This window comes from Corythoichthys intestinalis, chromosome 5, assembly GCF_030265065.1.
Source record: "Corythoichthys intestinalis isolate RoL2023-P3 chromosome 5, ASM3026506v1, whole genome shotgun sequence".
NCBI classification, from domain to species: Eukaryota; Metazoa; Chordata; class Actinopteri; order Syngnathiformes; family Syngnathidae; genus Corythoichthys; species Corythoichthys intestinalis.
Window position 1 is genome coordinate 62,212,090 of NC_080399.1, and position 72,089 is coordinate 62,284,178.

The following is a 72,089-nucleotide window of genomic DNA, read 5'->3' on the forward strand; positions in this document are numbered from 1 at the left end:
GAAGTTTGGTTGACTTCTGCGCAGCGGTTTGGGAGTTAACATCAAAATTACATTTCTCGGCCATATCGCATAGATCTCACTGTGAAAAGGCTTAAATGGCTTTTTTGACCTAAGTTTAAAGATTGCGCTCAAACCAAATGTCCTAGAACGAAATTTTCAAATGTAACTACTAGATTGTGATACAATACACTAATGGGTGAAGTTTGGTTGACTTCTGCGCAGCGGTTTGGGAGTTAACATCAAAATTACATTTCTCGGCCATATCGCATAGATCTCACTGTGAAAAGGCTTAAATGGCTTTTTTGACCTAAGTTTGAGGATTGCGCTCAAATCAAATGTCCTATAACCAAATTTCCACATGTAACTACTAGATTGTGATACAATACACTAATGGGTGAAGTTTGGTTGACTTCTGCGCAGCGGTTTGGGAGTGAACATCAAAATTACATTTCTCGGCCATATCGCATAGATCTCACTGTGAAAAGGCTTAAATGGCTTTTTTGACCTAAGTTTGAGGATTGCGCTCAAATCAAATGTCCTAGAACCAAATTTCCACATGTAACTACTAGATTGTGATAAAATACACTAATGGGTGAAGTTTGGTTGACTTCTGCGCAGCGGTTTGGGAGTTAACATCAAAATTACATTTCTCGGCCATATCGCATAGATCTCACTGTGAAAAGGCTTAAATGACTTTTTTAATTAAGTTTGATGATTGCGCTCAAACAAAATTTCCTAGAACAAAATTTTCAAATGTAACTACTAGATTGTGATACAATACACTATTGGGTGAAGTTTGGTTGACTTCTGCGCAGCGGTTTGGGAGTTAACATCAAAATTACATTTCTCGGCCATATCGCATAGATCTCACTGTGAAAAGGCTTAAATGGCTTTTTTGACCTAAGTTTGAGGATTGCGCTCAAATCAAATGTCCTAGAACCAAATTTCCACATGTAACTACTAGATTGTGATAAAATACACTAATGGGTGAAGTTTGGTTGACTTCTGCGCAGCGGTTTGGGAGTTAACATCAAAATTACATTTCTCGGCCATATCGCATAGATCTCACTGTGAAAAGGCTTAAATGACTTTTTTAATTAAGTTTGATGATTGCGCTCAAACAAAATGTCCTAGAACAAAATTTTCAAATGTAACTACTAGATTGTGATACAATACACTATTGGGTGAAGTTTGGTTGACTTCTGCGCAGCGGTTTGGGAGTTAACATCAAAATTACATTTCTCGGCCATATCGCATAGATCTCACTGTGAAAAGGCTTAAATGACTTTTTTAATTAAGTTTGATGATTGCGTTCAAACAAAATGTCCTAGAACAAAATTTTCAAATGTAACTACTAGATTGTGATACAATACACTATTGGGTGAAGTTTGGTTGACTTCTGCGCAGCGGTTTGGGAGTTAACATCAAAATTACATTTCTCGGCCATATCGCATAGATCTCACTGTGAAAAGGCTTAAATGGCTTTTTTGACCTAAGTTTAAAGATTGCGCTCAAACCAAATGTCCTAGAACGAAATTTTCAAATGTAACTACTAGATTGTGATACAATACACTAATGGGTGAAGTTTGGTTGACTTGTGCGCAGCGGTTTGGGAGTTAACATCAAAATTACATTTCTCGGCCATATCGCATAGATCTCACTGTGAAAAGGCTTAAATGGCTTTTTTGACCTAAGTTTGAGGATTGCGCTCAAATCAAATGTCCTATAACCAAATTTCCACATGTAACTACTAGATTGTGATACAATACACTAATGGGTGAAGTTTGGTTGTCTTCTGCGCAGCGGTTTGGGAGTGAACATCAAAATTACATTTCTCGGCCATATCGCATATATCTCACTGTAAAAAGGCTTAAATGACTTTTTTAATTAAGTTTGATGATTGCGCTCAAACAAAATTTCCTAAAACAAAATTTTCAAATGTAACTACTAGATTGTGATACAATACACTATTGGGTGAAGTTTGGTTGACTTCTGCGCAGCGGTTTGGGAGTTAACATCAAAATTACATTTCTCGGCCATATCGCATAGATCTCACTGTGAAAAGGCTTAAATGACTTTTTTAATTAAGTTTGATGATTGCGTTCAAACAAAATGTCCTAGAACAAAATTTTCAAATGTAACTACTAGATTGTGATACAATACACTATTGGGTGAAGTTTGGTTGACTTCTGCGCAGCGGTTTGGTAGTTAACATCAAAATTACATTTCTCGGCCATATCGCATAGATCTCACTGTGAAAAGGCTTAAATGACTTTTTTAATTAAGTTTAATGATTGCGCTCAAACCAAATGTCCTAGAACGAAATTTTCAAATGTAACTACTAGAATGTGATACAATACACTATTGGGTGAAGTTTAGTTGACTTCTGCGCAGCGGTTTGGGAGTTAACATCAAAATTACATTTCTCGGCCATATCGCATAGATCTCACTGTGAAAAGGCTTAAATGGCTTTTTTGACCTAAGTTTGAGGATTGCGCTCAAATCAAATGTCCTATAACCAAATTTCCACATGTAACTACTAGATTGTGATACAATACACTAATGGGTGAAGTTTGGTTGACTTCTGCGCAGCGGTTTGGGAGTTAACATCAAAATTACATTTCTCGGCCATATCGCATAGATCTCACTGTGAAAAGGCTTAAATGACTTTTTTAATTAAGTTTGATGATTGCATTCAAACAAAATGTCCTAGAACAAAATTTTCAAATGTAACTACTAGATTGTGATACAATACACTATTGGGTGAAGTTTGGTTGACTTCTGCGCAGCGGTTTGGGAGTTAACATCAAAATTACATTTCTCGGCCATATCGCATAGATCTCACTGTGAAAAGGCTTAAATGGCTTTTTTGACCTAAGTTTGAGGATTGCGCTCAAATCAAATGTCCTAGAACCAAATTTCCACATGTAACTACTAGATTGTGATACAATACACTAATGGGTGAAGTTTGGTTTACTTCTGCGCAGCGGTTTGGGAGTTAACATCAAAATTACATTTCTCGGCCATATCGCATAGATCTCACTGTGAAAAGGCTTAAATGGCTTTTTTGACCTAAGTTTAATAATTGCGCTCAAACCAAATGTCCTAGAACGAAATTTTAAAATGTAACTACTAGAATGTGATACAATACACTATTGGGTGAAGTTTGGTTGACTTCTGCGCAGCGGTTTGGGAGTTAACATCAAAATTACATTTCTCGGCCATATCGCATAGATCTCACTGTGAAAAGGCTTAAATGGCTTTTTTGACCTAAGTTTGAGGATTGCGCTCAAATCAAATGTCCTAGAACCAAATTTCCACATGTAACTACTAGATTGTGATACAATACACTAATGGGTGAAGTTTGGTTGACTTTTGCGCAGCGGTTTGGGAGTTAACATCAAAATTACATTTCTCGGCCATATCGCATAGATCTCACTGTGAAAAGGCTTAAATGACTTTTTTAATTAAGTTTGATGATTGCGCTCAAACAAAATTTCCTAGAACAAAATTTTCAAATGTAACTACTAGATTGTGATACAATACACTATTGGGTGAAGTTTGGTTGACTTCTGCGCAGCGGTTTGGGAGTTAACATCAAAATTACATTTCTCGGCCATATCGCATAGATCTCACTGTGAAAAGGCTTAAATGGCTTTTTTGACCTAAGTTTGAGGATTGCGCTAAAATCAAATGTCCTAGAACCAAATTTCCACATGTAACTACTAGATTGTGATACAATACACTAATGGGTGAAGTTTGGTTTACTTCTGCGCAGCGGTTTGGGAGTTAACATCAAAATTACATTTCTCGGCCATATCGCATAGATCTCACTGTGAAAAGGCTTAAATGGCTTTTTTGACCTAAGTTTAATAATTGCGCTCAAACCAAATGTCCTAGAACGAAATTTTCAAATGTAACTACTAGAATGTGATACAATACACTATTGGGTGAAGTTTGGTTGACTTCTGCGCAGCGGTTTGGGAGTTAACATCAAAATTACATTTCTCGGCCATATCGCATAGATCTCACTGTGAAAAGGCTTAAATGGCTTTTTTGACCTAAGTTTGAGGATTGCGCTCAAATCAAATGTCCTAGAACCAAATTTCCACATGTAACTACTAGATTGTGATACAATACACTAATGGGTGAAGTTTGGTTTACTTCTGCGCAGCGGTTTGGGAGTTAACATCAAAATTACATTTCTCGGCCATATCGCATAGATCTCACTGTGAAAAGGCTTAAATGGCTTTTTTGTCCTAAGTTTAATAATTGCGCTCAAACCAAGTGTCCTTGAACGAAATTTTCAAATGTAACTACTAGAATGTGATACAATACACTATTGGGTGAAGTTTGGTTGACTTCTGCGCAGCGGTTTGGGAGTTAACATCAAAATTACATTTCTCGGCCATATCGCATAGATCTCACTGTGAAAAGGCTTAAATGGCTTTTTTGACCTAAGTTTGAGGATTGCGCTCAAATCAAATGTCCTATAACCAAATTTCCACATGTAACTACTAGATTGTGATACAATACACTATTGGGTGAAGTTTGGTTGACTTCTGCGCAGCGGTTTGGGAGTTAACATCAAAATTACATTTCTCGGCCATATCGCATAGATCTCACTGTGAAAAGGCTTAAATGGCTTTTTTGACCTAAGTTTGAGGATTGCGCTCAAACCAAATGTCCTAGAACGAAATTTTCAAATGTAACTACTAGAATGTGATACAATACACTATTGGGTGAAGTTTGGTTGACTTCTGCGCAGCGGTTTGGGAGTTAACATCAAAATTACATTTCTCGGCCATATCGCATAGATCTCACTGTGAAAAGGCTTAAATGGCTTTTTTGACCTAAGTTTGAGGATTGCGCTCAAATCAAATGTCCTAGAACCAAATTTCCACATGTAACTACTAGATTGTGATAAAATACACTAATGGGTGAAGTTTGGTTGACTTCTGCGCAGCGGTTTGGGAGTTAACATCAAAATTACATTTCTCGGCCATATCGCATAGATCTCACTGTGAAAAGGCTTAAATGACTTTTTTAATTAAGTTTGATGATTGCGTTCAAACAAAATGTCCTAGAACAAAATTTTTAAATGTAACTACTAGATTGTGATACAATACACTATTGGGTGAAGTTTGGTTGACTTCTGCGCAGCGGTTTGGGAGTTAACATCAAAATTACATTTCTCGGCCATATCGCATAGATCTCACTGTGAAAAGGCTTAAATGGCTTTTTTGACCTAAGTTTGAGGATTGCGCTCAAATCAAATGTCCTAGAACCAAATTTCCACATGTAACTACTAGATTGTGATAAAATACACTAATGGGTGAAGTTTGGTTGACTTCTGCGCAGCGGTTTGGGAGTTAACATCAAAATTACATTTCTCGGCCATATCGCATAGATCTCACTGTGAAAAGGCTTAAATGACTTTTTTAATTAAGTTTGATGATTGCGCTCAAACAAAATTTCCTAGAACAAAATTTTCAAATGTAACTACTAGATTGTGATACAATACACTATTGGGTGAAGTTTGGTTGACTTCTGCGCAGCGGTTTGGGAGTTAACATCAAAATTACATTTCTCGGCCATATCGCATAGATCTCACTGTGAAAAGGCTTAAATGACTTTTTTAATTAAGTTTGATGATTGCGTTCAAACAAAATGTCCTAGAACAAAATTTTCAAATGTAACTACTAGATTGTGATACAATACACTATTGGGTGAAGTTTGGTTGACTTCTGCGCAGCGGTTTGGGAGTTAACATCAAAATTACATTTCTCGGCCATATCGCATAGATCTCACTGTGAAAAGGCTTAAATGGCTTTTTTGACCTAAGTTTGAGGATTGCGCTCAAATCAAATGTCCTATAACCAAATTTCCACATGTAACTACTAGATTGTGATACAATACACTATTGGGTGAAGTTTGGTTGACTTCTGCGCAGCGGTTTGGGAGTTAACATCAAAATTACATTTCTCGGCCATATCGCATAGATCTCACTGTGAAAAGGCTTAAATGGCTTTTTTGACCTAAGTTTGAGGATTGCGCTCAAACCAAATGTCCTAGAACGAAATTTTCAAATGTAACTACTAGAATGTGATACAATACACTATTGGGTGAAGTTTGGTTGACTTCTGCGCAGCGGTTTGGGAGTTAACATCAAAATTACATTTCTCGGCCATATCGCATAGATCTCACTGTGAAAAGGCTTAAATGGCTTTTTTGACCTAAGTTTGAGGATTGCGCTCAAATCAAATGTCCTATAACCAAATTTCCACATGTAACTACTAGATTGTGATACAATACACTAATGGGTGAAGTTTGGTTGACTTCTGCGCAGCGGTTTGGGAGTGAACATCAAAATTACATTTCTCGGCCATATCGCATAGATCTCACTGTGAAAAGGCTTAAATGGCTTTTTTGACCTAAGTTTGAGGATTGCGCTCAAATCAAATGTCCTAGAACCAAATTTCCACATGTAACTACTAGATTGTGATAAAATACACTAATGGGTGAAGTTTGGTTGACTTCTGCGCAGCGGTTTGGGAGTTAACATCAAAATTACATTTCTCGGCCATATCGCATAGATCTCACTGTGAAAAGGCTTAAATGACTTTTTTAATTAAGTTTGATGATTGCGCTCAAACAAAATTTCCTAGAACAAAATTTTCAAATGTAACTACTAGATTGTGATACAATACACTATTGGGTGAAGTTTGGTTGACTTCTGCGCAGCGGTTTGGGAGTTAACATCAAAATTACATTTCTCGGCCATATCGCATAGATCTCACTGTGAAAAGGCTTAAATGGCATTTTTGACCTAAGTTTGAGGATTGCGCTCAAATCAAATGTCCTAGAACCAAATTTCCACATGTAACTACTAGATTGTGATAAAATACACTAATGGGTGAAGTTTGGTTGACTTCTGCGCAGCGGTTTGGGAGTTAACATCAAAATTACATTTCTCGGCCATATCGCATAGATCTCACTGTGAAAAGGCTTAAATGACTTTTTTAATTAAGTTTGATGATTGCGCTCAAACAAAATGTCCTAGAACAAAATTTTCAAATGTAACTACTAGATTGTGATACAATACACTATTGGGTGAAGTTTGGTTGACTTCTGCGCAGCGGTTTGGGAGTTAACATCAAAATTACATTTCTCGGCCATATCGCATAGATCTCACTGTGAAAAGGCTTAAATGACTTTTTTAATTAAGTTTGATGATTGCGTTCAAACAAAATGTCCTAGAACAAAATTTTCAAATGTAACTACTAGATTGTGATACAATACACTATTGGGTGAAGTTTGGTTGACTTCTGCGCAGCGGTTTGGGAGTTAACATCAAAATTACATTTCTCGGCCATATCGCATAGATCTCACTGTGAAAAGGCTTAAATGGCTTTTTTGACCTAAGTTTAAAGATTGCGCTCAAACCAAATGTCCTAGAACGAAATTTTCAAATGTAACTACTAGATTGTGATACAATACACTAATGGGTGAAGTTTGGTTGACTTCTGCGCAGCGGTTTGGGAGTTAACATCAAAATTACATTTCTCGGCCATATCGCATAGATCTCACTGTGAAAAGGCTTAAATGGCTTTTTTGACCTAAGTTTGAGGATTGCGCTCAAATCAAATGTCCTATAACCAAATTTCCACATGTAACTACTAGATTGTGATACAATACACTAATGGGTGAAGTTTGGTTGTCTTCTGCGCAGCGGTTTGGGAGTGAACATCAAAATTACATTTCTCGGCCATATCGCATATATCTCACTGTAAAAAGGCTTAAATGACTTTTTTAATTAAGTTTGATGATTGCGCTCAAACAAAATTTCCTAAAACAAAATTTTCAAATGTAACTACTAGATTGTGATACAATACACTATTGGGTGAAGTTTGGTTGACTTCTGCGCAGCGGTTTGGGAGTTAACATCAAAATTACATTTCTCGGCCATATCGCATAGATCTCACTGTGAAAAGGCTTAAATGACTTTTTTAATTAAGTTTGATGATTGCGTTCAAACAAAATGTCCTAGAACAAAATTTTCAAATGTAACTACTAGATTGTGATACAATACACTATTGGGTGAAGTTTGGTTGACTTCTGCGCAGCGGTTTGGTAGTTAACATCAAAATTACATTTCTCGGCCATATCGCATAGATCTCACTGTGAAAAGGCTTAAATGACTTTTTTAATTAAGTTTAATGATTGCGCTCAAACCAAATGTCCTAGAACGAAATTTTCAAATGTAACTACTAGAATGTGATACAATACACTATTGGGTGAAGTTTAGTTGACTTCTGCGCAGCGGTTTGGGAGTTAACATCAAAATTACATTTCTCGGCCATATCGCATAGATCTCACTGTGAAAAGGCTTAAATGGCTTTTTTGACCTAAGTTTGAGGATTGCGCTCAAATCAAATGTCCTATAACCAAATTTCCACATGTAACTACTAGATTGTGATACAATACACTAATGGGTGAAGTTTGGTTGACTTCTGCGCAGCGGTTTGGGAGTTAACATCAAAATTACATTTCTCGGCCATATCGCATAGATCTCACTGTGAAAAGGCTTAAATGACTTTTTTAATTAAGTTTGATGATTGCATTCAAACAAAATGTCCTAGAACAAAATTTTCAAATGTAACTACTAGATTGTGATACAATACACTATTGGGTGAAGTTTGGTTGACTTCTGCGCAGCGGTTTGGGAGTTAACATCAAAATTACATTTCTCGGCCATATCGCATAGATCTCACTGTGAAAAGGCTTAAATGGCTTTTTTGACCTAAGTTTGAGGATTGCGCTCAAATCAAATGTCCTAGAACCAAATTTCCACATGTAACTACTAGATTGTGATACAATACACTAATGGGTGAAGTTTGGTTTACTTCTGCGCAGCGGTTTGGGAGTTAACATCAAAATTACATTTCTCGGCCATATCGCATAGATCTCACTGTGAAAAGGCTTAAATGGCTTTTTTGACCTAAGTTTAATAATTGCGCTCAAACCAAATGTCCTAGAACGAAATTTTAAAATGTAACTACTAGAATGTGATACGATACACTATTGGGTGAAGTTTGGTTGACTTCTGCGCAGCGGTTTGGGAGTTAACATCAAAATTACATTTCTCGGCCATATCGCATAGATCTCACTGTGAAAAGGCTTAAATGGCTTTTTTGACCTAAGTTTGAGGATTGCGCTCAAATCAAATGTCCTAGAACCAAATTTCCACATGTAACTACTAGATTGTGATACAATACACTAATGGGTGAAGTTTGGTTGACTTTTGCGCAGCGGTTTGGGAGTTAACATCAAAATTACATTTCTCGGCCATATCGCATAGATCTCACTGTGAAAAGGCTTAAATGACTTTTTTAATTAAGTTTGATGATTGCGCTCAAACAAAATTTCCTAGAACAAAATTTTCAAATGTAACTACTAGATTGTGATACAATACACTATTGGGTGAAGTTTGGTTGACTTCTGCGCAGCGGTTTGGGAGTTAACATCAAAATTACATTTCTCGGCCATATCGCATAGATCTCACTGTGAAAAGGCTTAAATGGCTTTTTTGACCTAAGTTTGAGGATTGCGCTAAAATCAAATGTCCTAGAACCAAATTTCCACATGTAACTACTAGATTGTGATACAATACACTAATGGGTGAAGTTTGGTTTACTTCTGCGCAGCGGTTTGGGAGTTAACATCAAAATTACATTTCTCGGCCATATCGCATAGATCTCACTGTGAAAAGGCTTAAATGGCTTTTTTGACCTAAGTTTAATAATTGCGCTCAAACCAAATGTCCTAGAACGAAATTTTCAAATGTAACTACTAGAATGTGATACAATACACTATTGGGTGAAGTTTGGTTGACTTCTGCGCAGCGGTTTGGGAGTTAACATCAAAATTACATTTCTCGGCCATATCGCATAGATCTCACTGTGAAAAGGCTTAAATGGCTTTTTTGACCTAAGTTTGAGGATTGCGCTCAAATCAAATGTCCTAGAACCAAATTTCCACATGTAACTACTAGATTGTGATACAATACACTAATGGGTGAAGTTTGGTTTACTTATGCGCAGCGGTTTGGGAGTTAACATCAAAATTACATTTCTCGGCCATATCGCATAGATCTCACTGTGAAAAGGCTTAAATGGCTTTTTTGACCTAAGTTTAATAATTGCGCTCAAACCAAGTGTCCTTGAACGAAATTTTCAAATGTAACTACTAGAATGTGATACAATACACTATTGGGTGAAGTTTGGTTGACTTCTGCGCAGCGGTTTGGGAGTTAACATCAAAATTACATTTCTCGGCCATATCGCATAGATCTCACTGTGAAAAGGCTTAAATGGCTTTTTTGACCTAAGTTTGAGGATTGCGCTCAAATCAAATGTCCTATAACCAAATTTCCACATGTAACTACTAGATTGTGATACAATACACTATTGGGTGAAGTTTGGTTGACTTCTGCGCAGCGGTTTGGGAGTTAACATCAAAATTACATTTCTCGGCCATATCGCATAGATCTCACTGTGAAAAGGCTTAAATGACTTTTTTAATTAAGTTTGATGATTGCGCTCAAACAAAATTTCCTAAAACAAAATTTTCAAATGTAACTACTAGATTGTGATACAATACACTATTGGGTGAAGTTTGGTTGACTTCTGCGCAGCGGTTTGGGAGTTAACATCAAAATTACATTTCTCGGCCATATCGCATAGATCTCACTGTGAAAAGGCTTAAATGACTTTTTTAATTAAGTTTGATGATTGCGTTCAAACAAAATGTCCTAGAACAAAATTTTCAAATGTAACTACTAGATTGTGATACAATACACTATTGGGTGAAGTTTGGTTGACTTCTGCGCAGCGGTTTGGTAGTTAACATCAAAATTACATTTCTCGGCCATATCGCATAGATCTCACTGTGAAAAGGCTTAAATGACTTTTTTAATTAAGTTTAATGATTGCGCTCAAACCAAATGTCCTAGAACGAAATTTTCAAATGTAACTACTAGAATGTGATACAATACACTATTGGGTGAAGTTTAGTTGACTTCTGCGCAGCGGTTTGGGAGTTAACATCAAAATTACATTTCTCGGCCATATCGCATAGATCTCACTGTGAAAAGGCTTAAATGGCTTTTTTGACCTAAGTTTGAGGATTGCGCTCAAATCAAATGTCCTATAACCAAATTTCCACATGTAACTACTAGATTGTGATACAATACACTAATGGGTGAAGTTTGGTTGACTTCTGCGCAGCGGTTTGGGAGTTAACATCAAAATTACATTTCTCGGCCATATCGCATAGATCTCACTGTGAAAAGGCTTAAATGACTTTTTTAATTAAGTTTGATGATTGCATTCAAACAAAATGTCCTAGAACAAAATTTTCAAATGTAACTACTAGATTGTGATACAATACACTATTGGGTGAAGTTTGGTTGACTTCTGCGCAGCGGTTTGGGAGTTAACATCAAAATTACATTTCTCGGCCATATCGCATAGATCTCACTGTGAAAAGGCTTAAATGGCTTTTTTGACCTAAGTTTGAGGATTGCGCTCAAATCAAATGTCCTAGAACCAAATTTCCACATGTAACTACTAGATTGTGATACAATACACTAATGGGTGAAGTTTGGTTTACTTCTGCGCAGCGGTTTGGGAGTTAACATCAAAATTACATTTCTCGGCCATATCGCATAGATCTCACTGTGAAAAGGCTTAAATGGCTTTTTTGACCTAAGTTTAATAATTGCGCTCAAACCAAATGTCCTAGAACGAAATTTTAAAATGTAACTACTAGAATGTGATACAATACACTATTGGGTGAAGTTTGGTTGACTTCTGCGCAGCGGTTTGGGAGTTAACATCAAAATTACATTTCTCGGCCATATCGCATAGATCTCACTGTGAAAAGGCTTAAATGGCTTTTTTGACCTAAGTTTGAGGATTGCGCTCAAATCAAATGTCCTAGAACCAAATTTCCACATGTAACTACTAGATTGTGATACAATACACTAATGGGTGAAGTTTGGTTGACTTTTGCGCAGCGGTTTGGGAGTTAACATCAAAATTACATTTCTCGGCCATATCGCATAGATCTCACTGTGAAAAGGCTTAAATGACTTTTTTAATTAAGTTTGATGATTGCGCTCAAACAAAATTTCCTAGAACAAAATTTTCAAATGTAACTACTAGATTGTGATACAATACACTATTGGGTGAAGTTTGGTTGACTTCTGCGCAGCGGTTTGGGAGTTAACATCAAAATTACATTTCTCGGCCATATCGCATAGATCTCACTGTGAAAAGGCTTAAATGGCTTTTTTGACCTAAGTTTGAGGATTGCGCTAAAATCAAATGTCCTAGAACCAAATTTCCACATGTAACTACTAGATTGTGATACAATACACTAATGGGTGAAGTTTGGTTTACTTCTGCGCAGCGGTTTGGGAGTTAACATCAAAATTACATTTCTCGGCCATATCGCATAGATCTCACTGTGAAAAGGCTTAAATGGCTTTTTTGACCTAAGTTTAATAATTGCGCTCAAACCAAATGTCCTAGAACGAAATTTTCAAATGTAACTACTAGAATGTGATACAATACACTATTGGGTGAAGTTTGGTTGACTTCTGCGCAGCGGTTTGGGAGTTAACATCAAAATTACATTTCTCGGCCATATCGCATAGATCTCACTGTGAAAAGGCTTAAATGGCTTTTTTGACCTAAGTTTGAGGATTGCGCTCAAATCAAATGTCCTAGAACCAAATTTCCACATGTAACTACTAGATTGTGATACAATACACTAATGGGTGAAGTTTGGTTTACTTCTGCGCAGCGGTTTGGGAGTTAACATCAAAATTACATTTCTCGGCCATATCGCATAGATCTCACTGTGAAAAGGCTTAAATGGCTTTTTTGACCTAAGTTTAATAATTGCGCTCAAACCAAGTGTCCTTGAACGAAATTTTCAAATGTAACTACTAGAATGTGATACAATACACTATTGGGTGAAGTTTGGTTGACTTCTGCGCAGCGGTTTGGGAGTTAACATCAAAATTACATTTCTCGGCCATATCGCATAGATCTCACTGTGAAAAGGCTTAAATGGCTTTTTTGACCTAAGTTTGAGGATTGCGCTCAAATCAAATGTCCTATAACCAAATTTCCACATGTAACTACTAGATTGTGATACAATACACTATTGGGTGAAGTTTGGTTGACTTCTGCGCAGCGGTTTGGGAGTTAACATCAAAATTACATTTCTCGGCCATATCGCATAGATCTCACTGTGAAAAGGCTTAAATGGCTTTTTTGACCTAAGTTTGAGGATTGCGCTCAAACCAAATGTCCTAGAACGAAATTTTCAAATGTAACTACTAGAATGTGATACAATACACTATTGGGTGAAGTTTGGTTGACTTCTGCGCAGCGGTTTGGGAGTTAACATCAAAATTACATTTCTCGGCCATATCGCATAGATCTCACTGTGAAAAGGCTTAAATGGCTTTTTTGACCTAAGTTTGAGGATTGCGCTCAAATCAAATGTCCTAGAACCAAATTTCCACATGTAACTACTAGATTGTGATAAAATACACTAATGGGTGAAGTTTGGTTGACTTCTGCGCAGCGGTTTGGGAGTTAACATCAAAATTACATTTCTCGGCCATATCGCATAGATCTCACTGTGAAAAGGCTTAAATGACTTTTTTAATTAAGTTTGATGATTGCGTTCAAACAAAATGTCCTAGAACAAAATTTTTAAATGTAACTACTAGATTGTGATACAATACACTATTGGGTGAAGTTTGGTTGACTTCTGCGCAGCGGTTTGGGAGTTAACATCAAAATTACATTTCTCGGCCATATCGCATAGATCTCACTGTGAAAAGGCTTAAATGGCTTTTTTGACCTAAGTTTGAGGATTGCGCTCAAATCAAATGTCCTAGAACCAAATATCCACATGTAACTACTAGATTGTGATAAAATACACTAATGGGTGAAGTTTGGTTGACTTCTGCGCAGCGGTTTGGGAGTTAACATCAAAATTACATTTCTCGGCCATATCGCATAGATCTCACTGTGAAAAGGCTTAAATGACTTTTTTAATTAAGTTTGATGATTGCGCTCAAACAAAATTTCCTAGAACAAAATTTTCAAATGTAACTACTAGATTGTGATACAATACACTATTGGGTGAAGTTTGGTTGACTTCTGCGCAGCGGTTTGGGAGTTAACATCAAAATTACATTTCTCGGCCATATCGCATAGATCTCACTGTGAAAAGGCTTAAATGACTTTTTTAATTAAGTTTGATGATTGCGCTCAAACAAAATTTCCTAGAACAAAATTTTCAAATGTAACTACTAGATTGTGATACAATACACTATTGGGTGAAGTTTGGTTGACTTCTGCGCAGCGGTTTGGGAGTTAACATCAAAATTACATTTCTCGGCCATATCGCATAGATCTCACTGTGAAAAGGCTTAAATGACTTTTTTAATTAAGTTTGATGATTGCGTTCAAACAAAATGTCCTAGAACAAAATTTTCAAATGTAACTACTAGATTGTGATACAATACACTATTGGGTGAAGTTTGGTTGACTTCTGCGCAGCGGTTTGGGAGTTAACATCAAAATTACATTTCTCGGCCATATCGCATAGATCTCACTGTGAAAAGGCTTAAATGGCTTTTTTGACCTAAGTTTGAGGATTGCGCTCAAATCAAATGTCCTATAACCAAATTTCCACATGTAACTACTAGATTGTGATACAATACACTATTGGGTGAAGTTTGGTTGACTTCTGCGCAGCGGTTTGGGAGTTAACATCAAAATTACATTTCTCGGCCATATCGCATAGATCTCACTGTGAAAAGGCTTAAATGGCTTTTTTGACCTAAGTTTGAGGATTGCGCTCAAACCAAATGTCCTAGAACGAAATTTTCAAATGTAACTACTAGAATGTGATACAATACACTATTGGGTGAAGTTTGGTTGACTTCTGCGCAGCGGTTTGGGAGTTAACATCAAAATTACATTTCTCGGCCATATCGCATAGATCTCACTGTGAAAAGGCTTAAATGGCTTTTTTGACCTAAGTTTGAGGATTGCGCTCAAATCAAATGTCCTAGAACCAAATTTCCACATGTAACTACTAGATTGTGATAAAATACACTAATGGGTGAAGTTTGGTTGACTTCTGCGCAGCGGTTTGGGAGTTAACATCAAAATTACATTTCTCGGCCATATCGCATAGATCTCACTGTGAAAAGGCTTAAATGACTTTTTTAATTAAGTTTGATGATTGCGTTCAAACAAAATGTCCTAGAACAAAATTTTTAAATGTAACTACTAGATTGTGATACAATACACTATTGGGTGAAGTTTGGTTGACTTCTGCGCAGCGGTTTGGGAGTTAACATCAAAATTACATTTCTCGGCCATATCGCATAGATCTCACTGTGAAAAGGCTTAAATGGCTTTTTTGACCTAAGTTTGAGGATTGCGCTCAAATCAAATGTCCTAGAACCAAATTTCCACATGTAACTACTAGATTGTGATAAAATACACTAATGGGTGAAGTTTGGTTGACTTCTGCGCAGCGGTTTGGGAGTTAACATCAAAATTACATTTCTCGGCCATATCGCATAGATCTCACTGTGAAAAGGCTTAAATGACTTTTTTAATTAAGTTTGATGATTGCGCTCAAACAAAATTTCCTAGAACAAAATTTTCAAATGTAACTACTAGATTGTGATACAATACACTATTGGGTGAAGTTTGGTTGACTTCTGCGCAGCGGTTTGGGAGTTAACATCAAAATTACATTTCTCGGCCATATCGCATAGATCTCACTGTGAAAAGGCTTAAATGACTTTTTTAATTAAGTTTGATGATTGCGTTCAAACAAAATGTCCTAGAACAAAATTTTCAAATGTAACTACTAGATTGTGATACAATACACTATTGGGTGAAGTTTGGTTGACTTCTGCGCAGCGGTTTGGGAGTTAACATCAAAATTACATTTCTCGGCCATATCGCATAGATCTCACTGTGAAAAGGCTTAAATGGCTTTTTTGACCTAAGTTTGAGGATTGCGCTCAAATCAAATGTCCTATAACCAAATTTCCACATGTAACTACTAGATTGTGATACAATACACTATTGGGTGAAGTTTGGTTGACTTCTGCGCAGCGGTTTGGGAGTTAACATCAAAATTACATTTCTCGGCCATATCGCATAGATCTCACTGTGAAAAGGCTTAAATGGCTTTTTTGACCTAAGTTTGAGGATTGCGCTCAAACCAAATGTCCTAGAACGAAATTTTCAAATGTAACTACTAGAATGTGATACAATACACTATTGGGTGAAGTTTGGTTGACTTCTGCGCAGCGGTTTGGGAGTTAACATCAAAATTACATTTCTCGGCCATATCGCATAGATCTCACTGTGAAAAGGCTTAAATGGCTTTTTTGACCTAAGTTTGAGGATTGCGCTCAAATCAAATGTCCTATAACCAAATTTCCACATGTAACTACTAGATTGTGATACAATACACTAATGGGTGAAGTTTGGTTGACTTCTGCGCAGCGGTTTGGGAGTGAACATCAAAATTACATTTCTCGGCCATATCGCATAGATCTCACTGTGAAAAGGCTTAAATGGCTTTTTTGACCTAAGTTTGAGGATTGCGCTCAAATCAAATGTCCTAGAACCAAATTTCCACATGTAACTACTAGATTGTGATAAAATACACTAATGGGTGAAGTTTGGTTGACTTCTGCGCAGCGGTTTGGGAGTTAACATCAAAATTACATTTCTCGGCCATATCGCATAGATCTCACTGTGAAAAGGCTTAAATGACTTTTTTAATTAAGTTTGATGATTGCGCTCAAACAAAATTTCCTAGAACAAAATTTTCAAATGTAACTACTAGATTGTGATACAATACACTATTGGGTGAAGTTTGGTTGACTTCTGCGCAGCGGTTTGGGAGTTAACATCAAAATTACATTTCTCGGCCATATCGCATAGATCTCACTGTGAAAAGGCTTAAATGGCATTTTTGACCTAAGTTTGAGGATTGCGCTCAAATCAAATGTCCTAGAACCAAATTTCCACATGTAACTACTAGATTGTGATAAAATACACTAATGGGTGAAGTTTGGTTGACTTCTGCGCAGCGGTTTGGGAGTTAACATCAAAATTACATTTCTCGGCCATATCGCATAGATCTCACTGTGAAAAGGCTTAAATGACTTTTTTAATTAAGTTTGATGATTGCGCTCAAACAAAATGTCCTAGAACAAAATTTTCAAATGTAACTACTAGATTGTGATACAATACACTATTGGGTGAAGTTTGGTTGACTTCTGCGCAGCGGTTTGGGAGTTAACATCAAAATTACATTTCTCGGCCATATCGCATAGATCTCACTGTGAAAAGGCTTAAATGACTTTTTTAATTAAGTTTGATGATTGCGTTCAAACAAAATGTCCTAGAACAAAATTTTCAAATGTAACTACTAGATTGTGATACAATACACTATTGGGTGAAGTTTGGTTGACTTCTGCGCAGCGGTTTGGGAGTTAACATCAAAATTACATTTCTCGGCCATATCGCATAGATCTCACTGTGAAAAGGCTTAAATGGCTTTTTTGACCTAAGTTTAAAGATTGCGCTCAAACCAAATGTCCTAGAACGAAATTTTCAAATGTAACTACTAGATTGTGATACAATACACTAATGGGTGAAGTTTGGTTGACTTCTGCGCAGCGGTTTGGGAGTTAACATCAAAATTACATTTCTCGGCCATATCGCATAGATCTCACTGTGAAAAGGCTTAAATGGCTTTTTTGACCTAAGTTTGAGGATTGCGCTCAAATCAAATGTCCTATAACCAAATTTCCACATGTAACTACTAGATTGTGATACAATACACTAATGGGTGAAGTTTGGTTGTCTTCTGCGCAGCGGTTTGGGAGTGAACATCAAAATTACATTTCTCGGCCATATCGCATATATCTCACTGTAAAAAGGCTTAAATGACTTTTTTAATTAAGTTTGATGATTGCGCTCAAACAAAATTTCCTAAAACAAAATTTTCAAATGTAACTACTAGATTGTGATACAATACACTATTGGGTGAAGTTTGGTTGACTTCTGCGCAGCGGTTTGGGAGTTAACATCAAAATTACATTTCTCGGCCATATCGCATAGATCTCACTGTGAAAAGGCTTAAATGACTTTTTTAATTAAGTTTGATGATTGCGTTCAAACAAAATGTCCTAGAACAAAATTTTCAAATGTAACTACTAGATTGTGATACAATACACTATTGGGTGAAGTTTGGTTGACTTCTGCGCAGCGGTTTGGTAGTTAACATCAAAATTACATTTCTCGGCCATATCGCATAGATCTCACTGTGAAAAGGCTTAAATGACTTTTTTAATTAAGTTTAATGATTGCGCTCAAACCAAATGTCCTAGAACGAAATTTTCAAATGTAACTACTAGAATGTGATACAATACACTATTGGGTGAAGTTTAGTTGACTTCTGCGCAGCGGTTTGGGAGTTAACATCAAAATTACATTTCTCGGCCATATCGCATAGATCTCACTGTGAAAAGGCTTAAATGGCTTTTTTGACCTAAGTTTGAGGATTGCGCTCAAATCAAATGTCCTATAACCAAATTTCCACATGTAACTACTAGATTGTGATACAATACACTAATGGGTGAAGTTTGGTTGACTTCTGCGCAGCGGTTTGGGAGTTAACATCAAAATTACATTTCTCGGCCATATCGCATAGATCTCACTGTGAAAAGGCTTAAATGACTTTTTTAATTAAGTTTGATGATTGCATTCAAACAAAATGTCCTAGAACAAAATTTTCAAATGTAACTACTAGATTGTGATACAATACACTATTGGGTGAAGTTTGGTTGACTTCTGCGCAGCGGTTTGGGAGTTAACATCAAAATTACATTTCTCGGCCATATCGCATAGATCTCACTGTGAAAAGGCTTAAATGGCTTTTTTGACCTAAGTTTGAGGATTGCGCTCAAATCAAATGTCCTAGAACCAAATTTCCACATGTAACTACTAGATTGTGATACAATACACTAATGGGTGAAGTTTGGTTTACTTCTGCGCAGCGGTTTGGGAGTTAACATCAAAATTACATTTCTCGGCCATATCGCATAGATCTCACTGTGAAAAGGCTTAAATGGCTTTTTTGACCTAAGTTTAATAATTGCGCTCAAACCAAATGTCCTAGAACGAAATTTTAAAATGTAACTACTAGAATGTGATACAATACACTATTGGGTGAAGTTTGGTTGACTTCTGCGCAGCGGTTTGGGAGTTAACATCAAAATTACATTTCTCGGCCATATCGCATAGATCTCACTGTGAAAAGGCTTAAATGGCTTTTTTGACCTAAGTTTGAGGATTGCGCTCAAATCAAATGTCCTAGAACCAAATTTCCACATGTAACTACTAGATTGTGATACAATACACTAATGGGTGAAGTTTGGTTGACTTTTGCGCAGCGGTTTGGGAGTTAACATCAAAATTACATTTCTCGGCCATATCGCATAGATCTCACTGTGAAAAGGCTTAAATGACTTTTTTAATTAAGTTTGATGATTGCGCTCAAACAAAATTTCCTAGAACAAAATTTTCAAATGTAACTACTAGATTGTGATACAATACACTATTGGGTGAAGTTTGGTTGACTTCTGCGCAGCGGTTTGGGAGTTAACATCAAAATTACATTTCTCGGCCATATCGCATAGATCTCACTGTGAAAAGGCTTAAATGGCTTTTTTGACCTAAGTTTGAGGATTGCGCTAAAATCAAATGTCCTAGAACCAAATTTCCACATGTAACTACTAGATTGTGATACAATACACTAATGGGTGAAGTTTGGTTTACTTCTGCGCAGCGGTTTGGGAGTTAACATCAAAATTACATTTCTCGGCCATATCGCATAGATCTCACTGTGAAAAGGCTTAAATGGCTTTTTTGACCTAAGTTTAATAATTGCGCTCAAACCAAATGTCCTAGAACGAAATTTTCAAATGTAACTACTAGAATGTGATACAATACACTATTGGGTGAAGTTTGGTTGACTTCTGCGCAGCGGTTTGGGAGTTAACATCAAAATTACATTTCTCGGCCATATCGCATAGATCTCACTGTGAAAAGGCTTAAATGGCTTTTTTGACCTAAGTTTGAGGATTGCGCTCAAATCAAATGTCCTAGAACCAAATTTCCACATGTAACTACTAGATTGTGATACAATACACTAATGGGTGAAGTTTGGTTTACTTATGCGCAGCGGTTTGGGAGTTAACATCAAAATTACATTTCTCGGCCATATCGCATAGATCTCACTGTGAAAAGGCTTAAATGGCTTTTTTGACCTAAGTTTAATAATTGCGCTCAAACCAAGTGTCCTTGAACGAAATTTTCAAATGTAACTACTAGAATGTGATACAATACACTATTGGGTGAAGTTTGGTTGACTTCTGCGCAGCGGTTTGGGAGTTAACATCAAAATTACATTTCTCGGCCATATCGCATAGATCTCACTGTGAAAAGGCTTAAATGGCTTTTTTGACCTAAGTTTGAGGATTGCGCTCAAATCAAATGTCCTATAACCAAATTTCCACATGTAACTACTAGATTGTGATACAATACACTATTGGGTGAAGTTTGGTTGACTTCTGCGCAGCGGTTTGGGAGTTAACATCAAAATTACATTTCTCGGCCATATCGCATAGATCTCACTGTGAAAAGGCTTAAATGGCTTTTTTGACCTAAGTTTGAGGATTGCGCTCAAACCAAATGTCCTAGAACGAAATTTTCAAATGTAACTACTAGAATGTGATACAATACACTATTGGGTGAAGTTTGGTTGACTTCTGCGCAGCGGTTTGGGAGTTAACATCAAAATTACATTTCTCGGCCATATCGCATAGATCTCACTGTGAAAAGGCTTAAATGGCTTTTTTGACCTAAGTTTGAGGATTGCGCTCAAATCAAATGTCCTAGAACCAAATTTCCACATGTAACTACTAGATTGTGATAAAATACACTAATGGGTGAAGTTTGGTTGACTTCTGCGCAGCGGTTTGGGAGTTAACATCAAAATTACATTTCTCGGCCATATCGCATAGATCTCACTGTGAAAAGGCTTAAATGACTTTTTTAATTAAGTTTGATGATTGCGTTCAAACAAAATGTCCTAGAACAAAATTTTTAAATGTAACTACTAGATTGTGATACAATACACTATTGGGTGAAGTTTGGTTGACTTCTGCGCAGCGGTTTGGGAGTTAACATCAAAATTACATTTCTCGGCCATATCGCATAGATCTCACTGTGAAAAGGCTTAAATGGCTTTTTTGACCTAAGTTTGAGGATTGCGCTCAAATCAAATGTCCTAGAACCAAATTTCCACATGTAACTACTAGATTGTGATAAAATACACTAATGGGTGAAGTTTGGTTGACTTCTGCGCAGCGGTTTGGGAGTTAACATCAAAATTACATTTCTCGGCCATATCGCATAGATCTCACTGTGAAAAGGCTTAAATGACTTTTTTAATTAAGTTTGATGATTGCGCTCAAACAAAATTTCCTAGAACAAAATTTTCAAATGTAACTACTAGATTGTGATACAATACACTATTGGGTGAAGTTTGGTTGACTTCTGCGCAGCGGTTTGGGAGTTAACATCAAAATTACATTTCTCGGCCATATCGCATAGATCTCACTGTGAAAAGGCTTAAATGACTTTTTTAATTAAGTTTGATGATTGCGTTCAAACAAAATGTCCTAGAACAAAATTTTCAAATGTAACTACTAGATTGTGATACAATACACTATTGGGTGAAGTTTGGTTGACTTCTGCGCAGCGGTTTGGGAGTTAACATCAAAATTACATTTCTCGGCCATATCGCATAGATCTCACTGTGAAAAGGCTTAAATGGCTTTTTTGACCTAAGTTTGAGGATTGCGCTCAAATCAAATGTCCTATAACCAAATTTCCACATGTAACTACTAGATTGTGATACAATACACTATTGGGTGAAGTTTGGTTGACTTCTGCGCAGCGGTTTGGGAGTTAACATCAAAATTACATTTCTCGGCCATATCGCATAGATCTCACTGTGAAAAGGCTTAAATGGCTTTTTTGACCTAAGTTTGAGGATTGCGCTCAAACCAAATGTCCTAGAACGAAATTTTCAAATGTAACTACTAGAATGTGATACAATACACTATTGGGTGAAGTTTGGTTGACTTCTGCGCAGCGGTTTGGGAGTTAACATCAAAATTACATTTCTCGGCCATATCGCATAGATCTCACTGTGAAAAGGCTTAAATGGCTTTTTTGACCTAAGTTTGAGGATTGCGCTCAAATCAAATGTCCTAGAACCAAATTTCTACATGTAACTACTAGATTGTGATAAAATACACTAATGGGTGAAGTTTGGTTGACTTCTGCGCAGCGGTTTGGGAGTTAACATCAAAATTACATTTCTCGGCCATATCGCATAGATCTCACTGTGAAAAGGCTTAAATGACTTTTTTAATTAAGTTTGATGATTGCGTTCAAACAAAATGTCCTAGAACAAAATTTTTAAATGTAACTACTAGATTGTGATACAATACACTATTGGGTGAAGTTTGGTTGACTTCTGCGCAGCGGTTTGGGAGTTAACATCAAAATTACATTTCTCGGCCATATCGCATAGATCTCACTGTGAAAAGGCTTAAATGGCTTTTTTGACCTAAGTTTGAGGATTGCGCTCAAATCAAATGTCCTAGAACCAAATTTCCACATGTAACTACTAGATTGTGATAAAATACACTAATGGGTGAAGTTTGGTTGACTTCTGCGCAGCGGTTTGGGAGTTAACATCAAAATTACATTTCTCGGCCATATCGCATAGATCTCACTGTGAAAAGGCTTAAATGACTTTTTTAATTAAGTTTGATGATTGCGCTCAAACAAAATTTCCTAGAACAAAATTTTCAAATGTAACTACTAGATTGTGATACAATACACTATTGGGTGAAGTTTGGTTGACTTCTGCGCAGCGGTTTGGGAGTTAACATCAAAATTACATTTCTCGGCCATATCGCATAGATCTCACTGTGAAAAGGCTTAAATGACTTTTTTAATTAAGTTTGATGATTGCGTTCAAACAAAATGTCCTAGAACAAAATTTTCAAATGTAACTACTAGATTGTGATACAATACACTATTGGGTGAAGTTTGGTTGACTTCTGCGCAGCGGTTTGGGAGTTAACATCAAAATTACATTTCTCGGCCATATCGCATAGATCTCACTGTGAAAAGGCTTAAATGGCTTTTTTGACCTAAGTTTGAGGATTGCGCTCAAACAAAATGTCCTAGAACAAAATTTTCAAATGTAACTAGTAGATTGTGATACAATACACTAATGGGTGAAGTTTGGTTGACTTCTGCGCAGCGGTTTGGGAGTTAACATCAAAATTACATTTCTCGGCCATATCGCATAGATCTCACTGTGAAAAGGCTTAAATGACTCTTTTAATTAAGTTTGATGATTGCGCTCAAACAAAATTTCCTAAAACAAAATTTTCAAATGTAACTACTAGATTGTGATACAATACACTATTGGGTGAAGTTTGGTTGACTTCTGCGCAGCGGTTTGGGAGTTAACATCAAAATTACATTTCTCGGCCATATCGCATAGATCTCACTGTGAAAAGGCTTAAATGACTTTTTTAATTAAGTTTGATGATTGCGTTCAAACAAAATGTCCTAGAACAAAATTTTCAAATGTAACTACTAGATTGTGATACAATACACTATTGGGTGAAGTTTGGTTGACTTCTGCGCAGCGGTTTGGGAGTTAACATCAAAATTACATTTCTCGGCCATATCGCATAGATCTCACTGTGAAAAGGCTTAAATGACTTTTTTAATTAAGTTTAATGATTGCGCTCAAACCAAATGTCCTAGAACGAAATTTTCAAATGTAACTACTAGAATGTGATACAATACACTATTGGGTGAAGTTTAGTTGACTTCTGCGCAGCGGTTTGGGAGTTAACATCAAAATTACATTTCTCGGCCATATCGCATAGATCTCACTGTGAAAAGGCTTAAATGGCTTTTTTGACCTAAGTTTGAGGATTGCGCTCAAATCAAATGTCCTATAACCAAATTTCCACATGTAACTACTAGATTGTGATACAATACACTAATGGGTGAAGTTTGGTTGACTTCTGCGCAGCGGTTTGGGAGTTAACATCAAAATTACATTTCTCGGCCATATCGCATAGATCTCACTGTGAAAAGGCTTAAATGACTTTTTTAATTAAGTTTGATGATTGCATTCAAACAAAATGTCCTAGAACAAAATTTTCAAATGTAACTACTAGATTGTGATACAATACACTATTGGGTGAAGTTTGGTTGACTTCTGCGCAGCGGTTTGGGAGTTAACATCAAAATTACATTTCTCGGCCATATCGCATAGATCTCACTGTGAAAAGGCTTAAATGGCTTTTTTGACCTAAGTTTGAGGATTGCGCTCAAACAAAATGTCCTAGAACAAAATTTTCAAATGTAACTACTAGATTGTGATACAATACACTATTGGGTGAAGTTTGGTTGACTTCTGCGCAGCGGTTTGGGAGTTAACATCAAAATTACATTTCTCGGCCATATCGCATAGATCTCACTGTGAAAAGGCTTAAATGACTTTTTTAATTAAGTTTGATGATTGCGTTCAAACAAAATGTCCTAGAACAAAATTTTCAAATGTAACTACTAGATTGTGATACAATACACTATTGGGTGAAGTTTGGTTGACTTCTGCGCAGCGGTTTGGGAGTTAACATCAAAATTACATTTCTCGGCCATATCGCATAGATCTCACTGTGAAAAGGCTTAAATGGCTTTTTGACCTAAGTTTGAGGATTGCGCTCAAACCAAATGTCCTAGAACGAAATTTTCAAATGTAACTACTAGAATGTGATACAATACACTATTGGGTGAAGTTTGGTTGACTTCTGCGCAGCGGTTTGGGAGTTAACATCAAAATTACATTTCTCGGCCATATCGCATAGATCTCACTGTGAAAAGGCTTAAATGGCTTTTTTGACCTAAGTTTGAGGATTGCGCTCAAATCAAATGTCCTAGAACCAAATTTCCACATGTAACTACTAGATTGTGATACAATACACTAATGGGTGAAGTTTGGTTTACTTCTGCGCAGCGGTTTGGGAGTTAACATCAAAATTACATTTCTCGGCCATATCGCATAGATCTCACTGTGAAAAGGCTTAAATGGCTTTTTTGACCTAAGTTTAATAATTGCGCTCAAACCAAATGTCCTAGAACGAAATTTTAAAATGTAACTACTAGAATGTGATACAATACACTATTGGGTGAAGTTTGGTTGACTTCTGCGCAGCGGTTTGGGAGTTAACATCAAAATTACATTTCTCGGCCATATCGCATAGATCTCACTGTGAAAAGGCTTAAATGGCTTTTTTGACCTAAGTTTGAGGATTGCGCTCAAATCAAATGTCCTAGAACCAAATTTCCACATGTAACTACTAGATTGTGATACAATACACTAATGGGTGAAGTTTGGTTGACTTTTGCGCAGCGGTTTGGGAGTTAACATCAAAATTACATTTCTCGGCCATATCGCATAGATCTCACTGTGAAAAGGCTTAAATGACTTTTTTAATTAAGTTTGATGATTGCGCTCAAACAAAATTTCCTAGAACAAAATTTTCAAATGTAACTACTAGATTGTGATACAATACACTATTGGGTGAAGTTTGGTTGACTTCTGCGCAGCGGTTTGGGAGTTAACATCAAAATTACATTTCTCGGCCATATCGCATAGATCTCACTGTGAAAAGGCTTAAATGGCTTTTTTGACCTAAGTTTGAGGATTGCGCTAAAATCAAATGTCCTAGAACCAAATTTCCACATGTAACTACTAGATTGTGATACAATACACTAATGGGTGAAGTTTGGTTTACTTCTGCGCAGCGGTTTGGGAGTTAACATCAAAATTACATTTCTCGGCCATATCGCATAGATCTCACTGTGAAAAGGCTTAAATGGCTTTTTTGACCTAAGTTTAATAATTGCGCTCAAACCAAATGTCCTAGAACGAAATTTTCAAATGTAACTACTAGAATGTGATACAATACACTATTGGGTGAAGTTTGGTTGACTTCTGCGCAGCGGTTTGGGAGTTAACATCAAAATTACATTTCTCGGCCATATCGCATAGATCTCACTGTGAAAAGGCTTAAATGGCTTTTTTGACCTAAGTTTGAGGATTGCGCTCAAACCAAATGTCCTAGAACGAAATTTTCAAATGTAACTACTAGAATGTGATACAATACACTATTGGGTGAAGTTTGGTTGACTTCTGCGCAGCGGTTTGGGAGTTAACATCAAAATTACATTTCTCGGCCATATCGCATAGATCTCACTGTGAAAAGGCTTAAATGGCTTTTTTGACCTAAGTTTGAGGATTGCGCTCAAATCAAATGTCCTAGAACCAAATTTCCACATGTAACTACTAGATTGTGATAAAATACACTAATGGGTGAAGTTTGGTTGACTTCTGCGCAGCGGTTTGGGAGTTAACATCAAAATTACATTTCTCGGCCATATCGCATAGATCTCACTGTGAAAAGGCTTAAATGACTTTTTTAATTAAGTTTGATGATTGCGTTCAAACAAAATGTCCTAGAACAAAATTTTTAAATGTAACTACTAGATTGTGATACAATACACTATTGGGTGAAGTTTGGTTGACTTCTGCGCAGCGGTTTGGGAGTTAACATCAAAATTACATTTCTCGGCCATATCGCATAGATCTCACTGTGAAAAGGCTTAAATGGCTTTTTTGACCTAAGTTTGAGGATTGCGCTCAAATCAAATGTCCTAGAACCAAATTTCCACATGTAACTACTAGATTGTGATAAAATACACTAATGGGTGAAGTTTGGTTGACTTCTGCGCAGCGGTTTGGGAGTTAACATCAAAATTACATTTCTCGGCCATATCGCATAGATCTCACTGTGAAAAGGCTTAAATGACTTTTTTAATTAAGTTTGATGATTGCGCTCAAACAAAATTTCCTAGAACAAAATTTTCAAATGTAACTACTAGATTGTGATACAATACACTATTGGGTGAAGTTTGGTTGACTTCTGCGCAGCGGTTTGGGAGTTAACATCAAAATTACATTTCTCGGCCATATCGCATAGATCTCACTGTGAAAAGGCTTAAATGACTTTTTTAATTAAGTTTGATGATTGCGTTCAAACAAAATGTCCTAGAACAAAATTTTCAAATGTAACTACTAGATTGTGATACAATACACTATTGGGTGAAGTTTGGTTGACTTCTGCGCAGCGGTTTGGGAGTTAACATCAAAATTACATTTCTCGGCCATATCGCATAGATCTCACTGTGAAAAGGCTTAAATGGCTTTTTTGACCTAAGTTTGAGGATTGCGCTCAAACAAAATGTCCTAGAACAAAATTTTCAAATGTAACTACTAGATTGTGATACAATACACTATTGGGTGAAGTTTGGTTGACTTCTGCGCAGCGGTTTGGGAGTTAACATCAAAATTACATTTCTCGGCCATATCGCATAGATCTCACTGTGAAAAGGCTTAAATGACTTTTTTAATTAAGTTTGATGATTGCGTTCAAACAAAATGTCCTAGAACAAAATTTTCAAATGTAACTACTAGATTGTGATACAATACACTATTGGGTGAAGTTTGGTTGACTTCTGCGCAGCGGTTTGGGAGTTAACATCAAAATTACATTTCTCGGCCATATCGCATAGATCTCACTGTGAAAAGGCTTAAATGGCTTTTTGACCTAAGTTTGAGGATTGCGCTCAAACCAAATGTCCTAGAACGAAATTTTCAAATGTAACTACTAGAATGTGATACAATACACTATTGGGTGAAGTTTGGTTGACTTCTGCGCAGCGGTTTGGGAGTTAACATCAAAATTACATTTCTCGGCCATATCGCATAGATCTCACTGTGAAAAGGCTTAAATGGCTTTTTTGACCTAAGTTTGAGGATTGCGCTCAAATCAAATGTCCTAGAACCAAATTTCCACATGTAACTACTAGATTGTGATAAAATACACTAATGGGTGAAGTTTGGTTGACTTCTGCGCAGCGGTTTGGGAGTTAACATCAAAATTACATTTCTCGGCCATATCGCATAGATCTCACTGTGAAAAGGCTTAAATGACTTTTTTAATTAAGTTTGATGATTGCGCTCAAACAAAATTTCCTAGAACAAAATTTTCAAATGTAACTACTAGATTGTGATACAATACACTATTGGGTGAAGTTTGGTTGACTTCTGCGCAGCGGTTTGGGAGTTAACATCAAAATTACATTTCTCGGCCATATCGCATAGATCTCACTGTGAAAAGGCTTAAATGGCTTTTTTGACCTAAGTTTGAGGATTGCGCTCAAATCAAATGTCCTAGAACCAAATTTCCACATGTAACTACTAGATTGTGATACAATACACTAATGGGTGAAGTTTGGTTTACTTCTGCGCAGCGGTTTGGGAGTTAACATCAAAATTACATTTCTCGGCCATATCGCATAGATCTCACTGTGAAAAGGCTTAAATGGCTTTTTTGACCTAAGTTTAATAATTGCGCTCAAACCAAATGTCCTAGAACGAAATTTTAAAATGTAACTACTAGAATGTGATACAATACACTATTGGGTGAAGTTTGGTTGACTTCTGCGCAGCGGTTTGGGAGTTAACATCAAAATTACATTTCTCGGCCATATCGCATAGATCTCACTGTGAAAAGGCTTAAATGGCTTTTTTGACCTAAGTTTGAGGATTGCGCTCAAATCAAATGTCCTAGAACCAAATTTCCACATGTAACTACTAGATTGTGATACAATACACTAATGGGTGAAGTTTGGTTGACTTTTGCGCAGCGGTTTGGGAGTTAACATCAAAATTACATTTCTCGGCCATATCGCATAGATCTCACTGTGAAAAGGCTTAAATGACTTTTTTAATTAAGTTTGATGATTGCGCTCAAACAAAATTTCCTAGAACAAAATTTTCAAATGTAACTACTAGATTGTGATACAATACACTATTGGGTGAAGTTTGGTTGACTTCTGCGCAGCGGTTTGGGAGTTAACATCAAAATTACATTTCTCGGCCATATCGCATAGATCTCACTGTGAAAAGGCTTAAATGGCTTTTTTGACCTAAGTTTGAGGATTGCGCTAAAATCAAATGTCCTAGAACCAAATTTCCACATGTAACTACTAGATTGTGATACAATACACTAATGGGTGAAGTTTGGTTTACTTCTGCGCAGCGGTTTGGGAGTTAACATCAAAATTACATTTCTCGGCCATATCGCATAGATCTCACTGTGAAAAGGCTTAAATGGCTTTTTTGACCTAAGTTTGAGGATTGCGCTCAAATCAAATGTCCTAGAACCAAATTTCCACATGTAACTACTAGATTGTGATAAAATACACTAATGGGTGAAGTTTGGTTGACTTCTGCGCAGCGGTTTGGGAGTTAACATCAAAATTACATTTCTCGGCCATATCGCATAGATCTCACTGTGAAAAGGCTTAAATGACTTTTTTAATTAAGTTTGATGATTGCGCTCAAACAAAATTTCCTAGAACAAAATTTTCAAATGTAACTACTAGATTGTGATACAATACACTATTGGGTGAAGTTTGGTTGACTTCTGCGCAGCGGTTTGGGAGTTAACATCAAAATTACATTTCTCGGCCATATCGCATAGATCTCACTGTGAAAAGGCTTAAATGGCTTTTTTGACCTAAGTTTGAGGATTGCGCTCAAATCAAATGTCCTATAACCAAATTTCCACATGTAACTACTAGATTGTGATACAATACACTAATGGGTGAAGTTTGGTTGACTTCTGCGCAGCGGTTTGGGAGTTAACATCAAAATTACATTTCTCGGCCATATCGCATAGATCTCACTGTGAAAAGGCTTAAATGACTTTTTTAATTAAGTTTGATTATTGCGTTCAAACAAAATGTCCTAGAACAAAATTTTCAAATGTAACTACTAGATTGTGATACAATACACTATTGGGTGAAGTTTGGTTGACTTCTGCGCAGCGGTTTGGGAGTTAACATCAAAATTACATTTCTCGGCCATATCGCATAGATCTCACTGTGAAAAGGCTTAAATGGCTTTTTTGACCTAAGTTTGAGGATTGCGCTCAAATCAAATGTCCTAGAACCAAATTTCCACATGTAACTACTAGATTGTGATAAAATACACTAATGGGTGAAGTTTGGTTGACTTCTGCGCAGCGGTTTGGGAGTTAACATCAAAATTACATTTCTCGGCCATATCGCATAGATCTCACTGTGAAAAGGCTTAAATGACTTTTTTAATTAAGTTTGATGATTGCGCTCAAACAAAATTTCCTAGAACAAAATTTTCAAATGTAACTACTAGATTGTGATACAATACACTATTGGGTGAAGTTTGGTTGACTTCTGCGCAGCGGTTTGGGAGTTAACATCAAAATTACATTTCTCGGCCATATCGCATAGATCTCACTGTGAAAAGGCTTAAATGACTTTTTTAATTAAGTTTGATGATTGCGTTCAAACAAAATGTCCTAGAACAAAATTTTCAAATGTAACTACTAGATTGTGATACAATACACTATTGGGTGAAGTTTGGTTGACTTCTGCGCAGCGGTTTGGGAGTTAACATCAAAATTACATTTCTCGGCCATATCGCATAGATCTCACTGTGAAAAGGCTTAAATGGCTTTTTTGACCTAAGTTTAAAGATTGCGCTCAAACCAAATGTCCTAGAACGAAATTTTCAAATGTAACTACTAGATTGTGATACAATACACTAATGGGTGAAGTTTGGTTGACTTCTGCGCAGCGGTTTGGGAGTTAACATCAAAATTACATTTCTCGGCCATATCGCATAGATCTCACTGTGAAAAGGCTTAAATGGCTTTTTTGACCTAAGTTTGAGGATTGCGCTCAAATCAAATGTCCTATAACCAAATTTCCACATGTAACTACTAGATTGTGATACAATACACTAATGGGTGAAGTTTGGTTGTCTTCTGCGCAGCGGTTTGGGAGTGAACATCAAAATTACATTTCTCGGCCATATCGCATATATCTCACTGTGAAAAGGCTTAAATGACTTTTTTAATTAAGTTTGATGATTGCGCTCAAACAAAATTTCCTAAAACAAAATTTTCAAATGTAACTACTAGATTGTGATACAATACACTATTGGGTGAAGTTTGGTTGACTTCTGCGCAGCGGTTTGGGAGTTAACATCAAAATTACATTTCTCGGCCATATCGCATAGATCTCACTGTGAAAAGGCTTAAATGACTTTTTTAATTAAGTTTGATGATTGCGTTCAAACAAAATGTCCTAGAACAAAATTTTCAAATGTAACTACTAGATTGTGATACAATACACTATTGGGTGAAGTTTGGTTGACTTCTGCGCAGCGGTTTGGTAGTTAACATCAAAATTACATTTCTCGGCCATATCGCATAGATCTCACTGTGAAAAGGCTTAAATGACTTTTTTAATTAAGTTTAATGATTGCGCTCAAACCAAATGTCCTAGAACGAAATTTTCAAATGTAACTACTAGAATGTGATACAATACACTATTGGGTGAAGTTTAGTTGACTTCTGCGCAGCGGTTTGGGAGTTAACATCAAAATTACATTTCTCGGCCATATCGCATAGATCTCACTGTGAAAAGGCTTAAATGGCTTTTTTGACCTAAGTTTGAGGATTGCGCTCAAATCAAATGTCCTATAACCAAATTTCCACATGTAACTACTAGATTGTGATACAATACACTAATGGGTGAAGTTTGGTTGACTTCTGCGCAGCGGTTTGGGAGTTAACATCAAAATTACATTTCTCGGCCATATCGCATAGATCTCACTGTGAAAAGGCTTAAATGACTTTTTTAATTAAGTTTGATGATTGCATTCAAACAAAATGTCCTAGAACAAAATTTTCAAATGTAACTACTAGATTGTGATACAATACACTATTGGGTGAAGTTTGGTTGACTTCTGCGCAGCGGTTTGGGAGTTAACATCAAAATTACATTTCTCGGCCATATCGCATAGATCTCACTGTGAAAAGGCTTAAATGGCTTTTTTGACCTAAGTTTGAGGATTGCGCTAAAATCAAATGTCCTAGAACCAAATTTCCACATGTAACTACTAGATTGTGATACAATACACTAATGGGTGAAGTTTGGTTTACTTCTGCGCAGCGGTTTGGGAGTTAACATCAAAATTACATTTCTCGGCCATATCGCATAGATCTCACTGTGAAAAGGCTTAAATGGCTTTTTTGACCTAAGTTTGAGGATTGCGCTCAAATCAAATGTCCTAGAACCAAATTTCCACATGTAATTACTAGATTGTGATACAATACACTATTGGGTGAAGTTTGGTTGACTTCTGCGCAGCGGTTTGGGAGTTAACATCAAAATTACATTTCTCGGCCATATCGCATAGATCTCACTGTGAAAAGGCTTAAATGGCTTTTTTGACCTAAGTTTGAGGATTGCGCTCAAACCAAATGTCCTAGAACGAAATTTTCAAATGTAACTACTAGAATGTGATACAATACACTATTGGGTGAAGTTTGGTTGACTTCTGCGCAGCGGTTTGGGAGTTAACATCAAAATTACATTTCTCGGCCATATCGCATAGATCTCACTGTGAAAAGGCTTAAATGACTTTTTTAATTAAGTTTGATTATTGCGCTCAAACAAAATTTCCTAAAACAAAATTTTCAAATGTAACTACTAGATTGTGATACAATACACTATTGGGTGAAGTTTGGTTGACTTCTGCGCAGCGGTTTGGGAGTTAACATCAAAATTACATTTCTCGGCCATATCGCATAGATCTCACTGTGAAAAGGCTTAAATGACTTTTTTAATTAAGTTTGATGATTGCGTTCAAACAAAATGTCCTAGAACAAAATTTTCAAATGTAACTACTAGATTGTGATACAATACACTATTGGGTGAAGTTTGGTTGACTTCTGCGCAGCGGTTTGGGAGTTAACATCAAAATTACATTTCTCGGCCATATCGCATAGATCTCACTGTGAAAAGGCTTAAATGGCTTTTTTGACCTAAGTTTGAGGATTGCGCTCAAATCAAATGTCCTAGAACCAAATTTCCACATGTAATTACTAGATTATGATACAATACACTAATGGGTGAAGTTTGGTTGACTTCTGCGCAGCGGTTTGGGAGTTAACATCAAAATTACATTTCTCGGCCATATCGCATAGATCTCACTGTGAAAAGGCTTAAATGACTTTTTTAATTAAGTTTAATGATTGCGCTCAAACAAAATGTCCTAGAACAAAATTTTCAAATGTAACTACTAGATTGTGATACAATACACTATTGGGTGAAGTTTAGTTGACTTCTGCGCAGCGGTTTGGGAGTTAACATCAAAATTACATTTCTCGGCCATATCGCATAGATCTCACTGTGAAAAGGCTTAAATGGCTTTTTTGAACTAAGTTTGAGGATTGCGCTCAAATCAAATGTCCTAGAACCAAATTTCCACATGTAACTACTAGATTGTGATACAATACACTAATGGTTGAAGTTTGGTTGACTTCTGCGCAGCGGTTTGGGAGTGAACATCAAAATTACATTTCTCGGCCATATCGCATAGATCTCACTGTGAAAAGGCTTAAATGACTTTTTTTAATTAAGTTTGAAGATTGCGCTCAAATCAAATGTCCTAGAACTAAATTTCCAAATGTAACTACTAGATTGTGATAAAATACACTATTGGGTGAAGTTTGGTTGACTTCTGCGCAGCGGTTTGGGAGTTAACATCAAAATTACATTTCTCGGCCATATCGCATAGATCTCACTGTGAAAAGGCTTCAATGGCTTTTTTGACCTAAGTTTGAGGATTGCGCTCAAATCAAATGTCCTATAACCAAATTTCCACATGTAACTACTAGATTGTGATACAATACACTAATGGGTGAAGTTTGGTTGACTTCTGCGCAGCGGTTTGGGAGTTAACATCAAAATTACATTTCTCGGCCATATCGCATAGATCTCACTGTGAAAAGGCTTAAATGACTTTTTTTAATTAAGTTTGATGATTGCGTTCAAACAAAATGTCCTAGAACAAAATTTTCAAATGTAACTACTAGATTGTGATACAATACACTATTGGGTGAAGTTTGGTTGACTTCTGCGCAGCGGTTTGGGAGTTAACATCAAAATTACATTTCTCGGCCATATCGCATAGATCTCACTGTGAAAAGGCTTAAATGGCTTTTTTGACCTAAGTTTGAGGATTGCGCTCAAATCAAATGTCCTAGAACCAAATTTCCACATGTAACTACTAGATTGTGATACAATACACTAATGGGTGAAGTTTGGTTTACTTCTGCGCAGCGGTTTGGGAGTTAACATCAAAATTACATTTCTCGGCCATATCGCATAGATCTCACTGTGAAAAGGCTTAAATGGCTTTTTTGACCTAAGTTTAATGATTGCGCTCAAACCAAATGTCCTAGAACGAAATTTTCAAATGTAACTACTAGAATGTGATACAATACACTATTGGGTGAAGTTTGGTTGACTTCTGCGCAGCGGTTTGGGAGTTAACATCAAAATTACATTTCTCGGCCATATCGCATAGATCTCATTGTGAAAAGGCTTAAATGGCTTTTTTGACCTAAGTTTGAGGATTGCGCTCAAACAAAATGTCCTAGAACAAAATTTTCAAATGTAACTACTAGATTGTGATACAATACACTATTGGGTGAAGTTTGGTTGACTTCTGCGCAGCGGTTTGGGAGTTAACATCAAAATTACATTTCTCGGCCATATCGCATAGATCTCACTGTGAAAAGGCTTAAATGACTTTTTTAATTAAGTTTGATGATTGCGTTCAAACAAAATGTCCTAGAACAAAATTTTCAAATGTAACTACTAGATTGTGATACAATACACTATTGGGTGAAGTTTGGTTGACTTCTGCGCAGCGGTTTGGGAGTTAACATCAAAATTACATTTCTCGGCCATATCGCATAGATCTCACTGTGAAAAGGCTTAAATGGCTTTTTTGACCTAAGTTTGAGGATTGCGCTCAAATCAAATGTCCTAGAACCAAATTTCCACATGTAACTACTAGATTGTGATACAATACACTAATGGGTGAAGTTTGGTTTACTTCTGCGCAGCGGTTTGGGAGTTAACATCAAAATTACATTTCTCGGCCATATCGCATAGATCTCACTGTGAAAAGGCTTAAATGGCTTTTTTGACCTAAGTTTAATAATTGCGCTCAAACCAAATGTCCTTGAACGAAATTTTAAAATGTAACTACTAGAATGTGATACAATACACTATTGGGTGAAGTTTGGTTGACTTCTGCGCAGCGGTTTGGGAGTTAACATCAAAATTACATTTCTCGGCCATATCGCATAGATCTCACTGTGAAAAGGCTTAAATGGCTTTTTTGACCTAAGTTTGAGGATTGCGCTCAAATCAAATGTCCTAGAACCAAATTTCCACATGTAACTACTAGATTGTGATACAATACACTAATGGGTGAAGTTTGGTTTACTTCTGCGCAGCGGTTTGGGAGTTAACATCAAAATTACATTTCTCGGCCATATCGCATAGATCTCACTGTGAAAAGGCTTAAATGGCTTTTTTGACCTAAGTTTAATGATTGCGCTCAAACCAAATGTCCTAGAACGAAATTTTCAAATGTAACTACTAGAATGTGATACAATACACTATTGGGTGAAGTTTGGTTGACTTCTGCGCAGCGGTTTGGGAGTTAACATCAAAATTACATTTCTCGGCCATATCGCATAGATCTCATTGTGAAAAGGCTTAAATGGCTTTTTTAATTAAGTTTGATGATTGCGTTCAAACAAAATGTCCTAGAACAAAATTTTCAAATGTAACTACTAGATTGTGATACAATACACTATTGGGTGAAGTTTGGTTGACTTCTGCGCAGCGGTTTGGGAGTTAACATCAAAATTACATTTCTCGGCCATATCGCATAGATCTCACTGTGAAAAGGCTTAAATGGCTTTTTTGACCTAAGTTTGAGGATTGCGCTCAAATCAAATGTCCTAGAACCAAATTTCCACATGTAACTACTAGATTGTGATACAATACACTAATGGGTGAAGTTTGGTTTACTTCTGCGCAGCGGTTTGGGAGTTAACATCAAAATTACATTTCTCGGCCATATCGCATAGATCTCACTGTGAAAAGGCTTAAATGGCTTTTTTGACCTAAGTTTAATAATTGCGCTCAAACCAAATGTCCTTGAACGAAATTTTAAAATGTAACTACTAGAATGTGATACAATACACTATTGGGTGAAGTTTGGTTGACTTCTGCGCAGCGGTTTGGGAGTTAACATCAAAATTACATTTCTCGGCCATATCGCATAGATCTCACTGTGAAAAGGCTTAAATGGCTTTTTTGACCTAAGTTTGAGGATTGCGCTCAAATCAAATGTCCTAGAACCAAATTTCCACATGTAACTACTAGATTGTGATACAATACACTAATGGGTGAAGTTTGGTTGACTTCTGCGCAGCGGTTTGGGAGTTAACATCAAAATTACATTTCTCGGCCATATCGCATAGATCTCACTGTGAAAAGGCTTAAATGGCTTTTTTGACCTAAGTTTGAGGATTGCGCTCAAATCAAATGTCCTAGAACCAAATTTCCACATGTAACTACTAGATTGTGATACAATACACTAATGGGTGAAGTTTGGTTTACTTCTGCGCAGCGGTTTGGGAGTTAACATCAAAATTACATTTCTCGGCCATATCGCATAGATCTCACTGTGAAAAGGCTTAAATGGCTTTTTTGACCTAAGTTTAATAATTGCGCTCAAACCAAATGTCCTTGAACGAAATTTTAAAATGTAACTACTAGAATGTGATACAATACACTATTGGGTGAAGTTTGGTTGACTTCTGCGCAGCGGTTTGGGAGTTAACATCAAAATTACATTTCTCGGCCATATCGCATAGATCTCACTGTGAAAAGGCTTAAATGGCTTTTTTGACCTAAGTTTGAGGATTGCGCTCAAATCAAATGTCCTAGAACCAAATTTCCACATGTAACTACTAGATTGTGATACAATACACTAATGGGTGAAGTTTGGTTGACTTCTGCGCAGCGGTTTGGGAGTTAACATCAAAATTACATTTCTCGGCCATATCGCATAGATCTCACTGTGAAAAGGCTTAAATGGCTTTTTTGACCTAGGTTTGAGGATTGCGCTCAAATCAAATGTCCTATAACCAAATTTCCACATGTAACTACTAGATTGTGATACAATACACTAATGGGTGAAGTTTGGTTGACTTCTGCGCAGCGGTTTGGGAGTTAACATCAAAATTACATTTCTCGGCCATATCGCATAGATCTCACTGTGAAAAGGCTTAAATGACTTTTTTAATTAAGTTTGATGATTGCGCTCAAATCAAATGTCCTAGAACCAAATTTCCACATGTAACTACTAGATTGTGATACAATACACTATTGGGTGAAGTTTGGTTTACTTCTGCGCAGCGGTTTGGGAGTTAACATCAAAATTACATTTCTCGGCCATATCGCATAGATCTCACTGTGAAAAGGCTTAAATGGCTTTTTTGACCTAAGTTTAATAATTGCGCTCAAACCAAATGTCCTAGAACGAAATTTTAAAATGTAACTACTAGAATGTGATACAATACACTATTGGGTGAAGTTTGGTTGACTTCTGCGCAGCGGTTTGGGAGTTAACATCAAAATTACATTTCTCGGCCATATCGCATAGATCTCACTGTGAAAAGGCTTAAATGGCTTTTTTGACCTAAGTTTGAGGATTGCGCTCAAATCAAATGTCCTAGAACCAAATTTCCACATGTAACTACTAGATTGTGATACAATACACTAATGGGTGAAGTTTGGTTGACTTCTGCGCAGCGGTTTGGGAGTTAACATCAAAATTACATTTCTCGGCCATATCGCATAGATCTCACTGTGAAAAGGCTTAAATGACTTTTTTAATTAAGTTTGATGATTGCGCTCAAACAAAATTTCCTAGAACAAAATTTTCAAATGTAACTACTAGATTGTGATACAATACACTATTGGGTGAAGTTTGGTTGACTTCTGCGCAGCGGTTTGGGAGTTAACATCAAAATTACATTTCTCGGCCATATCGCATAGATCTCACTGTGAAAAGGCTTAAATGACTTTTTTAATTAAGTTTGATGATTGCGCTCAAATCAAATGTCCTAGAACCAAATTTCCACATGTAACTACTAGATTGTGATACAATACACTATTGGGTGAAGTTTGGTTTACTTCTGCGCAGCGGTTTGGGAGTTAACATCAAAATTACATTTCTCGGCCATATCGCATAGATCTCACTGTGAAAAGGCTTAAATGGCTTTTTTGACCTAAGTTTAATAATTGCGCTCAAACCAAATGTCCTAGAACGAAATTTTAAAATGTAACTACTAGAATGTGATACAATACACTATTGGGTGAAGTTTGGTTGACTTCTGCGCAGCGGTTTGGGAGTTAACATCAAAATTACATTTCTCGGCCATATCGCATAGATCTCACTGTGAAAAGGCTTAAATGGCTTTTTTGACCTAAGTTTGAGGATTGCGCTCAAATCAAATGTCCTAGAACCAAATTTCCACATGTAACTACTAGATTGTGATACAATACACTAATGGGTGAAGTTTGGTTGACTTCTGCGCAGCGGTTTGGGAGTTAACATCAAAATTACATTTCTCGGCCATATCGCATAGATCTCACTGTGAAAAGGCTTAAATGACTTTTTTAATTAAGTTTGATGATTGCGCTCAAACAAAATTTCCTAGAACAAAATTTTCAAATGTAACTACTAGATTGTGATACAATACACTATTGGGTGAAGTTTGGTTGACTTCTGCGCAGCGGTTTGGGAGTTAACATCAAAATTACATTTCTCGGCCATATCGCATAGATCTCACTGTGAAAAGGCTTAAATGACTTTTTTAATTAAGTTTGATGATTGCGTTCAAACAAAATGTCCTAGAACAAAATTTTCAAATGTAACTACTAGATTGTGATACAATACACTATTGGGTGAAGTTTGGTTGACTTCTGCGCAGCGGTTTGGGAGTTAACATCAAAATTACATTTCTCGGCCATATCGCATAGATCTCACTGTGAAAAGGCTTAAATGGCTTTTTTGACCTAAGTTTAAAGATTGCGCTCAAACCAAATGTCCTAGAACGAAATTTTCAAATGTAACTACTAGATTGTGATACAATACACTAATGGGTGAAGTTTGGTTGACTTCTGCGCAGCGGTTTGGGAGTTAACATCAAAATTACATTTCTCGGCCATATCGCATAGATCTCACTGTGAAAAGGCTTAAATGGCTTTTTTGACCTAAGTTTGAGGATTGCGCTCAAATCAAATGTCCTATAACCAAATTTCCACATGTAACTACTAGAATGTGATACAATACACTATTGGGTGAAGTTTGGTTGACTTCTGCGCAGCGGTTTGGGAGTTAACATCAAAATTACATTTCTCGGCCATATCGCATAGATCTCACTGTGAAAAGGCTTAAATGACTTGTTTAATTAAGTTTGATGATTGCGCTCAAACAAAATTTCCTAAAACAAAATTTTCAAATGTAACTACTAGATTGTGATACAATACACTATTGGGTGAAGTTTGGTTGACTTCTGCGCAGCGGTTTGGGAGTTAACATCAAAATTACATTTCTCGGCCATATCGCATAGATCTCACTGTGAAAAGGCTTAAATGACTTTTTTAATTAAGTTTGATGATTGCGTTCAAACAAAATGTCCTAGAACAAAATTTTCAAATATAACTACTAGATTGTGATACAATACACTATTGGGTGAAGTTTGGTTGACTTCTGCGCAGCGGTTTGGGAGTTAACATCAAAATTACATTTCTCGGCCATATCGCATAGATCTCACTGTGAAAAGGCTTAAATGGCTTTTTTGACCTAAATTTGAGGATTGCGCTCAAATCAAATGTCCTAGAACCAAATTTCCACATGTAATTACTAGATTATGATACAATACACTAATGGGTGAAGTTTGGTTGACTTCTGCGCAGCGGTTTGGGAGTTAACATCAAAATTACATTTCTCGGCCATATCGCATAGATCTCACTGTGAAAAGGCTTAAATGACTTTTTTAATTAAGTTTAATGATTGCGCTCAAATAAAATGTCCTAGAACAAAATTTTCAAATGTAACTACTAGATTGTGATACAATACACTATTGGGTGAAGTTTAGTTGACTTCTGCGCAGCGGTTTGGGAGTTAACATCAAAATTACATTTCTCGGCCATATCGCATAGATCTCACTGTGAAAAGGCTTAAATGGCTTTTTTGACCTAAGTTTGAGGATTGCGCTCAAATCAAATGTCCTAGAACCAAATTTCCACATGTAACTACTAGATTGTGATACAATACACTAATGGGTGAAGTTTGGTTGACTTCTGCGCAGCGGTTTGGGAGTGAACATCAAAATTACATTTCTCGGCCATATCGCATAGATCTCCCTGTGAAAAGGCTTAAATGACTTTTTTAATTAAGTTTGATGATTGCGCTCAAACAAAATTTCCTAAAACAAAATTTTCAAATGTAACTACTAGATTGTGATACAATACACTATTGGGTGAAGTTTGGTTGACTTCTGCGCAGCGGTTTGGGAGTTAACATCAAAATTACATTTCTCGGCCATATCGCATAGATCTCATTGTGAAAAGGCTTAAATGTCTTTTTTGACCTAAGTTTGAGGATTGCGCTCAAACAAAATGTCCTAGAACAAAATTTTCAAATGTAACTACTAGATTGTGATACAATACACTATTGGGTGAAGTTTGGTTGACTTCTGCGCAGCGGTTTGGGAGTTAACATCAAAATTACATTTCTCGGCCATATCGCATAGATCTCACTGTGAAAAGGCTTAAATGACTTTTTTAATTAAGTTTGATGATTGCGTTCAAACAAAATGTCCTAGAACAAAATTTTCAAATATAACTACTAGATTGTGATACAATACACTATTGGGTGAAGTTTGGTTGACTTCTGCGCAGCGGTTTGGGAGTTAACATCAAAATTACATTTCTCGGCCATATCGCATAGATCTCACTGTGAAAAGGCTTAAATGGCTTTTTTGACCTAAATTTGAGGATTGCGCTCAAATCAAATGTCCTAGAACCAAATTTCCACATGTAATTACTAGATTATGATACAATACACTAATGGGTGAAGTTTGGTTGACTTCTGCGCAGCGGTTTGGGAGTTAACATCAAAATTACATTTCTCGGCCATATCGCATAGATCTCACTGTGAAAAGGCTTAAATGACTTTTTTAATTAAGTTTAATGATTGCGCTCAAACAAAATGTCCTAGAACAAAATTTTCTAATGTAACTACTAGATTGTGATACAATACACTATTGGGTGAAGTTTAGTTGACTTCTGCGCAGCGGTTTGGGAGTTAACATCAAAATTACATTTCTCGGCCATATCGCATAGATCTCACTGTGAAAAGGCTTAAATGGCTTTTTTGACCTAAGTTTGAGGATTGCGCTCAAATCAAATGTCCTAGAACCAAATTTCCACATGTAACTACTAGATTGTGATACAATACACTAATGGGTGAAGTTTGGTTGACTTCTGCGCAGCGGTTTGGGAGTGAACATCAAAATTACATTTCTCGGCCATATCGCATAGATCTCCCTGTGAAAAGGCTTAAATGACTTTTTTAATTAAGTTTGATGATTGCGCTCAAACAAAATTTCCTAAAACAAAATTTTCAAATGTAACTACTAGATTGTGATACAATACACTATTGGGTGAAGTTTGGTTGACTTCTGCGCAGCGGTTTGGGAGTTAACATCAAAATTACATTTCTCGGCCATATCGCATAGATCTCATTGTGAAAAGGCTTAAATGGCTTTTTTGACCTAAGTTTGAGGATTGCGCTCAAACAAAATGTCCTAGAACAAAATTTTCAAATGTAACTACTAGATTGTGATACAATACACTATTGGGTGAAGTTTGGTTGACTTCTGCGCAGCGGTTTGGGAGTTAACATCAAAATTACATTTCTCGGCCATATCGCATAGATCTCACTGTGAAAAGGCTTAAATGACTTTTTTAATTAAGTTTGATGATTGCGTTCAAACAAAATGTCCTAGAACAAAATTTTCAAATGTAACTACTAGATTGTGATACAATACACTATTGGGTGAAGTTTGGTTGACTTCTGCGCAGCGGTTTGGGAGTTAACATCAAAATTACATTTCTCTGCCATATCGCATAGATCTCACTGTGAAAAGGCTTAAATGGCTTTTTTGACCTAAGTTTGAGGATTGCGCTCAAATCAAATGTCCTAGAACCAAATTTCCACATGTAACTACTAGATTGTGATACAATACACTAATGGGTGAAGTTTGGTTTACTTCTGCGCAGCGGTTTGGGAGTTAACATCAAAATTACATTTCTCGGCCATATCGCATAGATCTCACTGTGAAAAGGCTTAAATGGCTTTTTTGACCTAAGTTTAATAATTGCGCTCAAACCAAATGTCCTTGAACGAAATTTTAAAATGTAACTACTAGAATGTGATACAATACACTATTGGGTGAAGTTTGGTTGACTTCTGCGCAGCGGTTTGGGAGTTAACATCAAAATTACATTTCTCGGCCATATCGCATAGATCTCACTGTGAAAAGGCTTAAATGGCTTTTTTGACCTAAGTTTGAGGATTGCGCTCAAATCAAATGTCCTAGAACCAAATTTCCACATGTAACTACTAGATTGTGATACAATACACTAATGGGTGAAGTTTGGTTGACTTCTGCGCAGCGGTTTGGGAGTTAACATCAAAATTACATTTCTCGGCCATATCGCATAGATCTCACTGTGAAAAGGCTTAAATGGCTTTTTTGACCTAAGTTTGAGGATTGCGCTCAAATCAAATGTCCTATAACCAAATTTCCACATGTAACTACTAGATTGTGATACAATACACTAATGGGTGAAGTTTGGTTGACTTCTGCGCAGCGGTTTGGGAGTTAACATCAAAATTACATTTCTCGGCCATATCGCATAGATCTCACTGTGAAAAGGCTTAAATGACTTTTTTAATTAAGTTTGATGATTGCGCTCAAATCAAATGTCCTAGAACCAAATTTCCACATGTAACTACTAGATTGTGATACAATACACTATTGGGTGAAGTTTGGTTTACTTCTGCGCAGCGGTTTGGGAGTTAACATCAAAATTACATTTCTCGGCCATATCGCATAGATCTCACTGTGAAAAGGCTTAAATGGCTTTTTTGACCTAAGTTTAATAATTGCGCTCAAACCAAATGTCCTAGAACGAAATTTTAAAATGTAACTACTAGAATGTGATACAATACACTATTGGGTGAAGTTTGGTTGACTTCTGCGCAGCGGTTTGGGAGTTAACATCAAAATTACATTTCTCGGCCATATCGCATAGATCTCACTGTGAAAAGGCTTAAATGGCTTTTTTTACCTAAGTTTGAGGATTGCGCTCAAATCAAATGTCCTAGAACCAAATTTCCACATGTAACTACTAGATTGTGATACAATACACTAATGGGTGAAGTTTGGTTGACTTCTGCGCAGCGGTTTGGGAGTTAACATCAAAATTACATTTCTCGGCCATATCGCATAGATCTCACTGTGAAAAGGCTTAAATGACTTTTTTAATTAAGTTTGATGATTGCGCTCAAACAAAATTTCCTAGAACAAAATTTTCAAATGTAACTACTAGATTGTGATACAATACACTATTGGGTGAAGTTTGGTTGACTTCTGCGCAGCGGTTTGGGAGTTAACATCAAAATTACATTTCTCGGCCATATCGCATAGATCTCACTGTGAAAAGGCTTAAATGACTTTTTTAATTAAGTTTGATGATTGCGTTCAAACAAAATGTCCTAGAACAAAATTTTCAAATGTAACTACTAGATTGTGATACAATACACTATTGGGTGAAGTTTGGTTGACTTCTGCGCAGCGGTTTGGGAGTTAACATCAAAATTACATTTCTCGGCCATATCGCATAGATCTCACTGTGAAAAGGCTTAAATGGCTTTTTTGACCTAAGTTTAGAGATTGCGCTCAAACCAAATGTCCTAGAACGAAATTTTCAAATGTAACTACTAGATTGTGATACAATACACTAATGGGTGAAGTTTGGTTGACTTCTGCGCAGCGGTTTGGGAGTTAACATCAAAATTACATTTCTCGGCCATATCGCATAGATCTCACTGTGAAAAGGCTTAAATGGCTTTTTTGACCTAAGTTTGAGGATTGCGCTCAAATCAAATGTCCTATAACCAAATTTCCACATGTAACTACTAGATTGTGATACAATACACTAATGGGTGAAGTTTGGTTGACTTCTGCGCAGCGGTTTGGGAGTGAACATCAAAATTACATTTCTCGGCCATATCGCATAGATCTCACTGTGAAAAGGCTTAAATGACTTTTTTAATTAAGTTTGATGATTGCGCTCAAACAAAATTTCCTAAAACAAAATTTTCAAATGTAACTACTAGATTGTGATACAATACACTATTGGGTGAAGTTTGGTTGACTTCTGCGCAGCGGTTTGGGAGTTAACATCAAAATTACATTTCTCGGCCATATCGCATAGATCTCACTGTGAAAAGGCTTAAATGACTTTTTTAATTAAGTTTGATGATTGCGTTCAAACAAAATGTCCTAGAACAAAATTTTCAAATATAACTACTAGATTGTGATACAATACACTATTGGGTGAAGTTTGGTTGACTTCTGCGCAGCGGTTTGGGAGTTAACATCAAAATTACATTTCTCGGCCATATCGCATAGATCTCACTGTGAAAAGGCTTAAATGGCTTTTTTGACCTAAATTTGAGGATTGCGCTCAAATCAAATGTCCTAGAACCAAATTTCCACATGTAATTACTAGATTATGATACAATACACTAATGGGTGAAGTTTGGTTGACTTCTGCGCAGCGGTTTGGGAGTTAACATCAAAATTACATTTCTCGGCCATATCGCATAGATCTCACTGTGAAAAGGCTTAAATGACTTTTTTAATTAAGTTTAATGATTGCGCTCAAACAAAATGTCCTAGAACAAAATTTTCAAATGTAACTACTAGATTGTGATACAATACACTATTGGGTGAAGTTTAGTTGACTTCTGCGCAGCGGTTTGGGAGTTAACATCAAAATTACATTTCTCGGCCATATCGCATAGATCTCACTGTGAAAAGGCTTAAATGGCTTTTTTGACCTAAGTTTGAGGATTGCGCTCAAATCAAATGTCCTAGAACCAAATTTCCACATGTAACTACTAGATTGTGATACAATACACTAATGGTTGAAGTTTGGTTGACTTCTGCGCAGCGGTTTGGGAGTGAACATCAAAATTACATTTCTCGGCCATATCGCATAGATCTCACTGTGAAAAGGCTTAAATGGCTTTTTTGACCTAAGTTTAAAGATTGCGCTCAAACCAAATGTCCTAGAACGAAATTTTCAAATGTAACTACTAGATTGTGATACAATACACTAATGGGTGAAGTTTGGTTGACTTCTGCGCAGCGGTTTGGGAGTTAACATCAAAATTACATTTCTCGGCCATATCGCATAGATCTCACTGTGAAAAGGCTTAAATGGCTTTTTTGACCTAAGTTTGAGGATTGCGCTCAAATCAAATGTCCTATAACCAAATTTCCACATGTAACTACTAGATTGTGATACAATACACTAATGGGTGAAGTTTGGTTGACTTCTGCGCAGCGGTTTGGGAGTGAACATCAAAATTACATTTCTCGGCCATATCGCATAGATCTCACTGTGAAAAGGCTTAAATGACTTTTTTAATTAAGTTTGATGATTGCGCTCAAACAAAATTTCCTAAAACAAAATTTTCAAATGTAACTACTAGATTGTGATACAATACACTATTGGGTGAAGTTTGGTTGACTTCTGCGCAGCGGTTTGGGAGTTAACATCAAAATTACATTTCTCGGCCATATCGCATAGATCTCACTGTGAAAAGGCTTAAATGACTTTTTTAATTAAGTTTGATGATTGCGCTCAAACAAAATTTCCTAAAACAAAATTTTCAAATGTAACTACTAGATTGTGATACAATACACTATTGGGTGAAGTTTGGTTGACTTCTGCGCAGCGGTTTGGGAGTTAACATCAAAATTACATTTCTCGGCCATATCGCATAGATCTCATTGTGAAAAGGCTTAAATGGCTTTTTTGACCTAAGTTTGAGGATTGCGCTCAAACAAAATGTCCTAGAACAAAATTTTCAAATGTAACTACTAGATTGTGATACAATACACTATTGGGTGAAGTTTGGTTGACTTCTGCGCAGCGGTTTGGGAGTTAACATCAAAATTACATTTCTCGGCCATATCGCATAGATCTCACTGTGAAAAGGCTTAAATGACTTTTTTAATTAAGTTTGATGATTGCGTTCAAACAAAATGTCCTAGAACAAAATTTTCAAATGTAACTACTAGATTGTGATACAATACACTATTGGGTGAAGTTTGGTTGACTTCTGCGCAGCGGTTTGGGAGTTAACATCAAAATTACATTTCTCGGCCATATCGCATAGATCTCACTGTGAAAAGGCTTAAATGGCTTTTTTGACCTAAGTTTGAGGATTGCGCTCAAATCAAATGTCCTAGAACCAAATTTCCACATGTAACTACTAGATTGTGATACAATACACTAATGGGTGAAGTTTGGTTTACTTCTGCGCAGCGGTTTGGGAGTTAACATCAAAATTACATTTCTCGGCCATATCGCATAGATCTCACTGTGAAAAGGCTTAAATGGCTTTTTTGACCTAAGTTTAATAATTGCGCTCAAACCAAATGTCCTTGAACGAAATTTTAAAATGTAACTACTAGAATGTGATACAATACACTATTGGGTGAAGTTTGGTTGACTTCTGCGCAGCGGTTTGGGAGTTAACATCAAAATTACATTTCTCGGCCATATCGCATAGATCTCACTGTGAAAAGGCTTAAATGGCTTTTTTGACCTAAGTTTGAGGATTGCGCTCAAATCAAATGTCCTAGAACCAAATTTCCACATGTAACTACTAGATTGTGATACAATACACTAATGGGTGAAGTTTGGTTGACTTCTGCGCAGCGGTTTGGGAGTTAACATCAAAATTACATTTCTCGGCCATATCGCATAGATCTCACTGTGAAAAGGCTTAAATGGCTTTTTTGACCTAAGTTTGAGGATTGCGCTCAAATCAAATGTCCTATAACCAAATTTCCACATGTAACTACTAGATTGTGATACAATACACTAATGGGTGAAGTTTGGTTGACTTCTGCGCAGCGGTTTGGGAGTTAACATCAAAATTACATTTCTCGGCCATATCGCATAGATCTCACTGTGAAAAGGCTTAAATGACTTTTTTAATTAAGTTTGATGATTGCGCTCAAATCAAATGTCCTAGAACCAAATTTCCACATGTAACTACTAGATTGTGATACAATACACTATTGGGTGAAGTTTGGTTTACTTCTGCGCAGCGGTTTGGGAGTTAACATCAAAATTACATTTCTCGGCCATATCGCATAGATCTCACTGTGAAAAGGCTTAAATGGCTTTTTTGACCTAAGTTTAATAATTGCGCTCAAACCAAATGTCCTAGAACGAAATTTTAAAATGTAACTACTAGAATGTGATACAATACACTATTGGGTGAAGTTTGGTTGACTTCTGCGCAGCGGTTTGGGAGTTAACATCAAAATTACATTTCTCGGCCATATCGCATAGATCTCACTGTGAAAAGGCTTAAATGGCTTTTTTGACCTAAGTTTGAGGATTGCGCTCAAATCAAATGTCCTAGAACCAAATTTCCACATGTAACTACTAGATTGTGATACAATACACTAATGGGTGAAGTTTGGTTGACTTCTGCGCAGCGGTTTGGGAGTTAACATCAAAATTACATTTCTCGGCCATATCGCATAGATCTCACTGTGAAAAGGCTTAAATGACTTTTTTAATTAAGTTTGATGATTGCGCTCAAACAAAATTTCCTAGAACAAAATTTTCAAATGTAACTACTAGATTGTGATACAATACACTATTGGGTGAAGTTTGGTTGACTTCTGCGCAGCGGTTTGGGAGTTAACATCAAAATTACATTTCTCGGCCATATCGCATAGATCTCACTGTGAAAAGGCTTAAATGACTTTTTTAATTAAGTTTGATGATTGCGTTCAAACAAAATGTCCTAGAACAAAATTTTCAAATGTAACTACTAGATTGTGATACAATACACTATTGGGTGAAGTTTGGTTGACTTCTGCGCAGCGGTTTGGGAGTTAACATCAAAATTACATTTCTCGGCCATATCGCATAGATCTCACTGTGAAAAGGCTTAAATGGCTTTTTTGACCTAAGTTTAAAGATTGCGCTCAAACCAAATGTCCTAGAACGAAATTTTCAAATGTAACTACTAGATTGTGATACAATACACTAATGGGTGAAGTTTGGTTGACTTCTGCGCAGCGGTTTGGGAGTTAACATCAAAATTACATTTCTCGGCCATATCGCATAGATCTCACTGTGAAAAGGCTTAAATGGCTTTTTTGACCTAAGTTTGAGGATTGCGCTCAAATCAAATGTCCTATAACCAAATTTCCACATGTAACTACTAGATTGTGATACAATACACTAATGGGTGAAGTTTGGTTGACTTCTGCGCAGCGGTTTGGGAGTGAACATCAAAATTACATTTCTCGGCCATATCGCATAGATCTCACTGTGAAAAGGCTTAAATGACTTTTTTAATTAAGTTTGATGATTGCGCTCAAACAAAATTTCCTAAAACAAAATTTTCAAATGTAACTACTAGATTGTGATACAATACACTATTGGGTGAAGTTTGGTTGACTTCTGCGCAGCGGTTTGGGAGTTAACATCAAAATTACATTTCTCGGCCATATCGCATAGATCTCACTGTGAAAAGGCTTAAATGACTTTTTTAATTAAGTTTGATGATTGCGTTCAAACAAAATGTCCTAGAACAAAATTTTCAAATATAACTACTAGATTGTGATACAATACACTATTGGGTGAAGTTTGGTTGACTTCTGCGCAGCGGTTTGGGAGTTAACATCAAAATTACATTTCTCGGCCATATCGCATAGATCTCACTGTGAAAAGGCTTAAATGGCTTTTTTGACCTAAATTTGAGGATTGCGCTCAAATCAAATGTCCTAGAACCAAATTTCCACATGTAATTACTAGATTATGATACAATACACTAATGGGTGAAGTTTGGTTGACTTCTGCGCAGCGGTTTGGGAGTTAACATCAAAATTACATTTCTCGGCCATATCGCATAGATCTCACTGTGAAAAGGCTTAAATGACTTTTTTAATTAAGTTTAATGATTGCGCTCAAACAAAATGTCCTAGAACAAAATTTTCAAATGTAACTACTAGATTGTGATACAATACACTATTGGGTGAAGTTTAGTTGACTTCTGCGCAGCGGTTTGGGAGTTAACATCAAAATTACATTTCTCGGCCATATCGCATAGATCTCACTGTGAAAAGGCTTAAATGGCTTTTTTGACCTAAGTTTGAGGATTGCGCTCAAATCAAATGTCCTAGAACCAAATTTCCACATGTAACTACTAGATTGTGATACAATACACTAATGGTTGAAGTTTGGTTGACTTCTGCGCAGCGGTTTGGGAGTGAACATCAAAATTACATTTCTCGGCCATATCGCATAGATCTCACTGTGAAAAGGCTTAAATGGCTTTTTTGACCTAAGTTTAAAGATTGCGCTCAAACCAAATGTCCTAGAACGAAATTTTCAAATGTAACTACTAGATTGTGATACAATACACTAATGGGTGAAGTTTGGTTGACTTCTGCGCAGCGGTTTGGGAGTTAACATCAAAATTACATTTCTCGGCCATATCGCATAGATCTCACTGTGAAAAGGCTTAAATGGCTTTTTTGACCTAAGTTTGAGGATTGCGCTCAAATCAAATGTCCTATAACCAAATTTCCACATGTAACTACTAGATTGTGATACAATACACTAATGGGTGAAGTTTGGTTGACTTCTGCGCAGCGGTTTGGGAGTGAACATCAAAATTACATTTCTCGGCCATATCGCATAGATCTCACTGTGAAAAGGCTTAAATGACTTTTTTAATTAAGTTTGATGATTGCGCTCAAACAAAATTTCCTAAAACAAAATTTTCAAATGTAACTACTAGATTGTGATACAATACACTATTGGGTGAAGTTTGGTTGACTTCTGCGCAGCGGTTTGGGAGTTAACATCAAAATTACATTTCTCGGCCATATCGCATAGATCTCACTGTGAAAAGGCTTAAATGACTTTTTTAATTAAGTTTGATGATTGCGTTCAAACAAAATGTCCTAGAACAAAATTTTCAAATATAACTACTAGATTGTGATACAATACACTATTGGGTGAAGTTTGGTTGACTTCTGCGCAGCGGTTTGGGAGTTAACATCAAAATTACATTTCTCGGCCATATCGCATAGATCTCACTGTGAAAAGGCTTAAATGGCTTTTTTGACCTAAATTTGAGGATTGCGCTCAAATCAAATGTCCTAGAACCAAATTTCCACATGTAATTACTAGATTATGATACAATACACTAATGGGTGAAGTTTGGTTGACTTCTGCGCAGCGGTTTGGGAGTTAACATCAAAATTACATTTCTCGGCCATATCGCATAGATCTCACTGTGAAAAGGCTTAAATGACTTTTTTAATTAAGTTTAATGATTGCGCTCAAACAAAATGTCCTAGAACAAAATTTTCAAATGTAACTACTAGATTGTGATACAATACACTATTGGGTGAAGTTTAGTTGACTTCTGCGCAGCGGTTTGGGAGTTAACATCAAAATTACATTTCTCGGCCATATCGCATAGATCTCACTGTGAAAAGGCTTAAATGGCTTTTTTGACCTAAGTTTGAGGATTGCGCTCAAATCAAATGTCCTAGAACCAAATTTCCACATGTAACTACTAGATTGTGATACAATACACTAATGCAGTACTTCTCAAATAGTGGGGCGCGCCCCCCTGGGGGGGCGCAGAGCGATGCCAGGGGGGGCGCATGTGTCCTCGGGGAACATGCTTTTTTCTTTTTTCTTTTTTTTTGCCGGACTGGAATAAAGTGTACTTGCACATCCACTCAGTGGGTGGCAGTGGCGCTTTCATTTTCAGAGTGCGTGCAGTATTTTTGAACTAAGGAAGAGCACTCAGCAGTCAGCACACAGAAAACAGACATGAAGAGCAGTACGCCGCCGCCGTTTTCGAAAGCCGTTTTCCGACCGGACTCACTCATACAGCGACCCACTGTCTTGTCCGGTTCTCACGTCGCCGCCCGAGAAGTGCCATTTTCGGCTTGGGATCGTCACGACGACCGCCCTCACCTACGGTTCTACCTCGGCCGCCGAGAATGCGCTTTTTTCGGGCCGTTTGCCTTTTAGCTTTGACTTTTAATACAGTGGGGTGATGAGGAAAGACTACTGTTTACTGTGTCTGAAAATAATTATAGCGGACTGCCAGAAGCCAAATCATTTAAGACGCCACTTAAAGACATTCGACCCCAATCTCATAGATAAACCGCTTGATTGTTTTTCAGCGAAAACGTGCCGAATATTGCCAACAATAGTCCTGCTTTGTCAGTGTTATATCAGTAAACCAGTGAGCGTTGTTAGCATGCTCATTGCATAATGACTCCACACCATTGCAAAGGAGGTAATACTGAGTGTGAGCAGCAAAAATAAAAACTGTCCTTCTGTCCAAGGACACTCTTTTTTTCCTTTATTCATTTTTGTTTTTTCGGTCAATTTTTTTGGCATATTGTCCTCATGAGTAAATGTTTCTAATCAATTTGAATTTGTTATTATTTACGGATTTTATTACATTTTATTTTTCTGTATCAAATGGTCAAAAATACCTTGAGTGTATTTTTACAGTTTGAATGTGACTTTTTTTTTTTTAATTCAAGCAAATTGATGCACGTCAAGTCTTCTCTGTTACAAACAAAACAATGTTAATAAAGTTATACTTTATTATAAGTTGATCTGTTACTTTTTTTCTTTATTAGAAAAAAAGGACACAATGTTAGGCAGATGCGTATTTATAATAGTAATTTTATAGACGAAGTATACTATTTACAGTGGCGGCGGAGAGTTTGGGGGGGCGCGAAACATTTACGTCTTGCTTGGGGGGGCGTAACAGAAAATAATTGAGAAGCACTGCACTAATGGTTGAAGTTTGGTTGACTTCTGCGCAGCGGTTTGGGAGTGAACATCAAAATTACATTTCTCGGCCATATCGCATAGATCTCACTGTGAAAAGGCTTAAATGACTTTTTTTAATTAAGTTTGAAGATTGCGCTCAAATCAAATGTCCTAGAACTAAATTTCCAAATGTAACTACTAGATTGTGATAAAATACACTATTGGGTGAAGTTTGGTTGACTTCTGCGCAGCGGTTTGGGAGTTAACATCAAAATTACATTTCTCGGCCATATCGCATAGATCTCACTGTGAAAAGGCTTAAATGGCTTTTTTGACCTAATTTTGAGGATTGCGCTCAAATCAAATGTCCTATAACCAAATTTACACATGTAACTACTAGATTGTGATACAATACACTAATGGGTGAAGTTTGGTTGACTTCTGCGCAGCGGTTTGGGAGTTAACATCAAAATTACATTTCTTGGCCATATCGCATAGATCTCACTGTGAAAAGGCTTAAATGACTTTTTTAATTAAGTTTGATGATTGCGTTCAAACAAAATGTCCTAGAACAAAATTTTCAAATGTAACTACTAGATTGTGATACAATACACTATTGGGTGAAGTTTGGTTGACTTCTGCGCAGCGGTTTGGGAGTTAACATCAAAATTACATTTCTCGGCCATATCGCATAGATCTCACTGTGAAAAGGCTTAAATGGCTTTTTTGACCTGAGTTTGAGGATTGCGCTCAAATCAAATGTCCTAGAACCAAATTTCCACATGTAACTACTAGATTGTGATACAATACACTAATGGGTGAAGTTTGGTTTACTTCTGCGCAGCGGTTTGGGAGTTAACATCAAAATTACATTTCTCGGCCATATCGCATAGATCTCACTGTGAAAAGGCTTAAATGGCTTTTTTGACCCAAGTTTAATAATTGCGCTCAAACCAAATGTCCTTGAACGAAATTTTAAAATGTAACTACTAGAATGTGATACAATACACTATTGGGTGAAGTTTGGTTGACTTCTGCGCAGCGGTTTGGGAGTTAACATCAAAATTACATTTCTCGGCCATATCGCATAGATCTCACTGTGAAAAGGCTTAAATGGCTTTTTTGACCTAAGTTTGAGGATTGCGCTCAAATCAAATGTCCTAGAACCAAATTTCCACATGTAACTACTAGATTGTGATACAATACACTAATGGGTGAAGTTTGGTTGACTTCTGCGCAGCGGTTTGGGAGTTAACATCAAAATTACATTTCTCGGCCATATCGCATAGATCTCACTGTGAAAAGGCTTAAATGACTTTTTTAATTAAGTTTGATGATTGCGCTCAAACAAAATTTCCTAGAACAAAATTTTCAAATGTAACTACTAGATTGTGATACAATACACTATTGGGTGAAGTTTGGTTGACTTCTGCGCAGCGGTTTGGGAGTTAACATCAAAATTACATTTCTCGGCCATATCGCATAGATCTCACTGTGAAAAGGCTTAAATGGCTTTTTTGACCTAAGTTTGAGGATTGCGCTCAAATCAAATGTCCTATAACCAAATTTCCACATGTAACTACTAGATTGTGATACAATACACTAATGGGTGAAGTTTGGTTGACTTCTGCGCAGCGGTTTGGGAGTTAACATCAAAATTACATTTCTCGGCCATATCGCATAGATCTCACTGTGAAAAGGCTTAAATGGCTTTTTTGACCTAAGTTTGAGGATTGCGCTCAAATCAAATGTCCTATAACCAAATTTCCACATGTAACTACTAGATTGTGATACAATACACTAATGGGTGAAGTTTGGTTGACTTCTGTGCAGCGGTTTGGGAGTTAACATCAAAATTACATTTCTCGGCCATATCGCATAGATCTCACTGTGAAAAGGCTTAAATGACTTTTTTAATTAAGTTTGATGATTGCGTTCAAACAAAATGTCCTAGAACAAAATTTTTAAATGTAACTACTAGATTGTGATACAATACACTATTGGGTGAAGTTTGGTTGACTTCTGCGCAGCGGTTTGGGAGTTAACATCAAAATTACATTTCTCGGCCATATCGCATAGATCTCACTGTGAAAAGGCTTAAATGGCTTTTTTGACCTAAGTTTGAGGATTGCGCTCAAATCAAATGTCCTAGAACCAAATTTCCACATGTAACTACTAGATTGTGATAAAATACACTAATGGGTGAAGTTTGGTTGACTTCTGCGCAGCGGTTTGGGAGTTAACATCAAAATTACATTTCTCGGCCATATCGCATAGATCTCACTGTGAAAAGGCTTAAATGACTTTTTTAATTAAGTTTGATGATTGCGCTCAAACAAAATTTCCTAGAACAAAATTTTCAAATGTAACTACTAGATTGTGATACAATACACTATTGGGTGAAGTTTGGTTGACTTCTGCGCAGCGGTTTGGGAGTTAACATCAAAATTACATTTCTCGGCCATATCGCATAGATCTCACTGTGAAAAGGCTTAAATGACTTTTTTAATTAAGTTTGATTATTGCGTTCAAACAAAATGTCCTAGAACAAAATTTTCAAATGTAACTACTAGATTGTGATACAATACACTATTGGGTGAAGTTTGGTTGACTTCTGCGCAGCGGTTTGGGAGTTAACATCAAAATTACATTTCTCGGCCATATCGCATAGATCTCACTGTGAAAAGGCTTAAATGGCATTTTTTGACCTAAGTTTAAAGATTGCGCTCAAACCAAATGTCCTAGAACGAAATTTTCAAATGTAACTACTAGATTGTGATACAATACACTAATGGGTGAAGTTTGGTTGACTTCTGCGCAGCGGTTTGGGAGTTAACATCAAAATTACATTTCTCGGCCATATCGCATAGATCTCACTGTGAAAAGGCTTAAATGGCTTTTTTGACCTAAGTTTGAGGATTGCGCTCAAATCAAATGTCCTATAACCAAATTTCCACATGTAACTACTAGATTGTGATACAATACACTAATGGGTGAAGTTTGGTTGACTTCTGCGCAGCGGTTTGGGAGTGAACATCAAAATTACATTTCTCGGCCATATCGCATAGATCTCACTGTGAAAAGGCTTAAATGGCTTTTTTGACCTAAGTTTGAGGATTGCGCTCAAATCAAATGTCCTAGAACCAAATTTCCACATGTAACTACTAGATTGTGATAAAATACACTAATGGGTGAAGTTTGGTTGACTTCTGCGCAGCGGTTTGGGAGTTAACATCAAAATTACATTTCTCGGCCATATCGCATAGATCTCACTGTGAAAAGGTTTAAATGACTTTTTTAATTAAGTTTGATGATTGCGCTCAAACAAAATTTCCTAGAACAAAATTTTCTAATGTAACTACTAGATTGTGATACAATACACTATTGGGTGAAGTTTGGTTGACTTCTGCGCAGCGGTTTGGGAGTTAACATCAAAATTACATTTCTCGGCCATATCGCATAGATCTCACTGTGAAAAGGCTTAAATGGCTTTTTTGACCTAAGTTTAATAATTGCGCTCAAACCAAATGTCCTAGAACGAAATTTTAAAATGTAACTACTAGAATGTGATACAATACACTATTGGGTGAAGTTTGGTTGACTTCTGCGCAGCGGTTTGGGAGTTAACATCAAAATTACATTTCTCGGCCATATCGCATAGATCTCACTGTGAAAAGGCTTAAATGGCTTTTTTGACCTAAGTTTGAGGATTGCGCTCAAATCAAATGTCCTAGAACCAAATTTCCACATGTAACTACTAGATTGTGATACAATACACTATTGGGTGAAGTTTGGTTGACTTCTGCGCAGCGGTTTGGGAGTTAACATCAAAATTACATTTCTCGGCCATATCGCATAGATCTCACTGTGAAAAGGCTTAAATGGCTTTTTTGACCTAAGTTTAAAGATTGCGCTCAAACCAAATGTCCTAGAACGAAATTTTCAAATGTAACTACTAGATTGTGATACAATACACTATTGGGTGAAGTTTGGTTGACTTCTGCGCAGCGGTTTGGGAGTTAACATCAAAATTACATTTCTCGGCCATATCGCATAGATCTCACTGTGAAAAGGCTTAAATGGCTTTTTTGACCTAAGTTTGAGGATTGCGCTCAAATCAAATGTCCTAGAACCAAATTTCCACATGTAACTACTAGATTGTGATACAATACACTAATGGGTGAAGTTTGGTTGACTTCTGCGCAGCGGTTTGGGAGTTAACATCAAAATTACATTTCTCGGCCATATCGCATAGATCTCACTGTGAAAAGGCTTAAATGACTTTTTTTAATTAAGTTTGAAGATTGCGCTCAAATCAAATGTCCTAGAACTAAATTTCCAAATGTAACTACTAGATTGTGATAAAATACACTATTGGGTGAAGTTTATGTGACTTCTGCGCAGCGGTTTGGGAGTTAACATCAAAATTACATTTCTCGGCCATATCGCATAGATCTCACTGTGAAAAGGCTTAAATGGCTTTTTTGACCTAAGTTTGAGGATTGCGCTCAAATCAAATGTCCTAGAACCAAATTTCCACATGTAACTACTAGATTGTGATACAATACACTAATGGGTGAAGTTTGGTTGACTTCTGCGCAGCGGTTTGGGAGTTAACATCAAAATTACATTTCTCGGCCATATCGCATAGATCTCACTGTGAAAAGGCTTAAATGACTTTTTTAATTAAGTTTGATGATTGCATTCAAACAAAATGTCCTAGAACAAAATTTTCAAATGTAACTACTAGATTGTGATACAATACACTATTGGGTGAAGTTTGGTTGACTTCTGCGCAGCGGTTTGGGAGTTAACATCAAAATTACATTTCTCGGCCATATCGCATAGATCTCACTGTGAAAAGGCTTAAATGGCTTTTTTGACCTAAGTTTGAGGATTGCGCTCAAATCAAATGTCCTAGAACCAAATTTCCACATGTAACTACTAGATTGTGATACAATACACTAATGGGTGAAGTTTGGTTGACTTCTGCGCAGCGGTTTGGGAGTTAACATCAAAATTACATTTCTCGGCCATATCGCATAGATCTCACTGTGAAAAGGCTTAAATGGCTTTTTTGACCTAAGTTTAATAATTGCGCTCAAACCAAATGTCCTAGAACGAAATTTTAAAATGTAACTACTAGAATGTGATACAATACACTATTGGGTGAAGTTTGGTTGACTTCTGCGCAGCGGTTTGGGAGTTAACATCAAAATTACATTTCTCGGCCATATCGCATAGATCTCACTGTGAAAAGGCTTAAATGGCTTTTTTGACCTAAGTTTGAGGATTGCGCTCAAATCAAATGTCCTAGAACCAAATTTCCACATGTAACTACTAGATTGTGATACAATACACTAATGGGTGAAGTTTGGTTGACTTCTGCGCAGCGGTTTGGGAGTTAACATCAAAATTACATTTCTCGGCCATATCGCATAGATCTCACTGTGAAAAGGCTTAAATGACTTTTTTAATTAAGTTTGATGATTGCGCTCAAACAAAATTTCCTAGAACAAAATTTTCAAATGTAACTACTAGATTGTGATACAATACACTATTGGGTGAAGTTTGGTTGACTTCTGCGCAGCGGTTTGGGAGTTAACATCAAAATTACATTTCTCGGCCATATCGCATAGATCTCACTGTGAAAAGGCTTAAATGGCTTTTTTGACCTAAGTTTGAGGATTGCGCTAAAATCAAATGTCCTAGAACCAAATTTCCACATGTAACTACTAGATTGTGATACAATACACTAATGGGTGAAGTTTGGTTTACTTCTGCGCAGCGGTTTGGGAGTTAACATCAAAATTACATTTCTCGGCCATATCGCATAGATCTCACTGTGAAAAGGCTTAAATGGCTTTTTTGACCTAAGTTTAATAATTGCGCTCAAACCAAATGTCCTAGAACGAAATTTTCAAATGTAACTACTAGATTGTGATACAATACACTATTGGGTGAAATTTGGTTGACTTCTGCGCAGCGGTTTGGGAGTTAACATCAAAATTACATTTCTCGGCCATATCGCATAGATCTCACTGTGAAAAGGCTTAAATGGCTTTTTTGACCTAAGTATGAGGATTGCGCTCAAACAAAATGTCCTAGAACAAAATTTTCAAATGTAACTACTAGATTGTGATACAATACACTATTGGGTGAAGTTTGGTTGACTTCTGCGCAGCGGTTTGGGAGTTAACATCAAAATTACATTTCTCGGCCATATCGCATAGATCTCACTGTGAAAAGGCTTAAATGGCTTTTTTGACCTAAGTTTGAGGATTGCGCTCAAATCAAATGTCCTATAACCAAATTTCCACATGTAACTACTAGATTGTGATACAATACACTAATGGGTGAAGTTTGGTTGACTTCTGCGCAGCGGTTTGGGAGTTAACATCAAAATTACATTTCTCGGCCATATCGCATAGATCTCACTGTGAAAAGGCTTAAATGGCTTTTTTGACCTAAGTTTGAGGATTGCGCTCAAACAAAATGTCCTAGAACAAAATTTTCAAATGTAACTACTAGATTGTGATACAATACACTATTGGGTGAAGTTTGGTTGACTTCTGCGCAGCGGTTTGGGAGTTAACATCAAAATTACATTTCTCGGCCATATCGCATAGATCTCACTGTGAAAAGGCTTAAATGACTTTTTTAATTAAGTTTGATGATTGCGTTCAAACAAAATGTCCTAGAACAAAATTTTCAAATGTAACTACTAGATTGTGATACAATACACTATTGGGTGAAGTTTGGTTGACTTCTGCGCAGCGGTTTGGGAGTTAACATCAAAATTACATTTCTCGGCCATATCGCATAGATCTCACTGTGAAAAGGCTTAAATGGCTTTTTTGACCTAAGTTTGAGGATTGCGCTCAAACCAAATGTCCTAGAACGAAATTTTCAAATGTAACTACTAGAATGTGATACAATACACTATTGGGTGAAGTTTGGTTGACTTCTGCGCAGCGGTTTGGGAGTTAACATCAAAATTACATTTCTCGGCCATATCGCATAGATCTCACTGTGAAAAGGCTTAAATGGCTTTTTTGACCTAAGTTTGAGGATTGCGCTCAAATCAAATGTCCTAGAACCAAATTTCCACATGTAACTACTAGATTGTGATACAATACACTAATGGGTGAAGTTTGGTTTACTTCTGCGCAGCGGTTTGGGAGTTAACATCAAAATTACATTTCTCGGCCATATCGCATAGATCTCACTGTGAAAAGGCTTAAATGGCTTTTTTGACCCAAGTTTAATAATTGCGCTCAAACCAAATGTCCTTGAACAAAATTTTAAAATGTAACTACTAGAATGTGATACAATACACTATTGGGTGAAGTTTGGTTGACTTCTGCGCAGCGGTTTGGGAGTTAACATCAAAATTACATTTCTCGGCCATATCGCATAGATCTCACTGTGAAAAGGCTTAAATGGCTTTTTTGACCTAAGTTTGAGGATTGCGCTCAAATCAAATGTCCTAGAACCAAATTTCCACATGTAACTACTAGATTGTGATACAATACACTAATGGGTGAAGTTTGGTTGACTTCTGCGCAGCGGTTTGGGAGTTAACATCAAAATTACATTTCTCGGCCATATCGCATAGATCTCACTGTGAAAAGTCTTAAATGACTTTTTTATATAAGTTTGATGATTGCGCTCAAACAAAATTTCCTAGAACAAAATTTTCAAATGTAACTACTAGATTGTGATACAATACACTATTGGGTGAAGTTTGGTTGACTTCTGCGCAGCGGTTTGGGAGTTAACATCAAAATTACATTTCTCGGCCATATCGCATAGATCTCACTGTGAAAAGGCTTAAATGGCTTTTTTGACCTAAGTTTGAGGATTGCGCTCAAATCAAATGTCCTATAACCAAATTTCCACATGTAACTACTAGATTGTGATACAATACACTAATGGGTGAAGTTTGGTTGACTTCTGCGCAGCGGTTTGGGAGTTAACATCAAAATTACATTTCTCGGCCATATCGCATAGATCTCACTGTGAAAAGGCTTAAATGACTTTTTTAATTAAGTTTGATGATTGCGTTCAAACAAAATGTCCTAGAACAAAATTTTTAAATGTAACTACTAGATTGTGATACAATACACTATTGGGTGAAGTTTGGTTGACTTCTGCGCAGCGGTTTGGGAGTTAACATCAAAATTACATTTCTCGGCCATATCGCATAGATCTCACTGTGAAAAGGCTTAAATGGCTTTTTTGACCTAAGTTTGAGGATTGCGCTCAAATCAAATGTCCTAGAACCAAATTTCCACATGTAACTACTAGATTGTGATAAAATACACTAATGGGTGAAGTTTGGTTGACTTCTGCGCAGCGGTTTGGGAGTTAACATCAAAATTACATTTCTCGGCCATATCGCATAGATCTCACTGTGAAAAGGCTTAAATGACTTTTTTAATTAAGTTTGATGATTGCGCTCAAACAAAATTTCCTAGAACAAAATTTTCAAATGTAACTACTAGATTGTGATACAATACACTATTGGGTGAAGTTTGGTTGACTTCTGCGCAGCGGTTTGGGAGTTAACATCAAAATTACATTTCTCGGCGCATATCGCACTGTGAAAAGGCTTAAATGGCTTTTTTGACCTAAGTTTGAGGATTGCGCTCAAATCAAATGTCCTATAACCAAATTTCCACATGTAACTACTAGATTGTGATACAATACACTAATGGGTGAAGTTTGGTTGACTTCTGCGCAGCGGTTTGGGAGTTAACATCAAAATTACATTTCTCGGCCATATCGCATAGATCTCACTGTGAAAAGGCTTAAATGACTTTTTTAATTAAGTTTGATGATTGCGTTCAAACAAAATGTCCTAGAACTAAATTTCCAAATGTAACTACTAGATTGTGATACAATACACTATTGGGTGAAGTTTGGTTGACTTCTGCGCAGCGGTTTGGGAGTTAACATCAAAATTACATTTCTCGGCCATATCGCATAGATCTCACTGTGAAAAGGCTTAAATGGCTTTTTTGACCTAAGTTTGAGGATTGCGCTCAAATCAAATGTCCTAGAACCAAATTTCCACATGTAACTACTAGATTGTGATACAATACACTAATGGGTGAAGTTTGGTTTACTTCTGCGCAGCGGTTTGGGAGTTAACATCAAAATTACATTTCTCGGCCATATCGCATAGATCTCACTGTGAAAAGGCTTAAATGGCTTTTTTGACCTAAGTTTAATGATTGCGCTCAAACCAAATGTCCTAGAACGAAATTTTCAAATGTAACTACTAGAATGTGATACAATACACTATTGGGTGAAGTTTGGTTGACTTCTGCGCAGCGGTTTGGGAGTTAACATCAAAATTACATTTCTCGGCCATATCGCATAGATCTCATTGTGAAAAGGCTTAAATGGCTTTTTTGACCTAAGTTTGAGGATTGCGCTCAAGCAAAATGTCCTAGAACAAAATTTTCAAATGTAACTACTAGATTATGATACAATACACTATTGGGTGAAGTTTGGTTGACTTCTGCGCAGCGGTTTGGGAGTTAACATCAAAATTACATTTCTCGGCCATATCGCATAGATCTCACTGTGAAAAGGCTTAAATGACTTTTTTAATTAAGTTTGATGATTGCGTTCAAACAAAATGTCCTAGAACAAAATTTTCAAATGTAACTACTAGATTGTGATACAATACACTATTGGGTGAAGTTTGGTTGACTTCTGCGCAGCGGTTTGGGAGTTAACATCAAAATTACATTTCTCGGCCATATCGCATAGATCTCACTGTGAAAAGGCTTAAATGGCTTTTTTGACCTGAGTTTGAGGATTGCGCTCAAATCAAATGTCCTAGAACCAAATTTCCACATGTAACTACTAGATTGTGATACAATACACTAATGGGTGAAGTTTGGTTTACTTCTGCGCAGCGGTTTGGGAGTTAACATCAAAATTACATTTCTCGGCCATATCGCATAGATCTCACTGTGAAAAGGCTTAAATGGCTTTTTTGACCCAAGTTTAATAATTGCGCTCAAACCAAATGTCCTTGAACGAAATTTTAAAATGTAACTACTAGAATGTGATACAATACACTATTGGGTGAGGTTTGGTTGACTTCTGCGCAGCGGTTTGGGAGTTAACATCAAAATTACATTTCTCGGCCATATCGCATAGATCTCACTGTGAAAAGGCTTAAATGGCTTTTTTGACCTAAGTTTGAGGATTGCGCTCAAATCAAATGTCCTAGAACCAAATTTCCACATGTAACTACTAGATTGTGATACAATACACTAATGGGTGAAGTTTGGTTGACTTCTGCGCAGCGGTTTGGGAGTTAACATCAAAATTACATTTCTCGGCCATATCGCATAGATCTCACTGTGAAAAGGCTTAAATGACTTTTTTAATTAAGTTTGATGATTGCGCTCAAACAAAATTTCCTAGAACAAAATTTTCAAATGTAACTACTAGATTGTGATACAATACACTATTGGGTGAAGTTTGGTTGACTTCTGCGCAGCGGTTTGGGAGTTAACATCAAAATTACATTTCTCGGCCATATCGCATAGATCTCACTGTGAAAAGGCTTAAATGGCTTTTTTGACCTAAGTTTGAGGATTGCGCTCAAATCAAATGTCCTATAACCAAATTTCCACATGTAACTACTAGATTGTGATACAATACACTAATGGGTGAAGTTTGGTTGACTTCTGCGCAGCGGTTTGGGAGTTAACATCAAAATTACATTTCTCGGCCATATCGCATAGATCTCACTGTGAAAAGGCTTAAATGACTTTTTTAATTAAGTTTGATGATTGCGTTCAAACAAAATGTCCTAGAACAAAATTTTTAAATGTAACTACTAGATTGTGATACAATACACTATTGGGTGAAGTTTGGTTGACTTCTGCGCAGCGGTTTGGGAGTTAACATCAAAATTACATTTCTCGGCCATATCGCATAGATCTCACTGTGAAAAGGCTTAAATGGCTTTTTTGACCTAAGTTTGAGGATTGCGCTCAAATCAAATGTCCTAGAACCAAATTTCCACATGTAACTACTAGATTGTGATAAAATACACTAATGGGTGAAGTTTGGTTGACTTCTGCGCAGCGGTTTGGGAGTTAACATCAAAATTACATTTCTCGGCCATATCGCATAGATCTCACTGTGAAAAGGCTTAAATGACTTTTTTAATTAAGTTTGATGATTGCGCTCAAACCAAATGTCCTAGAACGAAATTTTCAAATGTAACTACTAGAATGTGATACAATACACTATTGGGTGAAGTTTGGTTGACTTCTGCGCAGCGGTTTGGGAGTTAACATCAAAATTACATTTCTCGGCCATATCGCATAGATCTCATTGTGAAAAGGCTTAAATGGCTTTTTTGACCTAAGTTTGAGGATTGCGCTCAAGCAAAATGTCCTAGAACAAAATTTTCAAATGTAACTACTAGATTATGATACAATACACTATTGGGTGAAGTTTGGTTGACTTCTGCGCAGCGGTTTGGGAGTTAACATCAAAATTACATTTCTCGGCCATATCGCATAGATCTCACTGTGAAAAGGCTTAAATGACTTTTTTAATTAAGTTTGATGATTGCGTTCAAACAAAATGTCCTAGAACAAAATTTTCAAATGTAACTACTAGATTGTGATACAATACACTATTGGGTGAAGTTTGGTTGACTTCTGCGCAGCGGTTTGGGAGTTAACATCAAAATTACATTTCTCGGCCATATCGCATAGATCTCACTGTGAAAAGGCTTAAATGGCTTTTTTGACCTGAGTTTGAGGATTGCGCTCAAATCAAATGTCCTAGAACCAAATTTCCACATGTAACTACTAGATTGTGATACAATACACTAATGGGTGAAGTTTGGTTTACTTCTGCGCAGCGGTTTGGGAGTTAACATCAAAATTACATTTCTCGGCCATATCGCATAGATCTCACTGTGAAAAGGCTTAAATGGCTTTTTTGACCCAAGTTTAATAATTGCGCTCAAACCAAATGTCCTTGAACGAAATTTTAAAATGTAACTACTAGAATGTGATACAATACACTATTGGGTGAAGTTTGGTTGACTTCTGCGCAGCGGTTTGGGAGTTAACATCAAAATTACATTTCTCGGCCATATCGCATAGATCTCACTGTGAAAAGGCTTAAATGGCTTTTTTGACCTAAGTTTGAGGATTGCGCTCAAATCAAATGTCCTAGAACCAAATTTCCACATGTAACTACTAGATTGTGATACAATACACTAATGGGTGAAGTTTGGTTGACTTCTGCGCAGCGGTTTGGGAGTTAACATCAAAATTACATTTCTCGGCCATATCGCATAGATCTCACTGTGAAAAGGCTTAAATGACTTTTTTAATTAAGTTTGATGATTGCGCTCAAACAAAATTTCCTAGAACAAAATTTTCAAATGTAACTACTAGATTGTGATACAATACACTATTGGGTGAAGTTTGGTTGACTTCTGCGCAGCGGTTTGGGAGTTAACATCAAAATTACATTTCTCGGCCATATCGCATAGATCTCACTGTGAAAAGGCTTAAATGGCTTTTTTGACCTAAGTTTGAGGATTGCGCTCAAATCAAATGTCCTATAACCAAATTTCCACATGTAACTACTAGATTGTGATACAATACACTAATGGGTGAAGTTTGGTTGACTTCTGCGCAGCGGTTTGGGAGTTAACATCAAAATTACATTTCTCGGCCATATCGCATAGATCTCACTGTGAAAAGGCTTAAATGACTTTTTTAATTAAGTTTGATGATTGCGTTCAAACAAAATGTCCTAGAACAAAATTTTTAAATGTAACTACTAGATTGTGATACAATACACTATTGGGTGAAGTTTGGTTGACTTCTGCGCAGCGGTTTGGGAGTTAACATCAAAATTACATTTCTCGGCCATATCGCATAGATCTCACTGTGAAAAGGCTTAAATGGCTTTTTTGACCTAAGTTTGAGGATTGCGCTCAAATCAAATGTCCTAGAACCAAATTTCCACATGTAACTACTAGATTGTGATAAAATACACTAATGGGTGAAGTTTGGTTGACTTCTGCGCAGCGGTTTGGGAGTTAACATCAAAATTACATTTCTCGGCCATATCGCATAGATCTCACTGTGAAAAGGCTTAAATGACTTTTTTAATTAAGTTTGATGATTGCGCTCAAACAAAATTTCCTAGAACAAAATTTTCAAATGTAACTACTAGATTGTGATACAATACACTATTGGGTGAAGTTTGGTTGACTTCTGCGCAGCGGTTTGGGAGTTAACATCAAAATTACATTTCTCGGCCATATCGCATAGATCTCACTGTGAAAAGGCTTAAATGACTTTTTTAATTAAGTTTGATTATTGCGTTCAAACAAAATGTCCTAGAACAAAATTTTCAAATGTAACTACTAGATTGTGATACAATACACTATTGGGTGAAGTTTGGTTGACTTCTGCGCAGCGGTTTGGGAGTTAACATCAAAATTACATTTCTCGGCCATATCGCATAGATCTCACTGTGAAAAGGCTTAAATGGCATTTTTTGACCTAAGTTTAAAGATTGCGCTCAAACCAAATGTCCTAGAACGAAATTTTCAAATGTAACTACTAGATTGTGATACAATACACTAATGGGTGAAGTTTGGTTGACTTCTGCGCAGCGGTTTGGGAGTTAACATCAAAATTACATTTCTCGGCCATATCGCATAGATCTCACTGTGAAAAGGCTTAAATGGCTTTTTTGACCTAAGTTTGAGGATTGCGCTCAAATCAAATGTCCTATAACCAAATTTCCACATGTAACTACTAGATTGTGATACAATACACTAATGGGTGAAGTTTGGTTGACTTCTGCGCAGCGGTTTGGGAGTGAACATCAAAATTACATTTCTCGGCCATATCGCATAGATCTCACTGTGAAAAGGCTTAAATGGCTTTTTTGACCTAAGTTTGAGGATTGCGCTCAAATCAAATGTCCTAGAACCAAATTTCCACATGTAACTACTAGATTGTGATAAAATACACTAATGGGTGAAGTTTGGTTGACTTCTGCGCAGCGGTTTGGGAGTTAACATCAAAATTACATTTCTCGGCCATATCGCATAGATCTCACTGTGAAAAGGTTTAAATGACTTTTTTAATTAAGTTTGATGATTGCGCTCAAACAAAATTTCCTAGAACAAAATTTTCAAATGTAACTACTAGATTGTGATACAATACACTATTGGGTGAAGTTTGGTTGACTTCTGCGCAGCGGTTTGGGAGTTAACATCAAAATTACATTTCTCGGCCATATCGCATAGATCTCACTGTGAAAAGGCTTAAATGGCTTTTTTGACCTAAGTTTAATAATTGCGCTCAAACCAAATGTCCTAGAACGAAATTTTAAAATGTAACTACTAGAATGTGATACAATACACTATTGGGTGAAGTTTGGTTGACTTCTGCGCAGCGGTTTGGGAGTTAACATCAAAATTACATTTCTCGGCCATATCGCATAGATCTCACTGTGAAAAGGCTTAAATGGCTTTTTTGACCTAAGTTTGAGGATTGCGCTCAAATCAAATGTCCTAGAACCAAATTTCCACATGTAACTACTAGATTGTGATACAATACACTATTGGGTGAAGTTTGGTTGACTTCTGCGCAGCGGTTTGGGAGTTAACATCAAAATTACATTTCTCGGCCATATCGCATAGATCTCACTGTGAAAAGGCTTAAATGGCTTTTTTGACCTAAGTTTAAAGATTGCGCTCAAACCAAATGTCCTAGAACGAAATTTTCAAATGTAACTACTAGATTGTGATACAATACACTATTGGGTGAAGTTTGGTTGACTTCTGCGCAGCGGTTTGGGAGTTAACATCAAAATTACATTTCTCGGCCATATCGCATAGATCTCACTGTGAAAAGGCTTAAATGGCTTTTTTGACCTAAGTTTGAGGATTGCGCTCAAATCAAATGTCCTAGAACCAAATTTCCACATGTAACTACTAGATTGTGATACAATACACTAATGGGTGAAGTTTGGTTGACTTCTGCGCAGCGGTTTGGGAGTTAACATCAAAATTACATTTCTCGGCCATATCGCATAGATCTCACTGTGAAAAGGCTTAAATGACTTTTTTTAATTAAGTTTGAAGATTGCGCTCAAATCAAATGTCCTAGAACTAAATTTCCAAATGTAACTACTAGATTGTGATAAAATACACTATTGGGTGAAGTTTATGTGACTTCTGCGCAGCGGTTTGGGAGTTAACATCAAAATTACATTTCTCGGCCATATCGCATAGATCTCACTGTGAAAAGGCTTAAATGGCTTTTTTGACCTAAGTTTGAGGATTGCGCTCAAATCAAATGTCCTAGAACCAAATTTCCACATGTAACTACTAGATTGTGATACAATACACTAATGGGTGAAGTTTGGTTGACTTCTGCGCAGCGGTTTGGGAGTTAACATCAAAATTACATTTCTCGGCCATATCGCATAGATCTCACTGTGAAAAGGCTTAAATGACTTTTTTAATTAAGTTTGATGATTGCATTCAAACAAAATGTCCTAGAACAAAATTTTCAAATGTAACTACTAGATTGTGATACAATACACTATTGGGTGAAGTTTGGTTGACTTCTGCGCAGCGGTTTGGGAGTTAACATCAAAATTACATTTCTCGGCCATATCGCATAGATCTCACTGTGAAAAGGCTTAAATGGCTTTTTTGACCTAAGTTTGAGGATTGCGCTCAAATCAAATGTCCTAGAACCAAATTTCCACATGTAACTACTAGATTGTGATACAATACACTAATGGGTGAAGTTTGGTTGACTTCTGCGCAGCGGTTTGGGAGTTAACATCAAAATTACATTTCTCGGCCATATCGCATAGATCTCACTGTGAAAAGGCTTAAATGGCTTTTTTGACCTAAGTTTAATAATTGCGCTCAAACCAAATGTCCTAGAACGAAATTTTAAAATGTAACTACTAGAATGTGATACAATACACTATTGGGTGAAGTTTGGTTGACTTCTGCGCAGCGGTTTGGGAGTTAACATCAAAATTACATTTCTCGGCCATATCGCATAGATCTCACTGTGAAAAGGCTTAAATGGCTTTTTTGACCTAAGTTTGAGGATTGCGCTCAAATCAAATGTCCTAGAACCAAATTTCCACATGTAACTACTAGATTGTGATACAATACACTAATGGGTGAAGTTTGGTTGACTTCTGCGCAGCGGTTTGGGAGTTAACATCAAAATTACATTTCTCGGCCATATCGCATAGATCTCACTGTGAAAAGGCTTAAATGACTTTTTTAATTAAGTTTGATGATTGCGCTCAAACAAAATTTCCTAGAACAAAATTTTCAAATGTAACTACTAGATTGTGATACAATACACTATTGGGTGAAGTTTGGTTGACTTCTGCGCAGCGGTTTGGGAGTTAACATCAAAATTACATTTCTCGGCCATATCGCATAGATCTCACTGTGAAAAGGCTTAAATGGCTTTTTTGACCTAAGTTTGAGGATTGCGCTAAAATCAAATGTCCTAGAACCAAATTTCCACATGTAACTACTAGATTGTGATACAATACACTAATGGGTGAAGTTTGGTTTACTTCTGCGCAGCGGTTTGGGAGTTAACATCAAAATTACATTTCTCGGCCATATCGCATAGATCTCACTGTGAAAAGGCTTAAATGGCTTTTTTGACCTAAGTTTAATAATTGCGCTCAAACCAAATGTCCTAGAACGAAATTTTCAAATGTAACTACTAGATTGTGATACAATACACTATTGGGTGAAATTTGGTTGACTTCTGCGCAGCGGTTTGGGAGTTAACATCAAAATTACATTTCTCGGCCATATCGCATAGATCTCACTGTGAAAAGGCTTAAATGGCTTTTTTGACCTAAGTTTGAGGATTGCGCTCAAACAAAATGTCCTAGAACAAAATTTTCAAATGTAACTACTAGATTGTGATACAATACACTATTGGGTGAAGTTTGGTTGACTTCTGCGCAGCGGTTTGGGAGTTAACATCAAAATTACATTTCTCGGCCATATCGCATAGATCTCACTGTGAAAAGGCTTAAATGGCTTTTTTGACCTAAGTTTGAGGATTGCGCTCAAATCAAATGTCCTATAACCAAATTTCCACATGTAACTACTAGATTGTGATACAATACACTAATGGGTGAAGTTTGGTTGACTTCTGCGCAGCGGTTTGGGAGTTAACATCAAAATTACATTTCTCGGCCATATCGCATAGATCTCACTGTGAAAAGGCTTAAATGGCTTTTTTGACCTAAGTTTGAGGATTGCGCTCAAACAAAATGTCCTAGAACAAAATTTTCAAATGTAACTACTAGATTGTGATACAATACACTATTGGGTGAAGTTTGGTTGACTTCTGCGCAGCGGTTTGGGAGTTAACATCAAAATTACATTTCTCGGCCATATCGCATAGATCTCACTGTGAAAAGGCTTAAATGACTTTTTTAATTAAGTTTGATGATTGCGTTCAAACAAAATGTCCTAGAACAAAATTTTCAAATGTAACTACTAGATTGTGATACAATACACTATTGGGTGAAGTTTGGTTGACTTCTGCGCAGCGGTTTGGGAGTTAACATCAAAATTACATTTCTCGGCCATATCGCATAGATCTCACTGTGAAAAGGCTTAAATGGCTTTTTTGACCTAAGTTTGAGGATTGCGCTCAAACCAAATGTCCTAGAACGAAATTTTCAAATGTAACTACTAGAATGTGATACAATACACTATTGGGTGAAGTTTGGTTGACTTCTGCGCAGCGGTTTGGGAGTTAACATCAAAATTACATTTCTCGGCCATATCGCATAGATCTCACTGTGAAAAGGCTTAAATGGCTTTTTTGACCTAAGTTTGAGGATTGCGCTCAAATCAAATGTCCTAGAACCAAATTTCCACATGTAACTACTAGATTGTGATAAAATACACTAATGGGTGAAGTTTGGTTGACTTCTGCGCAGCGGTTTGGGAGTTAACATCAAAATTACATTTCTCGGCCATATCGCATAGATCTCACTGTGAAAAGGCTTAAATGGCTTTTTTGACCTAAGTTTGAGGATTGCGCTCAAATCAAATGTCCTATAACCAAATTTCCACATGTAACTACTAGATTGTGATACAATACACTAATGGGTGAAGTTTGGTTGACTTCTGCGCAGCGGTTTGGGAGTGAACATCAAAATTACATTTCTCGGCCATATCGCATAGATCTCACTGTGAAAAGGCTTAAATGACTTTTTTTAATTAAGTTTGAAGATTGCGCTCAAATCAAATGTCCTAGAACTAAATTTCCAAATGTAACTACTAGATTGTGATAAAATACACTATTGGGTGAAGTTTATGTGACTTCTGCGCAGCGGTTTGGGAGTTAACATCAAAATTACATTTCTCGGCCATATCGCATAGATCTCACTGTGAAAAGGCTTAAATGGCTTTTTTGACCTAAGTTTGAGGATTGCGCTCAAATCAAATGTCCTATAACCAAATTTCCACATGTAACTACCAGATTGTGATACAATACACTAATGGGTGAAGTTTGGTTGACTTCTGCGCAGCGGTTTGGGAGTTAACATCAAAATTACATTTCTCGGCCATATCGCATAGATCTCACTGTGAAAAGGCTTAAATGGCTTTTTTGACCTAAGTTTGAGGATTGCGCTCAAATCAAATGTCCTAGAACCAAATTTCCACATGTAACTACTAGATTGTGATACAATACACTAATGGGTGAAGTTTGGTTGACTTCTGCGCAGCGGTTTGGGAGTTAACATCAAAATTACATTTCTCGGCCATATCGCATAGATCTCACTGTGAAAAGGCTTAAATGGCTTTTTTGACCTAAGTTTAATAATTGCGCTCAAACCAAATGTCCTAGAACGAAATTTTAAAATGTAACTACTAGAATGTGATACAATACACTATTGGGTGAAGTTTGGTTGACTTCTGCGCAGCGGTTTGGGAGTTAACATCAAAATTACATTTCTCGGCCATATCGCATAGATCTCACTGTGAAAAGGCTTAAATGGCTTTTTTGACCTAAGTTTGAGGATTGCGCTCAAATCAAATGTCCTAGAACCAAATTTCCACATGTAACTACTAGATTGTGATACAATACACTAATGGGTGAAGTTTGGTTGACTTCTGCGCAGCGGTTTGGGAGTTAACATCAAAATTACATTTCTCGGCCATATCGCATAGATCTCACTGTGAAAAGGCTTAAATGACTTTTTTTAATTAAGTTTGAAGATTGCGCTCAAATCAAATGTCCTAGAACTAAATTTCCAAATGTAACTACTAGATTGTGATAAAATACACTATTGGGTGAAGTTTATGTGACTTCTGCGCAGCGGTTTGGGAGTTAACATCAAAATTACATTTCTCGGCCATATCGCATAGATCTCACTGTGAAAAGGCTTAAATGGCTTTTTTGACCTAAG